Genomic DNA, 72,089 nt, shown 5'->3' with positions numbered 1-72,089 from the left:
AGATTGCACTGAAGTATGTGTAATGGCACACTTACATTCATAATCAAATAAAATATAGTTTCCCGTAAAAATGCTATCACGTAGCAGAGGTCTTTACTAACTACTACAATGATTATTCCTCACCTCCATTCACCAATTTAAAGAAACAAATCTTATACCATGCAGAAGCTGTTGCTGTATGCCAAAGTTAATTCTGTTATATCACAGCATGTTGCTGTAAATCAGCACCTGTTCCTGTGTATATTGTTCTGGATCATCATAACCTGTTACTGTATGTGAGTCTTTAATAAAACATCACTTACTATGTGCTACAGTTTCTTAATACAAATTGTTTGTTGCTGTATTCAAATATGTGTAACAATATATCTCTTTTTTTCTATTTACCACAATTATCATTGTCAGTTATTGGTTACTGTAAATCATGTCTGTTGTATCATTGGATCTCTACAGCGTAGAAGTAGGCCATTTGGCTCATTGAGTCCACATCGACACTCTGAGGAGAAGCCCACCCAGACCCACCCCTCAAATTCTATCCCTATAATGCTGCATTTCCCATGGCTAACCCATTTAGCTTGCACATTCCTGGACACTATGGGCAATTTAGCATGGTCAACCCACCTAATCTGCATATCTTTGGATTGTGGGAGAAAACCAGAGCACCCAAAGTAAACCCACACAAACAGGGGGAGAAAATGCAAACTCCACATAGACAATCACCCAAGACTGGAATTGGACTCCTGGTGCTGTGAGGCAATAGTACTGACCACTAAGCACTGTGCCACTCCATATCATGGTCCATTATGGAAAACCTCAGTGTGTTACTGTATGTTGCAATTTTCAGTGTACCTGGGTGTATTGCTTATATTGTAGTCACTAACTGCTATCAGTTTCATAATATTGTTCTTGCATGTTATTGTTCTTTTTTCCCTGTCTATTTAGTATGAGCAGTCAGTTCCTGCATTTCACTGTCAGTGTACATTGCAGTAACTTTTCATGGTAAATTCCATGCATCAAAGAACAGTACTGACCCAATCTACAGTTACACTGCACCATGCCCTCTTGGTACTGTCTCTGTTTGTGGAAGACCATCTCCAGGTTGTAGCTCTTTGGCGACAAAGGATCCCTAAAGGATCTTCCAGAAGCAAGACTGTGACATTGAGATCGGCCTTTTTCTCTAACTCCCTCTGGTGTCAAAGCCCTTTTTTGAAATCAGTTTAGGATCTTACCATGTTCTCATGAGAACCCTAACAAACTTCAGAACCTGAACTATTGGAAGTGTTACCTTTAAGGAGAGTAGTTAAAGTGAGGTTTTAGCTGTTCTTTCAGGTAGATGTAAAAAAATCCCTTGGTGCTATTTCTAAGAAGAGAAGGAAAATGTGTCATGTGTCCAGGCACTACTTATCCCTCATGCAGTGTATAACATTGATTATCTGGTCATTATCCAATTGCTCCTTATGAAAGCTGCCAACGCACAAATCGACTATTATGTTTCCTAAGTTACAAGTGGCTGCACTTCAAATTCAAACAAAATATATGAATGCAAGCCTTTCTCTTTCTTTCTTTCATTTTCTTTATTTCTTTTTTTTTCTATCCTTCATTTTTTCTTTCGTGAAATAGATTCCAGGGGCAGAGTTCTTTTTGATGATCCAGCATCAAGATAAGATTCCATTGTGGAGGAATGAAGGCCAAGACCACCCTGGATCTTTCCAATGCACCTTTCCTTTTTCAAAGGTTTCTGTCAGGAATGATCTATAATCTAACCCTTCATCCATCACAGGATTTTCCATGGCTGATGATTCCAAACAACTGGAACTGGTGACTTGACAAGTCTGTATCTTAGTAATAATTAGTTGGCAATTTCTTATATTTGCTATCTACAACACTTTACGTTTAGGGTGGCACATCAGACCCATTCTGAGACAGTGTTATGTGAAAGCTGTTTTGCTTGTAACTAGATATGTTGATCTACCAAACTTCCTTAGTCTAGGCAATACAAACATGTGAATTATAATCAGTTGGTCTTTTGGTCCCTTGATCCTTCTTTGCCATTCAATAAAACTGACCTGATTGAGACTTCAACTCCACTTTCCTACCTGACCCCAGCACACTTTTAGTTCCCTTGTTAGGATTTATCTAACGCTGCCATAAAAACATTTAATGACCTTGTGCTCTCTAAGGAAGAGAATTCTATTGACAAGTGACACTGTGAGGGGAAAAGAATCTCATTTATCTCCATCATGAATGGGCGATTCTTAATTTTTTAACAGTGTTTCCTAGTTCTTTTCTTTTCTACAAGAGAAAACATTCATTCCTCCTCTATCCTGTCCCCTCAAACATATTCAATAAGATCATCTTTCATTCTTTCAAATGTCGATGGGTACCAGCCTATCCAACCTTTCCTCATTGAATAATCCTTGATTGACAACTCTTCACATAATTGACACATATACCACACAGAACGTTTCCTTCTGATTACCAATTTAGTCTCAACATGTTGTGCATTTTATACATTGAGGCATCTCAGGCTGTTTTATATTCATTCCAAACCCTGGCACATTCCATTCAACTGCTTAGTTATTAAAGTACATTGTTTGATTCAACTAGGGCTTGTCTTCCACAGTGGCCACACTTAATCAATTCCTAGAGAGTATCTATTGTCCAAGTTTATACTGAAAATGTTCGAATTAGGTGTCAGAAAAGTGAAATCTGTTAGTTGGGTTTATTTTCCTTTCTTGTCTCTATGAATGTAGATTGAAACTTGGATTTGTTAGGATTCCTATCATTTCTTTTTGATTTTCCATTCCCTATCATGTCTAATTCATTCAAGGATCACATGTATGTGTCTATGGTTATGGACGGTACCTAGAATTTCCATTTATTTGTATGCCTCAGTCAGACTCAAGATGAGTTCTTTGGTTTCACAAACATTAATTTGCACTTTGATCAAACCATCAGTCATGCACAATATCAAGGTTGCTTCCTTGGAAAATGTATTATGACACACACTCGGCTGCATTTTGCAAGGCGTAGCAGTCTCACACAAATTGTCACTCCAAGCTTTTTGGAATGAAAGAAGGGAGCTCCGCATTTCCAACAGGAGAATTCGATCACAGCTCCTTTGGAAATGTGGAACCATTTTGACAATTCTCTCATACCATAGATCTGTTGATAGAAGGCAATCACCTTCTCACAAAAATGAGCTGTTATATTCTGAAATTTAAAGGATTTGATAGCCACCTTGACAACTGGTGTCAAATGGTATGTAGATAAGGTAAATGTGCTGTTAGGGTGCTGTGAAGATAAAGGACCAGATGAGTACGATGGCAAGATACATGGTTTGGATGCCAGCTGGGTAGAGTGCCTATTGGAAAGAGATAGGTCCAGGGGTAGGATGCCAGGTTAGTAGGGTGACAGCTGGGTTGGGATAGGGTATCAGTTGGGTAGGATGCTTAGCAGGAAGGGGGTAGGCTGCCAATTGGGTAAAATGCCAGGTTGTGAGTTATGCTGGCTGAACAAATGTTGGGTCCAGCAAGAGGGAAGGTGAGGGTGGGAACAGATCAGGTGTGGAAAGGTGGGAAGAGGGTCATCAGGTCAGGCAGTAAGTTGAAAAGAAGTTGGGTGAGAGTGTGGAAAGGGGTGTCATGTCAAGACTGGGGTGTGTTATGGGGACTGGAGAGGGTGTGTGAGGTAAGCATGGGGTCAGTTGAACAGTTACTCAACAGTTAGACCATGTACGTAACAGTCTAATTTCCAACTTACTTTTATCAGAACCCTCCAAAGGCTCTGATTTAAATGAAGGCTTTGAAAGGGTTTCAGGTGCATGGGACTTTCCCAGTGGAATATTTGATTTTCCAGGCAATTCCTATGGAGTCTATTATAATTAGATCCCACGTGCAAATCCCATTTACACTGGAATAATGTTGGTCTGGCCAACAGAAAATCCGGGCCATTATTTTGTCAGTCAGCAAAAGTTGGCAAATTAAGCATTTTGCTTTCACCCTGAACTGTAATTATTTCCATGACCTGATCCTTTGCAGGACAGATCCTAAGCTTCTACAAAGAATTGTCTCTTCCTATCATTTTGAGAAATATATTGCTATTCCATTATTCCATGTCCTCCTCACGAACCTGACTATGAACAATACCATCGTTAATACAATGTCTGCAGAGTCCCACTGTCGAATATTGCAATTTTGAGTACCTCAGCATTGCATGCTGCACAGACAACCCACTGAAAGTAGGTTATTGGAATCCTAAAGTCATCCAGAGAATTCTCCAGAATGAAGACAAAAATGAGAAAATATAGCAGGGAAGGATGATGCAGAAAAATGATTCTGTATTATTGGGACATAAAAGGGCAAAGCAGAATCTAATGCAGATTTACAAAATTATGTAAAACTTTGAAATAATAAATAAGAAAATCTGTTTCCAAGGATCAAAATTAAAACATTGACTGGAAGAACAAACAGGAAGTTAAAAGATAACTTTTGTATACAGCGTTAGATTTTGGGTTACGTCTGGACAGATGCTTATCTAAATTTGGCACACTTCGTTAAAATAACAAATGAGGCACAGATTGAGAGATTCAGAAAAAATCTGAAAAATTATACCTAAAAGTATATAGAAAAAGGACTTGGAAATGGGATTAAAGTACTTGCTGGGTTTTTACTGCTATGCTCATCATCTGAGATTTAGTTGATATTAATATAAATGAAACGAAAGTATCCAGCACAGAAGTGACAACATCCCCCAAATAGTTCCTGTCAAGAGGACAACAAAATGTGAGGCTGGATGAACACAGCAGGCCAAGCAGCATCTCAGGAGCACAAAAGCTGACGTTTTGGGCCTAGATCCTTCATCAGAGAGGGGGATGGGGTGAGGGTTCTGGAATAAATAGGGAGAGAGGGGGAGGCGGACCGAAGATGGAGAGAAAAGAAGATAGGTGGAGAGAGTATAGGAGAGTAGGGAGGGGATAGGTCAGTCCAGGGAAGACGGACAGGTCAAGGAGGTGGGATGCGGTTAGTAGGTAGATGGGGGTGCGGCTTGGGGTGGGAGGAAGGGATGGGTGAGAGGAAGAACAGGTTAGGGAGGCGGAGACAGGTTGGACTGGTTTTGGGATGCAGTGGGTGGAGTTGAAGAGCTGGGCTGGTTGTGTGGTGCAGTGGGGGGAGGGGACAAACTGGGCTGGTTGAGGGATGCAGTTGGGGAAGGGGAGATTTTGAAACTGGTGAAGTCCAAATTGATACCATATGGCTGCAGGGTTCCCAGGCGGAATATGAGTTGCTGTTCCTGCAACCTTCGGGTGGCATCATTGTGGCACTGCAGGAGGCCCATAATGGACATGTCATCTAAAGAATGGGAGGGGGAGTGGAAATGGTTTGCGATTGGGAGGTGCAGTAGTTTTTTGCGAACTGAGCGGAGGTGTTCTGCAAAGCGGTCTCCAAGCCTCCACTTGGTTTCCTCAATGTAGAGGAAGCCACACCGGGAACAGTGGATGCAGTATACCACATTGGCAGATGTGCAGGTGAACCTCTGCTTAATGTGGAATGTCATCTTGGGGCCTGGGATAGGGGTGAGGGGGGAGGTATGGTGGCAAGTGTAGCATTTCCTGCGGTTGCAGGGGAAGGTGCCGGGTGTGGTGGGGTTGGAGGACAGTGTGGAGCGAACAAGGGAGTCACGGAGAGAGTGGTCTCTCCGGAAAGCAGACAGGGGTGGGGATGGAAAAATGTCTTGGGTGGTGGGGTCGGATTGTAGATGGCGGAAGTGTCGGAGGATGATGCGTTGTATCCAGAGGTTGGTGGGGTGGTGTGTGAGAACGAGGGGGATCCTCTTTGGGCAGTTGTGGCGGGGGCTGGGTGTGAGGGACGTGTTGCGGGAAATACGGGAGACGCGGTCGAGGGCGTTCTCGATCACTGTGGGGGGAAAGTTGCGGTCCTTGAAGAATTTGGACATCTGGGATGTGCGGGAGTGGAATGTCTTGTCGTGGGAGCAGATGCGGCGGAGGTGGAGGAATTGGGAATAGGGGATGGAATTTTTGCAGGAGGGTGGGTGGGAGGAGGTGTACCTCCCAGTCGCAAACCATTTCCACTCCCCCTCCCATTCTTTAGATGACATGTCCATTATGGGCCTCCTGCAGTGCCACAATGATGCCACCCGAAGGTTGCAGGAACAGCAACTCATATTCCGCCTGGGAACCCTGCAGCCTAATGGTATCAATTTGGACTTCACCAGTTGCAAAATCTCCCCTTCCCCAACTGAATCCCTAAACCAGCCCAGTTCGTCCCCTCCCCCCACTGCACCACACAACCAGCCCAGCTCTTCCACTCCACCCACTGCATCCCAAAACCAGTCCAACCTGTCTCCGCCTCCCTAACCTGTTCTTCCTCTCACCCATCCCTTCCTCCCACCCCAAGCCGCACCCCCATCTACCTACTAACCGCATCCCACCTCCTTGACCTGTCCGTCTTCCCTGGACTGACCTATCCCCTCCCTACCTCCCCACCTATACTCTCTCCACCTATCTTCTTTTCTCTCCATCTTCGGTCCGCCTCCCCCTCTCTCCCTATTTATTCCAGAACCCTCAACCCATCCCCCTCTCTGATGAAGGGTCTAGGCCCAAAACGTCAGCTTTTGTGCTCCTGAGATGCTGCTTGGCCTGCTGTGTTCATCCAGCCTCACATTTTGTTGTCTTGGATTCTCCAGCATCTGCAGTTCCCATTATCTCTGATACTCCTGTCAAGAGGACACTGGGCATAGGAATATGAATGGAATGTCTTTCTTCTTTGTTCTAAATAATGTGATTCCTAGATATGTTTAAAAACTTCTGCCAGAATAGAATACCTGACATGTTTAGAAAGTCCGAAACAACAAAGTGTGGAGCTAGATGAACACAGCAGGCCAAGCAGCATCTTAGGAGCACAAAAGCTGACATTTCGCACCTAGACCCTTTTCTGATGAAGGGTCTAGGCCCAAAACGTCAGCTTTTATGCTCCTACGATGTTGGTTGGCCTGCTGTGTTCATCCATTTCCACACTTTGTTATCTCAGATTCTCCAGCGTCTGCAGTTCCCATTATCCCTTATGTTTAGAAAGTCAGCTGCAGTGGTAGTCTTTTAGGAAGTATTGTATCAAACTTTCAGACCTTGACCACTCTTCAATAGAAAGAATGGCCATCCTAATATGGATTTGATTGACAAATTATAGCATATTTTTGACATCTTATCAATCTTTTAGGTTACGTACATACACTTCTTATGCTGCAGTACTACAGGATGTGCTTAACCAAAGATCTAAATGCATGTGGGAAATTACTTGTGTTAGATTATTTATTATTCCTTGGCTTGTGATGTTGAACTTGTACAAGACACATGTTAGACCTCCTCTGGAGAATTGCATGCAGTTCTGGGTGCCACATTACAGAAAGGATGTGAATGCATTAGAGAGAGTGTAGAAGCAGTTTACAATAATCATACCAGGGATGGGAAACTTCCATTATGAGGATAAGTTGAAGACACTGGGACTGTTCTCCTTGGAGAGATGAAGGTTAAGGAGAAATCTGATAGAGGTTTTCAGAATTATGTGTAGGCTGGATAGAGTACTCAGGGAGAAATTGCTCTCACTTGTAAAATGGAAAAGAATGAGACGGCATTGATTGAAAAAGAAGCAAGGGTGATATGAGAAAAACAAATTCACTCAGCAAGTCGTTAGGCTGTGGAATGTGCTGCCTGCATGTTTGGTAGAGGCAAGTTCAACTAAGAGGTTATTTGATGATTATTTGGTTAAACATAATGTGCAAGATATTGGGAATGGAATAGAGATTGATGCTCAGCGATGATGGGCTGAATGGCCTCCTTCTGCATCACTCGACCTCCTCAACTGTGTGATCATTTTACACATGTTTTATATACTAAAATATGGGAAATGAGTGTGTTAATTCATAATAACCCCTTAAAATAATGTAGCGTAATTGGGAAATGACAAGGAATACAAATATAGTTGTTCAGTTTTTTAAAATTTTGTTCTCAGAGTGTGGGTAATTCTGGCAAGGTCTGTATTGTATTGGTCCAGTTGCTTTGTTTACAACTGAATAGGTTCAAGTCTTCTTCAAGCAACATTAACAGTTAATTGTGTAGCCTGGGGTTGGAGACAGATAGACTGGGTGGTTAAAAAGACATTTAGCACACTTGCCTTCATTGCCTGGTCCTTGTGAGTATAGAAGTTGGGAAGTCATGTTGAGGTTATACAGGACATTGTTTAAGCATCTTCCAGAATACTGTGTCCAGTTCCAGTCACCCAGTTATAGGAAGGATGCTAATTTGCTGGAGAGGGTTCATAAGAGTTTTACCAGCTGTTGCTGGTCTGGAAGGTTTGAGTTATAAGAAAAGGTTGGATAGGCTGGGATCTTTTTTCACTGGAACATAAGAGGTTGAGAGGTGACATTATAGAAGTTTATAAAATCATGAAGGGTACAGATAGAGTTAATGGAAGGTGTCTTTTCTTTAGGTTGGGGGATTTTAAGACTAGAGGGCATGTTTTTAAAGTGAGAGGAGAGAGATTTAAAAAGACATGGGGGCAAATGTTTTACACACAGGGAGTTTGCATACGGAATGAACTGCCTGAGGAAATGGTGGATGTGGGTACAATTACAATGTTTATTAGACATTTGGATAAGTACATGAATAGGAAAGGTTTGGAGGGATATGGGCCAGCAGCAAGCAGATGGATTAGTTTAGTTTGGGATTATGTTCAACGTGGACTGGTTGGATAGAAAGGTCTGTTTTTGTGCTGTTTGAATATATGGCTCTATGTATAGCTTGGGTCAGGGCAATGGGTCAGATTCCCTTAAGGGCATTCATAGACGAGTGGATTTTTCTAACAATACAGCAGCTTCAGTGTGATTTTTCAGCCTTCCAATTAAGGAATTCAATGTCACATCATGCTTGATTTGGATTTTATTTCATGACCATTGGACCAGTAGTAAAAGAACTCTCTGCAACTCTTAAAACCTTACAGAAACATTCCCAGGAAAAATTTACTTTTAATTATTTATGTTTGGAATATGGGCAAAACTGGCAAGGCCACATTAATTTAAAAATTACCGTATTTAGTTGCAATAGAATGTGACCATCACTGTTGCATACACATAAATATAACTTCTGAAAAAGATGTATTTTTCACCACAGGTATTCAAGGAGCCTCGATGCCACCTTCTCAAAGGTAATTTAGGAAAAGCAATTAGGAATGAGTAAGAAATGTTAGCCTTGCAAGTGATGTTCACATCCCAAGATAGTATTTTGAGTCAGTCATACCTTGTTGGTTTTATGGAGTTTGCCCATGCATGTCCTCTTGGGTTTGAAACAAATCATGCAACCCATCACGTTATGCAACATTGCTTCTATCCACATGAGCCAACTCAATTAATCTCACACTTCTGGTCACTCCTCAAATGGTCAATATTTCCCTTTTCTTCAAGAAACAATCGCATTGCCTTTTGAAATATATGTGAATACAATTTTCAACTGGCAGAGAATTCCACATTTTAATCATGTTCATATTGAAGGTATTTGATCAAACATTGCTTTGAAATTTATTGTAATTAAGTGAAACGTGCACCTTCTTTTTATTATAGCTGACTAGTAAGTACAATCTATCACCCATTTATTCTATCATAACAATTAATTTTGAACACCCAACAAGTCAACTTTAAATATTCTCAACACTTGTGAAAATAAGTATGAATTCTCATATCTGCCTTTCCACCGATAACACTTAATCCTTAGTAATGTTCAAGCGAATCTATTTCCCAGATGATTTTTTAACTCCCTCCATAATGCAGTGCCAAGAATTCTATGCAATGCTCCAAATATGACTGAAGAAAAGTCTATACCCATTCAAAATATCTCTTCTCAGTTGCCCTGTCCCAATCACATTTTCTTTTCTTTTAACAACTGTACTGAGAATAGTGTATTTGCTTCACCACATGGTGTCTGCAACTCACCAGTCTTATTTCGTTGAGATTGGTGGGCCAATATTGGATAGGCTACCTGAGCTAATTTCATGGTTGGCAAAGCAAGACCTAAAATGCAGAACTATGTAGTGATTAATTTGTGTCTCATCAAATATTTAGTAATTTTATCTTGCATTAATGACTTAGTAGTTTATCAACAAATGAAGTGAGATTAACTGGTATAGTAGACTGTTTCAAGAAGTCAAACATAGTAACGACTCTAATTTTTTCCAAAGTTCTTTAAATAAGAAACTTGCATCAGCTATATATATTCAAGAGAGAGAAACATGTTATAGTTTCATTGTTATGATGGACTATGAATTAATGAACAAATATCAGTGTTTTGCGACATAAGTACAATATACCCCAGAATGGTCAGAGTTAAGTTTGTGTCTATGCTTCATCAAAAGATAAGCATTCCCAATCATGACAAGAGATTAGAAGACAAATTAGGAAAGAAACCAGGCCAGTAATGTACATTAATTGGGATCAATGCTGACTTTGTGTGATTTTGTAAAGTGTGCTGAGTCTCAACCCTTTTTACATTTCATTTGAAGCCAAGGGAAATTAAAAAAAAATGAAGAGATGGAAAACTCACTCTAATTTGCTAACATCTATTTCACACAATGTCAAATCACTTCAATGGTGTCGTAGACAAGTGCACAATGTGGGAGAACAAATAAAGCCAGAATATCTCAGAATTGCACTACATGGTATCGCATTGTTACCAAGGCTCTGTAGCAATGTTTTGACAATGGTTGATAACTGTTTCTATCATGATCAATCTATTGGCCATTGACTGGATCATTTCTGCAGTTGGAAAGTACAAGCGTCTCTTCCTTAACTAGCTGTTAGTTTTTGTATTTAGAATGTTTATTTTCCAGTTTATATATCCTGTTTCAGTATGTTCCATGCCGGCTAAGTTTATCTCACTTGATTTCTTTCTGCGAAGTCCTCAATTCAGAAACATCAAAAACACCAAAATAAAAGAGCAAGATATATGGAAAACTTGTGCACAATGAACTGCCAATGTGAAAGGAATCTGGGAAGGACAGGAGGTACATTCCTAAATGCAGGAGAAAATCAGATGAAAAATTAGGTTAATCTTGCTCATCTGCTCCCTCTGCTGCATCGAAGGGACCATGAAGGTTTTCACAGCTTACAGACAAGTGTTAATTGAGCATCAGATACTAGCCCTCAAATAAAAAAAGGTTTTATTCATCCCATAAAGAATTATTGGATTAGCAAATGAATAATTAATATTTAATTATATGTTTACGTTTTTCAAATAATCTGTTGTTTGTTCTTATTTTCTTTATTAAAATGCAATAAATCTTAAGCCTCACAATTATAGCAATGCTGGTGCAGATTACAATTCCATACTTTCGCAACATCTGAAGGACTAATTTACCTTACGTAATCAATCATGTTCAGTAATTTTGTTTCAATGTTTTAAAATGTCTTTTTGCTTTCTTCTTTCTAGGTTAAGTGACACATCTGATTTCACGGTTTTTTCTCGACCTAACTGACTTCACTCCTTCCGACTGGTTATGAGTCAAAGGCGGAACTGAGTCACAGAGATCACCAACGTGTAATCCCTAAAAAATGGACATGATACACTAACTGCTCTTTCCATGCTAATTCTAATATTTTTGATGTTTAAAGTTTAATCATCATTTGTTGTGAATGTGGGCACCTTAGTTTGAGGTGGACATAGAGTTTTTTTCCTTATTCTCACTGGGCTTGGTAAAGTGAACATCAGGCAGGTTCCTCTTTTTATTCTTAACAGTGTTTGTGTCGACATTATAGGGATCAGTACTGAGCTCTATAGAGCCACCGCTTATTGTTGAAGCTTTCATTTGAGGAAAGAGCTGGGCGACTCTGAGGGAACTGGCAAATGAAAAATGAGTTGCATTCAAGCATGAGTTCCATTTGTGGAATGAATGAGCACCAGTGAAACTACTCTGGCAGAAGCCAGTGCCTGTACACATGCGCCCATAGCAGGATCCATTACTCTAGAATGTCTATGAAAGTGTGCCAGGTCAAAGTTAACACCTGTGCTGTACTTTTCTATGTTCTATGTTCTATATACTCAAATATGGATCCCCATCAATATAAATATATTCTCACTCAAGTCAGCATATATGGAACCGTACAATCGAACAACTGCAAAATACTGCGGACGCTAGAGATCTGAAATAAAAACAGGAAATGCTGTAGAAATTCAGCACATTTGACAGCGTCTGTACAGAAAACAACAGGGTAAAATTTTGAGATAACATGGTGTGAAGCTGGATGAACACAGCAGGCCAAGCAGCATCAGAGGAGCAGGAAAGTTTGACCCTGAAGAAGGGCCCCGGCCCGAAATGTCAAACTTTCCTGCTCCTCTGATGCTGCTTGGCCTGCTGTGTTCATCCACCTTCACACCATGTTATATCAGATTCTTCAGCATTGGCAGTTCCTACTATCACACACTAAAATTTTGAGTTATTTTTCTCTTCATATTTGCTGCCAGAATGCTGGGTTTCTGTTGCATTTTCTGGTTTTATTACGTGGAACAGTGACCTGGTGGGACTGAGTAGTTGATTAACTATATTCCCACAGCATCAATCATATGGGACATGTTCATCAGTGATATTCAATGCACTCGGAACTGTTCTTCCAGTCAGAACTAATGGTTGTGGAACTGTGTCCCAGTGAGAGCCAACATCTATGAAGTACATCCCAGAATGGATTAGAGTTATCAGAAAAGGGTACAAGTGAAAAGAAAACTGAAAGGTGCAAGAGTAGGTAAACATAGATGAAGGAAGTAGCATTTTTACAAAATGGTTAGATCTGACAGAAACAGCCTCATCGATACTCTGCTCACATTTGTGTCAATTTTTGTTACTGATTAACTGAAGGGAGTGAATGCTTCTCATGTTGAACCAATTTACATCTTATTTTCCAAATCAAAATGATACTGGCATGAGATCAAGACTAAAATTCAAGATTTGCTTTATTAATGATGAAAATTTATCAAACTGAATAATGTCATTAATTATTGTTTCAGCAACTTGATGCAGACTAAATTAAATAAGTTAACCTCTTTTATTGTAAAATCATATTTCTAGAGCTGAATTTTGAGATCACCAGGAGGAACCAGGGGAGTAGTATCCTGGAATCATATGGTAGCGCTTACTGAGCACTTCTGCTGACTCCCTGACATACCTATTTTGGCAAGGTTCCCTTAAAAAGGTGCTCAGTGCTATCTGGAGAAGGCAAACTGCTCTACTTAGATGCTTATGTTGGGGTTTTATTGATGACCTCCAACCCAGAGTGGACTGACTCCACCCCATTTCAGCTGCTGTCTGAGAATAAGAGAAACCAACAGGGTATTATTGTTTATTTTTGTTCTGCTGGGAGGGGCCAGATTTCTTCCCCTCCCAATTCAGGGTGAAAAAAAAACAGTCTGGGCCACTACCATTCTGGTTTCTCACACCCATGCAATCAAAGGACCGCTCCCCACCCCAAACCACCTTCTTCCAGCTGGACTGCTTGGTATTGTGGCAATCTGGAGTTAGAGATTTACCCCAGGAAACTCATTTCTGCATGTAGCTCTTCACCTTTATATTTGCGAGACCTGGCACACAAAACTGACTGGGCCTCCTGTCAGGCAGTCATGAAAAATCTCCTGTCCAGTATCTGACCTGCATTGGATCATTTCTAAACAGTATTGCTCAAAATGAAGACAATTTTTCTGGAATCAAAATGAACAGTAACGTTGAACCCCAAAAGGTAAACGTTATACATCGATGATACTATTGCAGGTATAAGAATGTATAGTTGTGTATTAATATAGTTAGTCATCTTGAAGACCACTCAAAATGTCTGTATTGCAAATTATCCATTTCAAGACCATCTGTGGCAAAGCAAAAATTGAAAAATGGTGAGAATAAAATAAAAGTGTTATTACATGTTATCATACAGTAACAGAGAAACAGAAATTTTGAGACAGATTGCCCTTCTTTCCTGTATTAAACTTAGGAGCTTCCTGGAGATTATTTTACAAAATCTTACTTTCCTGCTTTGTCTCTGTAATTCTTTAAGTGAATACTTTAATTAAATTAGCATTGGTCACCACCCCTCATTCTGATAACTTTGCTTGAAAACTCTCCGCTAAGCTTGTTCTTTTATGTATGCAGCGTTTGTCTTGAGATCATGATCGCTTGCCTGTGATTTGTTTTTTATAACAATTTGGTTAAATATTTTTTAGAAAATATAGTTGTAATCATTGACCCCTGAGATGTAGATGTTATGGTATCTATACAGTTTCCCAAACCCTTTGCCCATGTGATAACATATAATAATTATGCCAAAAGTATATTGGTATTTAAATAAATGAAAGATGAGTGAATACATCAAACTGAGGTAGATGTTTTTAATTACAGTGATACAATGATTTGACACAAGTGCATTGACAACTTGAGAACAAGATGTGACAAATTATCCTTACCAATAAATCAGATTATGATAAAAATGCAATTTCTGGATCATTTACCATCATCATCCTAAACAGATCTCCAAAAGAAGTTAAAATTTGAGTACAGGCAAAATAAAATGCTTTAATTTTGAAAATCAATATATCACTAGAAACTCAATTATTTGATATAAAACATATAGAATATATACAAAAATAGATATTTGAACAATTCACCCCCAAGATTAAGCTCGTAGTTTCAGGACAGTGTTTACTGTCTACAAATGATAGACAAACCCCTTATGCTACTCTTTAATTGTTAGAAGAATAGCTGTTCCCCCTAAAATAAAGTATTTCCACTCTGTTAACTAATAGATAATAAGCACATTGTGTGTTCAGTACAGTAGGGGCCTCCATATAAGTTTCAAATTATTTCCAAGTAATGTATAAGTCTTCTACATTTTGTGGTAAGTGAAAGGTAGGAAATAATCCTTAAAAGGTAAAAAGGAAAATAAAATGTCATGAAAATCTGTTTGTATACATTTAGAGAAGTGAATGAATACAAGCAACTGAATGAGTTCTGTCATGAGACAGTACCAAATACAGTGTGCGTGGAATCCTCTCTTTCCAGTATGTTTAGGTACCTGTGTTTTTCTTCCAATTCTATTATTGGCCTTCTGGCTTTTCCCAACAAGTTGGCACACAATGATTCCGAATTATTTGTATCTTTTGGATCAAGCAGTAGCTATCAATTGGGTCAGCTGGTGCGTAGAAGGGGTCATTATGCAGCCAGAACCTCTGTTCCAGTTTCCTGTAACCCAGAGCAGAACACATGAACTGAATGACTGAATAGCAACAATATATCGTAACAATGCGAGTCAGAATACTGTGAACCCATGATGGAAGAGCAGAGGCTGAAAGAGCCAGAGGGCTAGGATGGTAAAAAGACACCATCACTGTCACATTTGCTGTCACCCAGACAGTGACATTGCCTGCAATTTACAGAATAGTTTAGAGGCAGAATCTGAACTCTGTGATGAGACAGTAGACATGAGTGGCCCACACCTGGGCAATGCTTTCATTTGGGTTACAGCAGAGGACTGCTGGAAATGCCAGTGAATTACATTGGCAGACCCATAAAAATCTATGTCATGTTACAACAGGAGTCAAACACCAACTTAGCACAGGTCTGGCACGCATCATGGAGCCCATGCTTTCCCGGTAAGTAAGCGGTGCCCAATAATTAACAGCATGCTAACAAAAGCAAAATATTATGGTTGCTGGAGATCTGAAGTAAGATAAAGTGTTGGAAAAATTCAGAAGGTCTGGCAGCATCTGTGGAGAGAGACACAGTTAAGATTTGACTCCAAAATGGCCTTCCTTCAGAACTCAGATAGTGCCGAATATCATTAGCATGCTTTTGGACCAGCCATGATAGAAGTTCTATAACGAATGTTTACACTATTCTAGGATAAATAGAACAGGATAAACAAACTGGAAACGTAATGAAATTTCAGAATTCTGCAATGTGACCTCAGCATGCTGCAAAGCCAGCTCAGATTGTGCCATTACAGCTCCTGATAGCAGTGGTAAAAGAGACTTGCAATGTGTCAATCTGTTTTCCAAAAGACTGCTGAAATTGCTGCAGCACCCTGTTGGAGTAGTAATGGTCTTGGAGCATGAACTTGCTGTCTTCTCTTAGAACAGCAGCGTGTGTCCACTTACCATTGCCACTCTCAAGTGTCCTTACCACTAAGTGTTGGCCAGCCATTCCAGACTGACATTAGCCACGTCAATGAGGTGGAGTCCAAAGCCAAGTCTCCTAGGCCCAAAGCTACCCATGGCCATCCTACTACACCAATTGTAATGTTCTCCTCTGAAAGTCAGAAACCTTCCAGAGCTTTAACTTTTCAGCAGCATACAATAGGACATGAATTATTTTTGAAAGTTAGGTTTATGTTGGCTTTTTATCTTAGCATTGTGTCTAAACAGACTGGTTGTCAGCAGCAGTGAATGTCGATGTGTTTACTGGAAAAACAAATGCAATGAAATTTTCTCATAAGACAAAAAAAGACAGAACAATAAAGGAAGAATTATCAGACAGTTTTAGTTTCAAATTTACCAGAATGGAAAGTTAAATGAATGAGCTTTCACATTTGTAATTGTTTATTTTCAATACCAGTGAATGTGCTTGAAAGTGATTGATGCTCGTTGCATATTTAAAGAAGATATTTCAGCTGCAGGGAAAACCCTAACTTTCTGTGGTATGTTTAGCTCATATCTACACTGAAGGAATGAACTTTTCACTTCATTCAATGTGTCTGAATGGTCAGACAGAGAGCAAGCTGTTTAACAGTGGAGTAATACATTTTGAAGACTGATTGCTAGATCTTTGCATTTAACCAGGTATCTACTCTTGCCTGAAGCTGCTGTGTATTTTCTTTTGTACAAACAACAGAAAACGTGATTAGGGTCTCTATTAATTTTATAAAACTGTTATCAATGTATGCAGTTTAATTTACTATATATCCAGGCATACCTCACAGTACAGCATGCAGCATTTGAAATGGAATAAAACACAGTGTACATTATGAATTTCTTCCTTCTTTCAGATATAATAGAGAAGTTTAAATTAATCGTACTGACAGCAGAAACAGTAACACTTGTTCTCACACCCAGTTGAACGCGATCAATTCTGCAGCAGGCAGTGGCCTCTTGTCTCTTCACATGTCCACAGTGATTCCCTGATATTGAATATTAGCTGCTGATTGCAAGGTAGAATGTCAAAAGTTCAGTACCCAAGACAGGGCTGCAGTCCATTTAAAGGGTATTTTTTATTACTGTAGCCGGATTAAGGTTCTACAAACTTGATAGATCCAGACAAAGAAATGTTGCCGCAAGAAGTGGAAAAACAGAAGTGCTCTTTTAGCCAATTCAGTGCACTGTTCCAACATGGAGGCAATGATGAATGCTTGCTGGGAGATGTTTTTATACACTCGAAGTCCAGCCCCAGACCTGAAGAATTCATCAAAGGATTGGCAGCTGGCACCTTAAATCAAGGTGAGGTGCATCACCAATACCTTAAGTCACATAATAAGCACTTCGATTAAGGGCAGGTCCTGCACTAACAATCTTAAACCAAGTTGGAAGTTTCAACCAGTACCTTATACTAAAATAGGAAACACAAAGTAAAGCTGTCCATCATCATTACACAAATTACATAGGTAAATATGCACATGTCCAACACAGTTACAGTTACACCTCTACTTCTGACCCATAAACAGAATGTACACTGTGTTAAAGACATTTGGATGCATACTCTGGATAGTCTTACTATAAAAGAACATGCATTCTGAGTGCAATTTACTTACTAAATTGTTAGCATGCAAACATCTAAAAAAAATATAATAAATGTGTTTGAAAGTATGATGTCAATGAGAACGCTCTAATTTACGGAAGCAACTGAGGAAATGCTGCTTCAATAAGCGTGGGCAATAGGAAAGCCCTATTTAACCACGCTAGAGAACCCTTCCATCGGATAGCAATGAATGAATTGTGCTCAGTGCAATGTTAGCTGCATTATGCACATCTACAGAGTGTTGGCACTGAGGATCAAACAAGGAAGTATCTGTCCTTTTACTAAAGATCATGGTAGATTTGTTTGTTGGAGATCATTTGCCTTGTGTCTCCACCAGCCACTGGAAAGTCTTAAGGCTAGAAACAGCATGAAAGCAGTGGTTCTTTCAGTTCGATAGCTGCGTTCCTGTTCCAGATTCATTTGTCACTTCAACCTCCCTGCTAGGGGGCAGTGCAGTACTCCTCCAAGCTCATGGTTTCAGATACCAAATTTAGGGACACTGTCAGCTGGACATGTGGAACATAATTCCAGTGGTATGAGACATTTCTGCAGCTTGTAAAATGAAAGTGCATTGGTAGAATTTGCAAGGTCGCTAAAAGCTAAATTTATACAAATAGGAGTAAACATCGTGCTGCTAGAAATAACTCATTGAGGAAATTTAATAATTCTTTTACAGAACTTGATTAATTAGGCTTTTTATCACTTCAGCCTTGGTTACAGCTTATAGGCTTGCAATCCTGCAATGTTGTCCGTTCTAACAACAAGTCTTCATCCACCAGAGATTGTAAGAACTGCCAATGCTGGAGTCAGAGATAATACAGTGTGGAGCTGGAGGAACACAGCAGACCAAGCAGCATCGTGGGAGCACAAAAGTTGATGTTTCAGCTCGGGACCCTTTCTGAAGAAGGGTCCCAACCCAAAATGTCAACTTTCCTTTTCTGAAGAAGGGTCATGACCCAAAACATCAACTTTCCTGCTCCTCTGATGCTGCCTGGCCTGCTGTGTTTGTCCAGCTGCACACTGTGTTGTCTCTTCATCCAACAGGGATGTTCGGTATGCTTCTGTCCCTACCACGAGGAACAGGTTTTGTACGTTGAAATGTATTTCTTTGCCCTCCAGTTGACAAGCCACTTTCCAGTTGCCACAGACCATAGTTACCAACAGTATTTCCTAATTGGAGAGACCAGTCTTTCATTTCTCACCAAACTCTTTCTGTCCTGAGACTCACCTGAACCTTCTCAACTCCAACTGATTATCCCCTCCTGTTTTGATCTCTTTCCTTTCAAATTCAACCACATTGTTTTGTCCAATTTCTCACCATCATTATGAATGACTTTATCTGTGTCAATGCCATTCAAAGCCATTATTATGGTTTTGAAGCTGCTATCTCTTCAACCTCATTAAACACCTGGGTATGGGGTACAAATAATATTTTTCAGATGGCACAAACATAAGAGGCATTACTAACTATGAAGAAAATTTACATATCATTAGTAGGGCATAGACAAATGACTAGTTTGGACAGATAAACATCAGAAGAAATTTAATGCAAAGAAATTCAAAGTGAAACATTGAGAGAGGAAAGCCAAAAGAAGGAAATGAACATGAAATAGTGAAACTTTTGAAAACACTGGAGGAACAAAGTGCAGATTTGGATACACACAGCTTTAGAAGAACAAAATGATAAACTAACGAAAATATATTCCCATGCATTTTAAAAAGGATAATGAGGATAGAAGGTGAACAGGCAGTCCAAACTAATACCAACCATCAGTCAGGTAGAAGTTCTAATTGTGTCTGAAATTGGAGTCTTATGTTAGCAAACATCACAAATTGGATTCAGAGAATTTTCACTAATTGATACTAAAGAGTATACCATTTAGATATGAGGATTATTTGGAGAAGTTGAGGTCCTTTTTAGCAAATCAGGTTAAGAAGAGATAATGCAGGTGCTGATAATTATAAGGGACAGTGATAAATGAAATCTGAAAGAATTATTTCCGCCAGTTTACTAGTTAGTAACTAGAAGCATGCATTTAGCAGCACCAGCAAAACTCCAAAGGGAGAGATCAGGGGTTTCCTTACTTACAGATTATCATTGATGTGAATTGCCCTATCACAAATACTGACAAAAGCAGAATTAATAATTAATAATTGTTTTTAAAGAGCACGTAGATGAAAATCTGAAAAAGAAAAGAAGTTAAAAGGGTAAGTGGAAAGGGCAGTGAAATAGCATGAACTAGGGAGTTCTTTCAGGAGAAGAAGGACAATGAGCCAAATGGCCAATTAACTGATGAACCTTTTAATGGATATAAGGTTAGGTAGGCTCCTCAGGAAGTTTATTCCACTCACACACCACCCTCTGTCTAAAAAATTTCCCAATTTCTTTTTGGAATCTCTCTCCTCTCACCTCAAAAATGTGCCTTCCTCATCTTAAAATCCCTCATCCTAGGAAAAAGACACCTACCACTAACTGCATCTATACCTTTTATGATCTTATAAACCTCTATAAGGTCACCTCTCAACCTCCTATGCTCCATGTTTAACTTTCCAACCAAACTCTCTTCAAATTTGTTTTATAATAACAACATACTTATATAGCACCTTCTACATAACAAAATGTCCTAATCTTCTTCACAAGAGAGGCGTAAAACAAAATATGACACTAAACAACATAATGAAAATTAGGCGAAGTGGTGTAGGGACAGAATTCTACAGTTTTAAGGCCAAACGTGGACCAAATAAAATTAGGAATCTTCAAAAACCAATAAATAAATTAGTGCTGATATGCCAGAGATTTGTGGGTCTGGAAGTGATTACAGAGACAGGGGTAGGCAAAATGAAAGAATTTGAAAGGACGAATGAGAATTTTAAAATTAACACATTGCTTAATTCGATGCCAATATATGTCAGTGAGTACAGGACTGACAGGTGAAGGGGCATAATGTAATACCTTTTATAATGAAGGGCCAGTCCTCTCAAAGTCACTAACTGCAAACTCCGTGACTGAGATCTTGGCATTTTACCCCCTTTATTCTCTCTGAACCATTGACTATGGAAACCTGGCGAGAGGCTTTAGCTTCCCACACAGGTCTTTCAGCTGGAATATCTTTCAATTTCTCAACTTTGTCTTATCCTGCAGTGGACTGTGAGCTGCTGGCCTCCTCTACTATGTGCACCATGTCATCATCCTATGTGTGACAAAGTTGTGCAGTTTTCAGCAGATTATGATGATCTAGAGTACTCTCATAGCCTGGACCGTATTGTGCACAAACTGTCTTAAGTATTATAATCACTGATTTACATAGTCTGTAGTGAGCTGGATTATGATCCTGGTGGTTGCATATTGTCTCTTTATTTTTGTGTCAAGAACAACTGATGAAACCCTACTTCTTCTTATCAGCCCTGGGGAGGTGTGATTCTGTGTGTCAACACGGATCAACATTCAGAAACAGGCTAAATTCAATGGTTTTGAAATGATTTAAAACAACAAAATTCCCAAAGAATGCAAAATGTAATACAACCAATGGAAGTTTCAAATACTAAATGGGGAAGTATTAAAAAGCTTTGAAAATACATTTTAGTGCAAATCTCATGCAAAATTGCACAACTGATTGGAAACTTCTCCAAGAAAATGGCAAAAATGACACTAACTGAAGCCAAGATAATAAAATGTGAGGCTGGATGAACACAGCAGGCCAAGCAGCATCTCAGGAGCACAAAAGCTGACGTTTCGGGTCTAGGCCCGAAACGTCAGCTTTTGTGCTCCTGAGATGCTGCTTGGCCTGCTGTGTTCATCCAGCCTCACATTTTATTATCTTGGAATCTCCAGCATCTGCAGTTCCCATTATCTCTGATACTAACTGAAGCCACTTTGGTTTGATTAATTCAAACATTGAAGGTCTCTGACCCTAATCCCTGTCTACAATCCCATTTTGCCAAAAGGTCATTGACCAGAAATGTTATCTCTGTTTTTGTGTCTCCAGTGGTACTTAACTGGCTGAGCATTTTCCAGCATTTTCTACCTTGGTTTCCAGCAGCATTTTGCCTTTGTTTTTCCTTTAAATGTTGCCTTCCTGGCACTCAGAATAGGTGGTAACCTCCAAGGCCCCTCTTGTCATGGGAAAAATAATACCCAGCGTGTTCCCAGCGAAAAACATGTGGGAATTTATGTCAGTGTCAATACTAAATTCATTCTAAATGTGCTAATATATGATAATGAAGCTGGGGACTATTTTCAGCCTGAGGCCCAATTATATAAACAAGTTAACACACTCACACAAAAATAGCCAGCACAGAAATGTATAACAAGCCTTCCAAGTATTCGTATACTGCCAGTTACACTGTGCTTTTTAGTTTTTCCACTTAAAGTGTAGCTCAGTAACATTGTGTACCAGTCCTGGGACACATTAGCAACTGTCCTGAATATAAACAAGACTTTTTTTCTCTCTTTTGGCAAACAGCTTTTCCTTAGCAAAACAAATGTGCACAGGAAGAAACTATAAATATGGAACAACATTGAAACCACACTGCCAGTCATTTATAGAATGTTTTATTTTTATTTGTGCCACATCACATGACCTCGTAACTGGCATTTTCTTTTTATAGTATTTCACAGTAATCGTGCCATTGTGACATTATCTGAAAGTGGGGCTGCGCAAAGTTAGCTCACCTGGGTTACTTTGTTATCTGCACATCAAAATATTTTAGCCTTAAAATAAGAAAATAAATTGATTAAATAATCAATTCATTATTTTCATTGCTTGCTTAACCTTTGGTATGAGCACATGGTATCATCAATATTCAGAGGATAAAGATTATAGGAGTAACAGACCCTGAGATGGTCACAAAGAAGTTACTGCTAAACCCCAGCTCTGAAATGTGCAACCTACGACCACAACTTTCTCACTCAGCATCCAAATGCAGAGTCACACATGCCACTGGCCTTACTTCGTTCAGAATTCAAATAGATTCAGGTCAAAGGAGACATACTTAATTCCCCGGTGCAGAACTTCATGAAGTAGCTTGTGAAGATCAATATGGTACATTCACAGCTAATACATATTCCAGTTGTACATCTCACTGAGTTCTTGCTAATTACTGTGCTGCACACGCCACTCGTGCTGTCTGCTGGCATATGCACACTGACATACATTGATAATGACACGCACATGTGCACACACACACACACACACACACACACACGCACAGACACACACACACACGCAAACATTGACACAGGCATACACATGCACACACGCACATTGAAATACACTGACACTGACAGACACACACACACACACACACACACACAAACACAGACACAAACACGTACACACACAGACATACACACACGCACAGTGAAATACATTTACACAGACACAGACACACACTCTTCCAAGATTAATTGTTCACAGGCTGCTTTCAAACTTAAAACCACACACTCCTTTCAATGTTAAAAAGATATTCCACTTCTTCTAAATGCACATACTTTGACACTGCCACAATGACAATGACACACGCACTAAAGGCCAGGATTTGATTGGATGAGGTGCTGCCACAAGCTCAAAAGTTGGTGCCAAGCTGGCCTATGCCTGGCCAGGAAATTCCAAGTTGATTGAACAGTTATTAACTTGTTCAGGTCAAAACTACTATCCCCAACTGGGAGGATGATTCAATTGCAAGGGTGGGTTGAGGTGGCACAAGGTACCTGAAATGGGAGGGAAACCCCAGCCTGCAACAATATCTGCTTCACCTGGCAGCCTTGTCACTGGTGTGGGAATCTCCATCTCCCTCACCCCCTCCAGTGAAACACCAATGGAAGCAGACGGCCAACCAACAGGCACAATGCTTCCCACCACACCGGTCAGCGTGCTCTGAAAAGTGGGGGAAGGGAGCATAGTATTCCATCCAATGACTTTGAATTTTTTCACACATTCTTACTTTTGTGTGTTTCCAACATTCTTGAATCTACAGCAGAACATGGGTTTTTATTCGTTTTTATAAGACCATGAAAGAGTTCTGGTCAAATGTGTTAACAAACATGTCAAATGTGTTTTTTTTTACTGCAGAGAAATGATTTGTTTTTTTCTTTGTAAGTTAAGTTCACCAACCCAGCAGCCCTGTGGGAAACAGCACTCAAAGTGAACGTGAGTGAAGAATCAGTGCTAGGGCACTGTATCTGTATCTCTAAACTGCAACCACCTTGGACATGACTCCCTGCTGTGAATCAGAGAAGTTATCTCCAAAATCAAAACTGCTTCCAGAGTTAACCTTCCAAAGTTATTTGCTCACAGGCTGCTTTCAAATTTAAAACCACACACTCCTTTCAATGTTAAAAATGTATTCCACTTCTTCCAAATGCTGTCAAGGTACACGAGCCCAATTGTGACACATTGTGAGTAAATTTGTATAAATGTCCAGAAGCAAAATTCATTCATTAAAATAGTATTTTCGTTCATTTTAGCAGTTTCATTGTTTATAATTATTACAATTTTAAGGGTGAGGAAAGGATTAACATTTGCCCAGTTTCCACAAAAAGTAACCTTGAGGATCACGCTTCTCCTGGAGTCAGATGTGCTGCTGCAGGAAGGTATGCAGAAACACTCGAAGAAATTGCTTTTTAAAAAGCCCACCTCGATGTTGTGGGACTAAGGAAAACAGTAAGGCCCATTAACTGTCTCCCGTCACACTGCCTCGGCACCCCACCCCCACATTCTCGATCAGTGGCAACATGTGTCTCTCCACGCTCCCCCACCAAACCTACAATGCCCCTCATATCATCCCTATATCCATATCCCATGGCCCCTTATAACCTTTCTACCATCATTAATGTTAATACATGACAACCCATTATCCACACTCAACACAGCTCCTTTTGGACCCTTTGCCAGCTCAGTGCCAACACATGCCGATCTGTGACCCCTTCAATGCATGCCTATTGCTTCTTACATCTCTATGCCAATTTACTGCAACTCATGACCCCATCTACCACCTTTTGCCCTTAAACACACCGTGTCAACTCAACCACTACCCAACAGGGGCAGACTTCAGCAGCCTGATGAAATATAGTCCTAATCATCTGCTACTAATTTTCACTGGATTAAATGAAACAATCCCACTAATAAAAGTTCATTCAAAATATTAACTCTCTTCAAGTAATTATAATGCCGTATAAAAACAAGCATTTGTATTCATAGTCCCACATTAATTCCACCTAGTCCCCAATATCCCTTGGAGCTGTTAATCAAAACATTGAATTTACATGCACCCCAAATTGTGATGAAGTTGTGGAATCAAGCAGTTCTAATCTAATAAGGACAACATGCCATCATATAGCCATTGAAAATACAGCACTTTCTTCTTACTCAGTCTCAGCAGGCTGATTGTTTTTTCAAAGTTTAAACAACAGAGGATCAAATAACTTGACTTCTTGATAGGTCCACAGATCCTTGTTGACTTTTTACGACCATTCATGTCTACTCTTCATAGTTATGAGTCACACACTATGGGAAACAGATTCTGGCAAAAATAGTTCCTGTTTGAACTCAGCACTGGATTCAAATTGCCCTGTCGAGTTCAGGTTTCCCATATGTTTAAATTATATCTCACACTCTTACTCAAGCACCTGCACAACAAACAGCACCTGTCAAAAATGGAATGCACCTTCCTCAGCTCCAATGTTCTCCTGTTGCTGTGATTAAATAGACTTCTTCAGATACTGAAGCTTTTTTTTCTGTCATTATAGATCTGCCCCACTTTAATCCTTCACAATTGTGCAACTACACATTCCCTCCTAAACTCTAGGTAATCAAACTATTCCAAGTATGAGGTTCCATAAACATAACCCTCATCTAGGAAAGTCATGGTTCAATTAAAAAATATCTTCTCCTTCAGCAACAATCAAAAAGTTAAGTTTCAAAAGTAAAATGAAAAGATTAACTTGAACATAGATAACAAAGTGTGAAGCTGGATGAACGCAGCAGGCCAAGCAGCATCTCAGGAGCACAAAAGCTGACGTTTCAGGCCTAGACCCAAAATTTCAGCTTTTGTGCTCCTGAGATGCTGCTTAGCCGGCTGTGTTCATCCAGCTCCACACTTTGTTATCTTGGATTCTCCAGCATCTGCAGTTCCCATTATCTCTGATCACGAGATTAATTTGAACAGTTGGGTGCAGAAGAAAACTGTTTTCTTACCTCTACCTTATTTTCTTACAAGCCCACATCTAATAAGTTCATGAAAATATTAAAGTGAAGCTTTATATTATAGTTTAAAGGCAATATCCTGGTAAAGTGATCACACCAAGGAACAACACCAATCCCTTGGGATACAGGGTGATCCATTTGGAATCAGATGCAAGAGTGAATACCCACTTTAATACGGTGTAAAAATTGAATAAAGCACAATTCAAGCAAAAAAAAACTCAGTCAAGTTGGTGTAATCAGTATCACCATTTTGACCTGAAACAACCAGGGGACAAATTAAAAATATAGTGGAATCCTAATACCAAAGCAAAAAATCCAGATGCCAGGAATTTAAAAACAAAACAGAAAATTTTGACAATATTTAATAGGTTAAGCAACAGAGAGGACACAAGAGACTAAGTGCGCAGAGTCAGGAAAATTCTGACTCTCTATCAGGACTTGAGAGAAACTTTCTTGGATGGTGAGATTTTTATACCACGGGGCCTGGCTTTAAAAGGAGCTGGACCCACTGCCCTGGGAAACAACACAGAGGTAGCCTCAAAACTGCTGAATTCGGGGGTAGCTGGTTAAAAGACACACCTTGGTGCTCTCCCACTTCCTACAGACTAAGGGGGTGGCCATGGGCACCCGCATGGGCCCCAGCTATGCCTGCCTCTTTGTAGGTTACGTGGAACAGTCCCTCTTCCGCACCTACACAGGCCCCAAACCCCACCTCTTCCTCCGGTACATTGATGACTGTATCGGCGCCGCCTCTTGCTCCCCAGAGGAGCTCGAACAGTTCATCCACTTCACCAACACCTTCCACCCCAACCTTCAGTTCACCTGGGCCATCTCCAGCACATCGCTCACCTTCCTGGACCTTTCAGTCTCCATCTCAGGCAACCAGCTTGTAACTGATGTCCATTTCAAGCCCACCGACTCCCACAGCTACCTAGAATACACCTCCTCCCACCCAACATCCTGCAAAAATTCCATCCCCTATTCCCAATTCCTCCGCCTCCGCCGCATCTGCTCCCACAATAAGACATTCCACTCCCACACATCCCAGATGTCCAAGTTCCTCAAGGACCGCAACTTTCCCTCCACAGTGATCGAGAACGCCCTTGACCGCGTCTCCCGTATTTCCCGCAACACATCCCTCACACCCCACCCCCCCCCACAACCGCCCAAAGAGGATCCCCCTCGTTCTCACACACCACCCGACCAACCTCCGGATACTACGCATCATCCTCCGACACTTCCGCCATTTACAATCCGACCCCACCACCCAAGACATTTTTCCATCCCCACCCCTGTCTGCTTTCCGGAGAGACCACTCTCTCCGTGACTCCCTTGTTCGCTCCACACTGCCCTCCAACCCCACCACACCCGACACCTTCCCCTGCAACCGCAGGAAATGCTACACTTGCCCCCACACCTCCCCCCTCACCCCTATCCCAGGCCCCAAGTTGACATTCCACATTAAGCAGAGGTTCACCTGTACATCTGCCAATGTGGTATACTGCATCCACTGTACCCGGTGTGACTTCCTCTACATTGGGGAAACCAAGCGGAGGCTTGGAGACCGCTTTGCAGAACACCTCCGCTCAGTTCGCAACAAACAACTGCACCTCCCAGTCGCAAACCATTTCCACTCCCCCTCCCATTCTCTAGATGACATGTCCGTCATGGGCCTCCTGCAGTGCCACAATGATGCCACCCGAAGGTTGCAGGAACAGCAACTCATATTCCGCCTGGGAACCCTGCAGCCTAATGGTATCAATGTGGACTTCACCAGTTTCAAAATCTCCCCTTCCCCTACTGCATCCCTAAACCAGCCCAGTTCGTCCCCTCCCCCCACTGCACCACACAACCAGCCCAGCTCTTCCCCCCCACCCACTGCATCCCAAAACCAGTCCAACCTGTCTCTGCCTCCCTAACCGGTTCTTCCTCTCACCCATCCCTTCCTCCCACCCCAAGCCGCACCCCCATCTACCTACTAAACTCATCCCACCTCCTTGACCTGTCCGTCTTCCCTGGACTGACCTATCCCCTCCCTACCTCCCCACCTGTACTCTCTCCACCTATCTTCTTTTCTCTCCATCTTCGGTCCGCCTCCCCCTCTCTCCCTATTTATTCCAGTTCCCTCTCCCCATCCCCCTCTCTGATGAAGGGTCTAGGCCCGAAACGTCAGCTTTTGTGCTCCTGAGATGCTGCTTGGCCTGCTGTGTTCATCCAGCCTCACATTTTATTATCTCGGTGCTCTTGGGCCTGGTTCCAGTTATAATAATGTCAACAAAATAAAGAAAACCCTGTTGGCCCACACCCCTCAACCTCTATCACTTTCAAACATAGCCATGCCCCATCCATGTCATTTAATTCACATAAATCGGACACCATGGCTCCTCAATGCTTCGTGACAGCCTGTGTCCCTTCACCCACATACTCATAACTTCATGATTCACAGTCATTTATACCTACAGGACCAACATAGTGCCAACTGTATGCCAACCCCACAATCCACAGTGCTTTGTTCTTCCACTTTCAAGGTTAACACATCTGGTGATCACATATGCAGCCCTTCGGCTGCAGGCTGAAATGTAATAAATTTCTAAGTGTCTATTACAGACTTCCATGTTTAAAAGAAAACTATTTGATAAAAGCTTTTTGAATGCATTTAAATGTGTTCAAGTATTTTAGCCCTCATATAAATGAACATTTATACTCATAGCCCCACATCTAAGACAGCTGACCCCTTTGTAACCATTCTGAATTGTCAAACAATCCGTGAAGTTGCAAGCTCATTCAGTGGTAACACCTGTTGTGGAAGCAGTCAAGTAGCACTAATTTTACAATGTAATCCTCGGGCTTATGTCAACAAACACCAAACAAGTTGCAAATATTGATCTTTCTTTTCAATGCAGGCTGCTTGTATCTCAAAGTTTGAAGGACACGGAATTTAAGTGACAATATATCTTGACAGTTCCACAGATTGTATTCACCACTTGTGCACATTTATGTCTTCCCTTAACAATTCCAAATGAGAACCTGAGCTCTTTAAAATAGTATCTAACATCTCCAAAGAATTCTGCCAGTCTTAGATCCTCCAATTCATACATCACAAGTTCTGTTTTGAAAATGACAGAAATTACTTCCAAGTGACAGGGAGACAAGCTGGTGAAGAATATGCCTTGCATATGTTGCTCAGGCCTTTAAGTATAGGAGTTGGGACATCATGATGAGTTGTTCTAGATGTTGGTGAGGCTTGTTCTGGAGTACTGTGTGCAGTTCTGATAGTCCTGCCACAGGAAGGATATTATTAAATTGGAGCGGCTTCACCAGGTTGTTGCTGGGACCGGAGGATTTGAGGTTGAAAAATAAGCTGGATAGGCTGGACTTTATTCATTAGAATGGAGAATATTGAGGGGTGACCCTATAAATGTTTTAAAATCTTGAGGGGCATTGATAAGGTGAACACCAAGGGTCTTTTCCTTAGGGTGAGTGAGTTCAAAATTAGAGAGCATAATTTTAAAGTGAGAGGAGAAAGCTTTAAAAAGGACAAGAGGGGCAACTTTTTTTCAACAGAGAGTGATTTGTTTCTGGAATGAGCTGCCAGAGGAAGTGGTGGATGCAGGTACAATTACAACATTTAAAAGGCATTTGGATAAGTACAGAATAGGAGGACTATGGGCTAAATGCAGGCAGGTGGGACTGGTTTAGTTTGGGAACATGGTCAGCATGAACTAGTTGAACAGTAGGGTCAGTTTCTGTGCTGTATGGCTCAATGAGTCTATAAGTATATGAGTTCCTCCATGCACCGTGGACGTGTAAAATACATTCCACTCACCAACAAATGTGGTTTCACAGGCAGAATTTCTGAGCCCTGGGTTCTGGCATTATTCTGTCAGAGATGCGGAGCCCAGCAGAACATAGAATCATGCAATTACTAATACTTTACTTCAGTTTTATTCATAGTTTATAAGTAGGAAAAAGATTATTTTAAAATTTGCATTCCAAAGCAAAGCATCAAGATTAAGCTCAAAGCCCTTCATTTCTTCTCTGTGTAGATTATTTGTTCAATTGAAGATCACTTTGCCTGACTACAACCTTTCTCATACTGCGCTTCATCCCCTGGGAGAATCATCATTATATTTAACTCCAGATTGAAAATCAATATGCAGTCCATTATTGTTATTGAGTTCAATAATACAAGTTTCCTTTCAGCAGCAAGATTCGGCTATATCAACCACATTTCTTCAGTGACAATCATTTATGTTTCAAGTTTGTGATACTAACCTGGCCAAATATTAAACATCATTTCATTTCCAAATATTATCTCTGTCAATGTCCTGGAGGGATATGTGACATTTGATGAGAAAAACACAAGTACTCACTCATTTTACATAGCTAGGTCAATCTGTGAACTTTATGTTTTCTGGAAACTTTGTCACCTTTTCGTGAAGATTCTGAACAACATTTAAAGATAAATAGTTCAAGCAACTTCCATTTTATTGATAAATGTCAAAGCAAGGGCTAACTCCCAGGCTCCCAGGCAGGAGTTGCTCTTACATGGAACTCAGGTCAGAGAACTGTGGTTCCCCACTGGGAATGCAGGGTTCTGGGACTGTGTCAATGTCGACTATAGCTATGTCTTATGATCAGTATTTTTATTTTAGTGGATTTCAACTCAGCAGTGAATTAAAATCACAAACTTTTGTAGGTTATTTTATTAAATAAGCAGAATATTAAACCCTTGTAAGGGAGATTTCTTCCATTTATTTTGTTAGTGACATTAAGAACATCTTAAGAATTTAAGTGGATAGTTGGAGCTCATGTTAGGGTACTATCTATGAAAGGAAATGGTGGCTTGTTAATCGTTGGCTTTACTTCACAACTGTGGGACAAATTACATTTCCTCTCAATTTAAATTTTACTTTAAAAAATCTGTTTTTCTAAATTCATTCATGGGATCTGGGTGTCATTAGCTAGCCCAGTCTTTATTGCCCAATCTTAACTGTGCTTTATAAAGCAGTGGTATCAAGCTTGGAGGATACTTCAGGAGCTGCTTTCTTGAACCACTGCAGTCTTCAGAATGAATGGATACCTCTAGAAGTAATGGAAAGGGGGTTTCAGGATTTTAACTCAGCGACAGTGAAGGAATGGCGATAGATTTCTCAGTCAGGATGGTGAGCGGCATGATGGGAACTTGTAGGCGCTGGTGTTGTCCTATTTCTGCTGCCCTTTCCCCTTTATATGGCGATGATTGTAGTTTTGGAAGGTATCATCTAGGGAGACTTGGTGAATATCTGCCATGCATCTTGCAGATGGTATGCACTGCTGGTACTGCGTATGAGTGGATATTTGTAGGTGTGGTGCCAATTAAGTGCTGCTTTATCCTGGATGGTGTCAAGCTTCCTGAGCATTGTTGGAACTGTGCCAATCCAGGTCACTGTTTGCTCCTCTACATATCTATCTTGGACACTGGGCACCAATATCTCAGGTCATGCTGCATGGGCTGGGGCCAGAATCTGACACATACCAGCTACACAGCGTCCTCATGGCAGATCTCTGACCAACTTACAGTCTGCACTTTAATGCCAGCCTTTGGGGCTCACTTACAACTCTCAGTGCAATATTGCTGCACATTGGGACAGACATCCAGCACACAGATTGAACCTCCAGGCTGTATCTCAGGGCTGTTGCTTGCTTGCTATCTTAGGGTTCACTCACTTGGGAGCCTATCTGGATGCTTACAACCTCCCTGCCTCACCTGCCCTGTATTATAAGCCAAGAAGCTTGTCATTTCTGTCAGCAGTTATCAGTCAAGAGGATGGACATGTTGTTATCTGGTACCATGCGATATCAGTCTCTCACTAGCACCACGTACGAGCAGCTAATGTGCCAAACACCAGTGAGAGGCCATGACATTACAGATTCTGATGGAACACCATTCTGCTGTTGATAACCCAGAGTGCTTCATGGATACCAAGCTTTAAGTTGCTGGATCTGTCCCATTTAGCGTGATGGTAGTACCGCACAATATAACGGAAGTTATCTTAACCTAGAAGACCCACAATGATTGAACAATGGTCACTTTTAACAATACAGTCATGATGGATGCACACAAGTAAACTAGTGAGGATGAAGTCAAGTAGATTTTTTCTCTCTTGTTGGACCCATCATCACCATGTCCCAGATTCAGTCTAGACTTTTAGTCCTGGCCAGTTCTTACAGTAGCTCTGCTACCTAGCCAATCTTTGATGATGGAAAGTGAAGTCCCCCACCCAGAGTACATTCTGTGCACTTGTCACTCGTTTCCTGTTAGCAGTGTTCAACATGGGGTACTGTTTGATCAGCCGAGGTACACTGTCAGTGGTAATCAGCAGGAGGTTTCCTTGCTCGTGTTTGACCTGATGCAATGGAATTTCATAGAGGCTGGTGTCAATGTTGAGACAACTCAAAATAACTTCATCCCAATTGTATATGACTGTGCCACCACCGCTGATATACTGCTGGTAGACTGCTAGCACAAGAAGGTTTGAACCTTTTATCTGCAACCAACAATCAACCACTTGGCCATGAATTTGGCCTTCATTTTTGCATCTCACATATTATTCCCCACATGTGGCACACGTAGGAGTGATGGGCTCCAGTTTTCCTATCTCAGTTAAAGACATAATACTAATAAATCAAAGTTACTTTCCCTATTGAGTGGTTGGTTTGCAAATTCTGGTAGATGCTGTTAGTTGATTAACTATCAGTTTATTTCAAAATGTTGGTGAAATAAGTCTGTAGAAAGAAATAGGACTGGAGCAATCCCAGATGAGCAAAAGAGCATTGCAATCTCCAACATGTATTGCAATTATTAGCTGTATTAGCTGTTCTAAGTACAGTGCACCTTGCTGTACATTTTGAGGTACCTAGGTGAAAGTTATTACTCCCAATTCCGAGGAAAGTAGAATTTCCAAAGAAAATGAGCCAACAACAAAGATTGGCATTACTAGCAGATCAGGTGTTCAAAGTATTTACATAACATCATTCTATCCACTATGTTTATAAAAGAGTAACCTGTTTAAAATAATGGGTTAAGTATAATCTTAGGGAAAATAATCTTAAACTACCATAGAGAATTGTCATATAAGTATGTGACATATTTATAACAGTTTTCAAGCTTCTGCCCCTATGCTGAGCAATAAACTTTAAACTAATGTATGTATTGATTTGATAAAATTTGGAAGTTTACACTAGTCTTTGTGCACTGTCTGAAATGCCCTGAGTATTGACAATACAGTTATAGAGAAATTCCAGATCACAAATAACATGGCGCCTTTTACTATATCTATCTCCTTACAAGAGATTTACAAGTCCTTTCAATTATGGTCCCCCAACAATTTGGCAGTACGATGGCTCAATGGTTAGCACTGCTAACTCATAGCACCAAGGACCTGTGTTCAATTCCAACCCCAGGCTGTGTGGAGTTTGCACATTCTCTCTGTCTGCGTGGATTTATTCTCACAGTCCGTGGGAAATGCAGGGCTATAGGGGAGGGGGTCTGTGTGGAATTGATGGGCTGAATGGTCACCATCTACAATGTAGGAATTCTCTGATTCTTTTGTTGATCTTAACACATAAAGGGCCCCAACTCCCCTACAGATGGGTTCAATCCAGGACAAACATGTTGAAGGTGATTAGTTTATTGAATGTCCACTGTTCAAAAATATGTCTATAGGTGATCAGGCACTATGATCTGTGATCATAGCAAATTTGAGATTCGTAGAAGAGATTTACAATAAAGCTGAAGAGTAAGTTCTTTCTGGAAAGATGAGAGACTATAGAATTCACTTCTAATTTTCATTATTAAGCCAAAACACAATGGTGGAGATTTGCATTGGAACTTGTCCTGCTCTAGAACATAATTTCACAGTAACTGTTGTCTTATGCCAAGTTAAAGAGAATAGGATAGGCAGATACAATTGGAACTGTTCTTTAGTGGAGGAAGATGAACACCAACACAGGTTGATTGGACTGATTGGCCAACCTTCCTAAACATAGAGGAATGGTTCCAGTAAAGTGAACATTTTGCAACTTTTTTTGCATGTAGGCAACATGTTGGATTACATTTCTGGGCTGGATTCAGCGGTTGCTAGTGCCAGAAATTAACCCCAGTGGGTTCGCAATGCCTGTTCTCTGGCTGTTTCCTACCTCTGTGTCTTTGTTTATGAAGGTGGGACAGGCTGATAACTGATTATACCGAATTAAATTCAAGCAAAAATAGAAACATTGAAACTACGAGCAAGATTAGGTCTTTTGGCCCTTCAAGCCTGCTTTGCCATTTAACAATGCCTTGGTTGATTCTCTATCTCAACGCCATACTCCTGCTTTCTCGCTTTTCCCTTTAATGCCTTTAAAATCTAATATATCACCTGTCTCTTGGTTTCCACAGCCTTCAATGGTAGAGAATTCCATAGGTTCACTATCTGTTGATTAAACAATTTTTTCTTCACCTCAGCCATAAATGGTCTACTCTGTAACCTGAAATTGTATCATCAGGTTTCAGATTCGCTGTCCAGGGAAAACATCCTCTCTACATATAGTCTGTCCAGCCCTGTTTGAATTTTATATGCTTCAATCAGATTCCCTCTCATCTTTCTAAAATCCAGTGGATACAGACTCTAATCTCTCCCTGTAAATGGCTGTGCCATCCCTGGTATCAGCCTCGTGACCCTCTGCTGTATGTATATGGCAATTATATCCGATCTTAGATAGGGAGACCAAAACTACATATAATACACCAGGTATGGTCTCACCAAAGACCTGCAGTGGACATCCCTGCTTCTGAATAGGATTGTCTTTCATTGAAGGCCAATATACCATTTGTCTTTCTCATTGCCTGACTACTTTCATTGCTTTTTAGAGAAGGTCAACGAAAAAGTTCCAATCAGTTGCCAGGTTCCTGCAAAGGCAGGAGACCTGTTTGGGTACAACAAGGCAGTTATCTCTGAGTCATTGGTCTGAGTGCATCTAGAGGATCCCTTTGCCTCTTGCTGACCATCCTGGAGTGCATTTCACCCTCTACTCCACAATAGCCTTGCTGCTGAATCACTTTTTTAATTAAAGATCTTGTTGAGAGAAGCCTTCATGGTCAAGCATCCTCTCTCCTCCATTTCCCATCACTGCTTGCTGTTCCCCTTAAGCTGGAAATGCCTCTGATTGGCTAGATTAGAGAGTCTTCCTCCTGTCCTTTCCTCCATGACGTAACCGCTGTGATGGGAGTCAAGGTCAGTGTCAGTTTAGGGGAACCGCCATTAAAATTCTGATGATTGACAGTTTCTCTTTGGGGCAGACTAAAGGCCAAAAGCCACTGAAATATGATTGGAATGGTTTAGTTAGGAGTATACATCGGTTATATAGGGCAACTGTAAGACCATGTCTGGAGTACTGTTTACCGTATGTGACCGCGTATTTAAGGAAGAATGCAAATGCATTAGAAGCAGTTTGGAGAATGTTTACCAGAACTGATACCAGGAATAGGTGGGACAGGCTAGGCTTAAATCTAATGCGGTATAGAAGAGTACTTGATTGAAATGTATATGTTCCTGTAGATTCTTGACAGGATGGTTATGAACATGACATCTCCTCTTATGGGGGAATCTAGGACTAAGGGTCACAGTATGAAAATCAGGGTTGCCTGTTTATAATAGAGTTAAAGCAAATCGTTTGTTCACAGAGGGCGATGAGTCTTTGGAATTCTCTTCCTGAAAAGGCAGCGGAAGCAGAGTCCTGGAAAGGTTTTAAGGCAGAGTTAGATATATGAAAGATTACCCAGGAGGCAGGAATGTGGATTTGTGGTTACAATCAGAGCAGCATGATTTTATTAAATGGTGGAACAAGTACAAGGGGGCTAATGGCCGACTCCTGCTCTGGTTCATGTGTTGATATCCCGACCTGTTTCCCACTCCCATAAGGTAAATATACCTTGTTAGGTGGGAATATGCAGGTTTTTTTGCTACACTTACTTGTGGATCAAATAACTTCCTCCCATAATGGCAAATTCCCTTTACATGCCAAATTTTCTTGACAATATGGTGGCAACATAAACTATAAAACAGCTTGGCAGTCCATCTGCTCAGGCCCAAAAATTAATACATCCCTCTTATCTATCTAATTTTGCATTAAAATTATCCACACCACCTGCTTCCCCAAGCAATCTATCTCAAATATTCAGTGCCCTCTACGTAAAGTAATTAACTCCAAACTGCCTGCATATCTCTTCATTTCTAAGCAAATGAGTGTGTCCTCTGAGACTACCTGGTAGCCTCAAACATGTCACTGGGATATGAAAAGCTTTTGGAAAGTAACTTGCCCAAAGCCCTGTGAAGACATTTCCCTTTAAATATCTCCAACAATCTCCTACAGGGGATCCCAGCGAGTGTTATGTGAGCTCCCAGTGTGTAAATTTGTTTCAACACTATCACTGACAGCTTCCATTTTGAATAAAACTGTATTTTAAAGAAAAATGCATTTTTTAAAATCAATGCAACAAAGCTGCAGTTTAGGTTTTCAGGGCCGTTAATGCTGAATTTGCAGTGGGTACAAGGGATAAATGGGAATACAGCAGAAAATTAAATAGGGAGACACCAATGTCCCTTTGGCAGCTTACTCAGTTGTTCTATTGGCACTACCTTGGGTAATTGTATCTACCAGGTTCTGTTGCAGGAAAACCTGCCCTCCTATTCATAAATTCCTGTCAACTAATTTACTAGTTCAGTACAAAATCTCCTAACCTTACCTCACCCCTACCACCAATAAAATCTAAATTCACAATTTCATCACTCAATTTCATGGCCTGACTTACCATCACCTGCCTCAGCAGCATCCAAAGCTCCACATTTAAATAAACATTCACCATGAACCATATTGTCCAAACCTTACTGAACATTATTCCAGGTGCACCCTTATCTCTACTTCTATGCTGTGTACCACAACACCAGTTCTCCATGCTCCACCACCCTCAAACACCAAGTCCAAATGTCCTTCAGTTTTACAAAGCCATGACCAACCACACCATTGTTCTCCTATGCAACCTCCTTTAGTATTCCATCACACGATCTGCTACCTGATTTCTTGTGCATCTTCACTCCTGACTCCTCCAAACCAGTGCTGCAAATTCACTGGAATTATCTTTCAATCCTATTCCAACACTCTGATTCATTAAAACTATTTTACCTTGTCACTTCCCTCTCTCGGCTCCAAAAGACTATTATCATGAACATGACTTTCATTCTTTTTGCAAACTTTTGTGATTATCATAGTGTACCCACTTCCATGAAATTAAATGCTGGACAATGCTATGCTTCAGTTTTGAAGCTGCTATGTTAATAATCTTGGTTTTAGAATAGAATCATAGCAGTTGTAATTGACGTAGCCACTCAATATCATGAAAATAAGCACAGACATCTTACCATCTCATATATGCAAAGAAACGTCTGCCCTGCCTGTACCTTAAATAGGCCTCCTGATTCACAGTTTAAGCATTTTGAATTCAAGCAACACTTAGAGATGTTTTGAAAGTATTTATACAGTCAGCACAGCAAGGGGTTTAGTACACATCACTATTACATTACAATCAATAGAGAGTAGACTCTGAAATAGTGTGTTGTACAATAGTGCTTTCATTAAGTATACTTGGCCAAACACTGGTCTCTTAACACAGAATGGTTGTCCTGATCATTGACTGACAGAATTCATTCTCACATCAACCAGCATAGGCAGCACAGAATAAAAATCTCTAAACGTAAAACATTTATAAATATAATTACGTATTAAGCAAGTTACAAGAAACAAACTGAGTACCGAAGCACAGCAGTTAACACATTGGACCTGGTATGAAAGTGGTCCTGTGATAGCTGTCAATCAGTATTGGAGTCGGGCCTGTGATAGATGAAGATTGTAACTGAATAAGGCGTGTAATGGATATTGGTTATTATTAATATGAGGTCTGAATTGACTATTAGTTGCTATTAGAGAGGGGCTTGTGATGAGTATCTGTCAGTATTACAAATGGGCCTGGTTAACATCAGAATAGGGCCTGAGACGTATGTAAGATGGCATTAGAATGAAGTCTCTGATGGATGATGTTGTTTACAGTGTGTGGTTTGTCATATAGCTATCAATTTCATATATTTGAACAAGATGCATTCAAACATTTAAATGAATACAGTACAGTTTTTTTTATTTTCCATCAGTCTGTAATTTTCCAATTTCCTTCAACTTTCATCCAGGCTTAAGAACTCTGGGATTTTTTTTCAATATCAGAGAAATCATAAGGGTTACAAACATTTTAAGTGATCACCATAATGAAATATGTTTTCCTCTACTGGCAAATCATTAACTGGAAGGGACAAGTTTCAGATTAGTATTGTCAGAAAATAAAAAGAAATGATTTGAACAAATGTCATTAGAATTTAATGGACATTAAATTGGTGATGAATGGAAACAGCCATAGAAATCACAGTGTCTGATAAATGTGCACCTGTTCAATAGAATTCCTGCAACGTGACACACATCATGATGATTTTTGTATTCTGCCAGACCTACCTCACTATTCACTGGCTGCACTCATCCAGGCAACTGTACTATTTCCCATCATATTCCTGATTTCTGCCTCATAGATTCTGATCAGGCTTTGGAGTTAGGAGGTGAATTGCTATCAGTGGATTTTCCAGTCTCTGACCTGATCTTGTAGCCATAGTATGTATATAATTAGTGCAATTCAATTTCTAGTCAACAGTAATACCCAGGATTTTGATGGTTGGGGCTCCAGCAATGCTGATCCGTGTCAAGGGAAAATGACTGCATTCTCTCTTGGTGGACATGGTCTTTGCATATCATCCACATAGTAGAAATGTTGCCATTTATCAGCACATGAATATGTAATAGTGCTGAACATTGTGCGATCATCAGTGGACATCCCCACTTCTGACCTTATGATGGAATGAATGTCATTCATAAAGCAGCTGAAGGTGGTTGGGTCTAGGTTACTACCTCAGAGAGCTCCAATGGTAGATTCATGGGACTGAGACGGCTGACCTCCCTCAACCACAGCATTTTCCTTTGTGCTTGGTATGACTCAAACAATCGGTGATTCCCAGTGATTCCAGTATTGCCAGGGCTCCTCGATACCATATCAAACAAATGTTGCTTTGATATTAAAGGTAGTCATACTCACCTCACTCAGGAATTTAGTGCTTTTGTCCATGTTTGCCTTCTGCTCCCGCTGCTTGGCATGCATGTAGTCCTGTGTTGTAGCTTTGCTAAGTTTATACCTTTTTTTAGGCATGCCTATTGCTGCTCCTGCCATGCCCTCCTGCATTCTCCATTTAATTGGATTTTAACTCCCAAGGGCGGGGAGAGGTGGTTAGGAGGTTATGAGATTTTAGATTATGAACTAATACAATTCGTCTGATGATCATACCAACCTCATGGATGCAGTTTTGAGTTGCTATCTCGGATAGAATTCTATCTCACTACCAAAATTAGTGATATTTTGTGCTACTACAATTTACAGCATTCTCAATGTGAAGATGGAGCTTTCTCACCATGCGTATGGCACAATGGTCACTGCTACCAAAGCAGTCATGGGCAGATATATCTATGACATGTATAGCAGTGAGAACATGCTCAAGGAGATGTTTTAACGTCCTCTTGTCTGCTCACCATCTGCCATAGACCACCCTACCCACAGTCTAGAAATTATGTGCTTTAAGAACTGGCCAGCTCTTTCAGTGATGGTACTACAAAGCCATTTCAAAGAAGGATATGGAAGTCACCCTCCCAGAGTATAGTCTGGCCATCCTTCATGTTTCTTCGAAGTGATATTCAACATGTAGTGCTAGGGTAGGGGAGGAGGACGGAGGGTGCAGGACAGAGGTAGGGGTGTTGGTGTTGGTGGTTATCAGCAGAAAGTTTCCTTGCCCATGGGGTTTGGAATCAATGTCGATGAATCCAAGCGTAATGCCCACCTGACAGCACAGAACTGTGCCACCACTTCAGGGAGGATGACGGTGGTGTCTGGAACAAGTCTGGCAGGCATGATTCCAGGAATACAACCATTTCAAGCTTCACCCGTCCATGGACAGTTCTTCCAATCTTGGCACATATCTCCAGAAGTTAATAAAAAGCATCTTACAGGGTTGATAATGCAGTGTGCGCAGCTGTAGTTTCTGGTGCATTAATAAATGCTTGGTGGTCTATCCAATTTCATTCCACTTCATACACATTTCTCCAGTGGCTAGATGCAACCGCCTGATTTGGTAGCTGACATTTAAGAATCAGCCCATCATTTTGTTTCCAAAGTCACACTTAGGACCGAAAAGGATAACAAATACTCTTACCCAAAAGAAAGTGAAGCCGATGTGTTTTTTTACAATTAGCAGTAATATCATGGTCATCATTACTGAGACAGCTTTTCAGCACCAAATCTATTAATTGAACTTTACCAGAAGCTTTCATGAGACTCTGATTCCCAGAAGATTAACCTAGCTATCTGGATTACCATTACCAATATGCCACCATCTACCTATTATCTTACACTGATATTTTCCACAATGCACCTGACCAAATAAATTGACAAAGCATTGACATGTAAAGCAGTGGTCTAACTGCTCTTAAATGTTCCTTTTGATATTGCAAATATTTTAGTCACAATTAATAAATATAAGGGAATGTCTTCACATTAGAAGAATAATAAATCAGAAATTTCTTCGAATTTAAACAATCAAACAATGAGATTGCATGGAATTTAAAAATGTAGGAAACAATGCTGAGGCTGGTCAAGAGGATATTTTTAAAAAACTGATGAAATGGACATAAAGTTGAGGAGAAAATTGGCTCAGGTCTTTTGACAGGAAAATAGTCATTGCAGCAGCATAGACAGCATAGACCATGTGGAGGTCCCAATGCAGTAGCAGTTTCCGAGAAAGCCCCCACCTCACCCAAGGTATGGGTGTAACAAAAGATGAGGTCCTTATGTTTATTAACAAGGCAAGGTTTATTGCACATCCCTCTTTGCCCGTCAGAAGGCAACGATGATTCCTTACATTTTATACACACCTGAGTTTATAAGATGTAAGTTAGTATCCAACTCAGAAGTCTTTTATATCAATTCCAATCCTACAACACTGCCCCCCAAAAATGCCCAAAGTCAGAAAAAAAACCCCAAATGACTCAGTGTACATTTTAAATCCAGCAACCTGTGAGTGACAATGAAAATCTATCGCTGCACTGATTAGCAACAAATTACTCAGTTTTACACAGTGGATTTACATCTATTAGAAAGTTATATTACATGGAATCCTCATCGTCTCTGATGATAGAGAAGTTGCATTCCTTCAATATGAATTAAAATCAAACACAGATACAAAGACAAAATGTCACTGTTGTAACACACTTAGTCACGGAGGTCCCATTTTAATCCTTTCAAAGAGCAACATCGAATTCATTGCTTATACTGACTCCTCCAGGTGAATCAATGATATGCCATTTTTGTACCTCAGAGACATTTCTTTTTTGCACAATGGCATTCTAGTAAAATTTGTATTCTTCAGACTCTGAACTCATGCCAGGATCAGTGGTGTGGGATCTACCCAAGGTTCAGAACTTGAGATCAATTTATATCATATTTACTGTCTTGTGGTGAATTAGCCTTGTATTTCATATGATATAAGCCATATAAATAACAGATGAATCTGGGTTCAGCTCAAAGTGTAAGTTTTGAATAATGCCCCGTGTATGATAAGAACTATTATGTTCCATGCAACTCCAATGAGTTCCAATTATCTGGAACGGTTAATTGAGAATTATATTATAACTCAGTGAACCACCCACATTTTACAATAAATACACATCTCATAGAGTCACACAGCACAGAAACAGACCTTTCAGTCCAACTAGTTCACACCGAACATAATCCTAAACTAAGCCAGTCCCACCTGCCTGATCCTGGCCCATATCCCTCCAACCCTTTTCTACTCATGTACATATCCATGACAATAAAGGATATTCTATACCCAAGTGACTTTTAAACATTATTGTTGTGCCTGCATCCACCAGTTCCTCAGGACATCTATTCCACACGTAAACTATCCTGTATAAAACATTTGCCCTCATGTCCTTTTTTTTTTCAATTTTTCTCCTCTCACCTTAAAAATATGTCCCCTGGTCTTGAAATTTTCTATTCTAGGGAAAAGACAACTATCATTAATCCTACATTTTCCCTTCATGATTTTATAAACCTCCATAAGGTCACCACTCAAACTCTGATGCTTCAGTGAAAAGGTTCCCAGCCCATCCAGCCTTCCTTTATAGTTCAACTATTTGTTGTCATACCTGGTAATCCTGGTAAATCTTTTCTGAACTGCCTGCAGCTTAATAATATCCTTCCTATAAATACGCGACCAGAGCTGGACATGGTACTTCAGAAGAGGCCTCACCAATGTCCTGTACAACCTCAATATGACATCCAAACTTCAATACTTAAATATATACTGATATCAAGCCTGAAATATCTGAACAGTTACAGGTGCTGCTGCCTTTATGCTACAGATACCAAAGGTGATTTGTAAAGAAAGAACAAAAGAAATTTTATTTACATGTTGTCAAAATGCATTCTCACGGCTTTGCACAGTGCATCAGAAACAAGGATACATTTTTCAAATGTTGTCAAATGGTATGTTGATGAATGCCGAGTACAAAGTAAGCTTTCAAAAAGAGGGTGTTTTGGTAAACTGGTTGAGAGAACATTAAGAGAACACCTTCCTTTTCTTCAAATAATACCATTTTACAGTCATCTGAACACAGAGATGCCCTTGGTCCCATCTGTTCCAGAGGTGAGTAAAGAAAACAGTTTTTAATCGTATTGCATACTTAGTGCCAATGCGGCTTTCCATTTGTACTGCATTGAGTTGTTTACGAGAAGAAAGCTTCAACTCAACAATTCTGAAGTGATAGTGCTACTAGCTGAGTTCAGTAGTAGCTGAGTAGTTCACTTTTAAAGGCTTAAATGTCTTTAAAAATGTTACATTTCTTTGGTACGGAGCCATTAATCATAATTCTGCACCAATTTGTCCAAATCTTCTGACTTCTGAGGAAGGGGCACTGCACCCGAAATATTAACCCTGATTTTTTTTCTTCACAGATGCTGTCAGACCTGCTGAGCTTTTCTAGCTACTTCTGTTTTTGCTTCTGGGAAATTTTACTCTACTTATGGTACTGTCTGCTGCCACATTCACACCATGATACCAATTATGTATTGGAAGGAGCCCGTTGCACTGAGCAGGCACTAGAAACTTCTAAATTGAACAGAGTCTTAAGAGAACACCATCCCCTTAGTGTTTATAGTGGATTGGAAGTGTTGTTTCTGGCCAGAAAGGACACAAACTGTGCGTAAGGTTCACGAGATTTGATCTAGGTCTCCACAATGTGGCTGAACTGCTTGAGCAATGTTCCTGTCATTCATTTTCCACAGTAAACAGGCATTGTATGAAAAGGTAAAACTAATGGTTTGTAAGTTTTACTTTGGATAATTCTGTTTCAGTCAGAGGATGTTTCAACATAAGTGGATTAATGACACTAAGACAAACTTGTGTCATCCTAGTAGGTAAAATCATAAGAGTTGGCAGGTAAATATAGGTAGGATGTTACCCCACTTGGGGAAAGTAGAACCAGGGGTAAGTATTAAAAATAATGGAGATGTATTTAGGACTTAATATAGGAGAATTACTTGTACTCAGAGAGTTGTGAATCTTGGAAATCTCCATTCTGGAGGACTTTGGAATCTTTGTATTTGTGTATATTTAGTGATGGATTTTTTTTATTATCGGTGACGTAAAGGGTTAGGGGGACAGTGTGGTAAAAGGCAGCAAACTGTTTGACCAGCCATGCCAGTATCAAATAATGGAGGAGGTTCAATGAGCAGAATGGCTTACTACAGTTCCTATACTTTTATGTTACTACAAGAAACAGGTTTTTTGGCTTCAAAAACAGAAGTTTCTGGAAAAGTTCAGCAGTGCGGCAACATCTGTTGACAGAAGTTAGAGTTAACGTTTCAGGTCCAGCTCATTTTTCAGTGGATTTAATCCACTCTTCTGTTTGCTGCACGTATTTTCCATTATATCATTTTTTTCTATGTAAATCATTTAAAAATACATTCTGGTTCCATGTTTTACAATTTAATCAGCCACATACATTTTTAAAAAGTTCTGTGGCTACTCTTTTTTCACATTATCTTAAATTTGTGACTTCTTGCTACTCTTTCATTGACCAGCGAAAACAATCCTTATTTAGTCTATTGACCTTTCACACGATCTACATAAATTTTATCATATCACTGACTGACCCGTTCAGCTCTATCCACTTCAAGTACCTCCATACCTGAACTACGATGCCAAATAATGTCCTAATAAACCTATGTGGGAATTCCTTTGTATTGTTGCCACATCATTTCCAGTAATTTAGCTGTCCTAAACTGCACTAAATTTGCAGTGACCTAATTAACATACTCTACAAATTAAACTTTAGGGCTCTTATGATGCAGCCAGAAGGCCTTGAGTCTGATCTGCTCTAGATTTGTGACACACAATATCTAGACAGGTTGATTATAAATATCTACAAATTCAACATTAGCTTCTTCCCTTTGTTGACCCTGAAGGATTGTTTCTCTCAGTCTATAGTTCTCTGCCCGTAAAGTGTTTGTGACACTTTTACTGGTAAATAGTTCATTGGCCAGTCCTTTATGAAAACTATAAACAAACACAGCTTTTCTCCAATCCGAATGGCCAAACATTGAACAAGTTGTCTTTGTACTTGTTGCAATTGTCAAGCTGCATTACCTTTTCACACCACTTACAGACATTACTGCATTCAGACCTCAAACGGTAACTGCACTGCAAAGGATTTTACAATATCTGATGGGAGTCTTCGAAATCACGACAGGCTGGATAGAGCAGCCAGGGAGAAAATGTTCCCACTTATGACAGGATAAAGCTCAACAGGTCATGGATTTAAAGTGATTTGCAAAAAAAGCAAACGTGAAGTGAGAAGAAATATGTACACACCAGTGTTGACGATCTGAAACAGACTGGAAGTATGAGGAAGGCAGGTTCAATCGAGGTATTCAAAAGGACATTCGGCGATTATTTAAATTGAAATAATATGCAGTAGTAAGGAGAAAGCCAGGAGAATGGTATTAAGTCATGATGCTCTTTTGGAGAGCTGGCGCAGACAATGAACTGAATGGCCTCCTTCTGCATAGTCACAATTCAATGATCGTGTGAAAAGAACGGGTTTACTCTAACACTGCTGGCTGTTACCACATAGCAGGCTACACCTGAAGGGTGACGGAGGCAAATTCAGTAATACTTTCAAGGGGGAATTCAACACGATATGAGGGGCCGTTGTGAAGTATCAGGGGAATAAGGCTAAATTTAAAATCTGCCACAGGCGAGATGGAGTGAATACCATCTGTCATGGCGCATGGTTCATGATTGTGTGATATCGGGGAAAGCCCTATGATATGTTTGATTCGATTAGATTCCCTACAAGTCCGCACTGCCCCTTGGAGCATCCCACCTAGACCCATCCCCTATAGCCCACACACCCCTGAACACTATGGGCAATTTTAGCTTGGCTGATCCACCTAACCTGCACATCTTTGGACTGTGGGAGGAAACCAGAGCACCCAGAGGAAACCCACAGGGAGAATGTGCAAACTCTGCACAGACAGTTACCCCAGGCTGGAATCAAACCTGGATCCCTGGAGCCGTGAGGCTGCAGTGCTAACCACTAAACCACCGTGCCGCCCCCAATGAACAAGTGCTCCATTTGGATTAGTGGCCCCTCAGACACAGCAGTAATACATTCGGCCTATCCCATAACGATGAACTGGGCATTTGTGCTTGCCAACTCCCCGCGGTCTTCTATAAAGTCCAAATAATTCACTTTGTTCACGTAAAGCTGGGTTGCTGGTGCTTGATCTCTCTTTACCATTGTCTGTAAAAGGCTTCAACGCCTGATAAATTAGTGTACAAGGATCCTCTTCGTGCGAGGGAAATCTCAGGCTTTGGGGTGTCCCATTTTCACTGGGGCTCGGTTCTACTGTACAAGTCCCACGTTAATGAAAAGGAAGAACGAAAAGGTAGCATGCAGGAAGGCGATTCCCCCCGCCCCCCGTGATATCCAAATCAAACTAAATCCCCAGTCTTGTTTCATTTTCCCAGGACCGAAAGGGTGAGCCTCTCGCACGAACTGGACAGGGTTTGATTGGTCTGTCGCTGGCCTATGGCAGCGGTTCTCAGGTCTCCTTGCAGAGGCGGTGGTCTCGGAGTATTAGAGATAATGGGAACTGCAGATGCTGGAGATTCCAAGATAATAAAATGTGAGGCTGGATGAACACAGCAGGCCAAGCAGCATCTCAGGAGCACAAAAGCTGACGTTTCGGGCCTAGACCCTAGACCTTTCGGGCCACCCCAAGCCGCACCCCCAGCTATCTACTAACCTCATCCCACCTCCTTGACCTGTCCGTCTTCCCTGGACTGACCTATCCCCTCCCTACCTCCCCACCCACACCTTCTCCACCTATCTTCTTTACTCTCCATCTTCGGTCCGCCTCCCCCTCTCTCCCTATTTATTCCAGTTCCCTCCCCCCATCCCCCTCTCTGATGAAGGGTCTAGGCCCGAAACGTCAGCTTTTGTGCTCCTGAGATGCTGCTTGGCCTGCTGTGTTCATCCAGCCTCACATTTTATGGTCTCGGAGTATTGTTAGCTCTGTGGTAAAGCGGAACATTTGCAGACAAGGGTTGTTTGACACGTTCATCCCTCAGAGGGCAAACAAAAGGTCTGCCCTTCACCCTCGAGACAGCCGCCTTTAAATTTACAATCGCTGCCTCGTGGTTTGAAACAGACCACACACAGGTAACAGCAATGTCGCCGCTCACTCGCAGCAGCTCAGAAACATTCAGAAAGTCACACCTGAAAGAACATTTCGTAATTTTAAAGTGCTGGAGGTGTACACACACAGAGAGAGAGACAAAGGTTAAATGTAAATACACTCACCTTTCATACCGCGCCTCTCTCCAAACTGTGAGGCCCATTGTATTCTTTTGAGGCAGATCGTGATCTCGCTGTCCCGATTTGAAGGAACCCTGCCTTCCTTCGGTATGGCTGACTTCCAAGGATGTTAGGCGCTATGAGTCCCTTCCCTAAACCTCTTTTATTACTGCCCTCATGGAATCAAAGGAATGATCATTCACCTCTTCGTCTGACAGTGACTTCAGTAACTCATTCAAGGGGGTTTGTTGGGGGTGGGGGGGGGGGGGTGGCTGCCACTCCTGGCTTTTTAGGGACTATTTTGGAGTACCTATAAAAATGTTGCCTCTTGCTTGCCAAGGAGCGGTCTAACTCGGATAATTGGTTTGAATTGAACAAAGATACGATTCCCCCTCCAAACGCCTTCCTTCGCCCCCTCCGCCCCACTCCCGGGATCCGGTTGTGAATCCATTGATCCTGAGTTTGTTTTCGCCAGCACCAAGGCAATGTGGCTACTTTGGATTGTCATATGGCGCGAATGATCGGACCTTGGCACGTATTGTTCAATTTAACGCCGATTATAATCGAAAACTAAATCTTTTCTCCAGTGATTTCAATTGGGTATCGTGCAGCTGTCAAAGTGTGTTCGTTTCCTCGACCTTTAAAAGAAAAGGCATTATGTCTGCAGTTAGTTCAGTGCTGGATCCTGTTGTTTCCTTCGAGGGGGTTGAGGGGTCAATGCTAGCACAGCGAACAGTGCACGAAATGCAGAGAGCACAGGGAACTTCACTCACAGGGCTGCGGTCACTATGGCATGATTCTTAAACGCTTCTTAGCATCCAACCATTCTCAAACCAAGGGAAATGCAACGGTGCATATTGGTGGCACATGTCTCTGTTTCTCTTTTTAACGGACGATGCTGCAAATTAAAGCGTCACACTCGAGAACAGTCGAGAAGGTTGACATAGCAACCGCCGACGCTGCTGAAAGTTGTCCCGCGGGGCGGCGCTGGCCTATTCCCGCCGCAACAGCTCCCTTATTTCCAGAGCCCGGTCTGAGCCTGGGCTCGCACACGTGTCCTTTATTTTGTCTCCTTTATCTCTGCCTCTCAGACAGGCACTTGGGAAAAAAAATGCGTTTGTTGCTGTTTTCTCTCTTTCTGTGGTTGTTGCTGTTTATGGTTGAGGGAGGAGGATAATTTGTGACACGAACGTAACATAAATCCACCTGCGCATGACGGCAACAGCCCCCATTCCTTCAACTGTTGAGAGTTTAACCAGAGATGAGGCGCACGAATGCTGACTGAGATGAAAAAACTAACGTGCGAACTGATTTTTAGTCTCCCCTCGCACCCACAGTTCAGCGATGGCGGAGGGAGAACTCTATATCAAATGGATTCGGCTGTGGTAATAAAAAGTGTTGGACGCAGCAACAGATGAAGAGCCAGATGAATACTGGAAATGGCTTCCTGTTTGGTTATTCACTTCTAGGATTGCAGAAGATAGCAACAGCTGCGTGTGTTGCTCAGCTTGTAATTTTGCACTTTTTGTTTGGTCCTTTTCTCCATTTCACTCTATTTAATTGCTATTTGGTTCTTACCCTCCGCCCCCGTCAGTTTCCTTTGCAAACGTTTGCCTTTTGTTTTGACAATTCAAAACCCTCGTTTCTGTTTTTTTTGCCCTTCTCCTCCCGGTCAGATCGAGACGTTGGAAGGGTCATAATGTTGTGAATAGCAGCCTCCTCCACCCCACCCCCCACAGACCACCCCTCGGAGACACATGGTCCCAGGCAGGAGAAATCAACCCCCTCCCCACCCCCAAATTCTTCCCCATGAAAAGATGCCTCCCCTCCCCTCCCCATGAACTGATGCGCCATGAGTGGAGGAGAAGCGAGGGGAGGGGAAGGGGGCGACAGAAACTGTGGACTTTTGAAAAAAATAGATGCCGTACCGTTCGTTTTTGTTCAATACAAATGACACACTTTGAAGGTTAACCTCTTCGTGAAATGTGTCAAGACCCAGTGCAATAACAAAAAAATGGCGGGCAAGTCGCAGTAAACCGCAGAAAAAAAATATTAAGTAGACTACACACGTTGGCAGCAAAGCTAAGAAAAAAGGAAGACTTTTTTGTTTTTTCAATTCGATGCTCCCCCTCCCTCCCTCGCCTAGATATGATTCTGTCGCACATGTATTGGTACAAAAATATTTAGTTTCTATGGGTTTGAGGCTATCAGATAATGTTTCCTTTAATATGACCGAAAACACTGGATTTAGGGTTTCTCGGTTTGTGTTTCAGTTTCTCCCTTCTCCTCTGAGCCTAACACCCGAGTTACCCTCTGCCCGGCCTCTCCTCTCCTTTTGATCATACATCAGTGAATATTTTCTTGGTTGGGGGTTTCTGTCTGAACGGGGTGTAGCCGGGGTATGGGTGAGGATCCGGGAACAGCGCGTCCACGTTGTCCTCTGCTTCCAAGTTCTCGCTTTTGTCCAGGGACTGGTTGCTCGTCTTGAAGCGGCCCAGGGAAGCTGCCTGCTGCTTGCTGCTGACATGCAGGTACTCAGCCTGGTCCTCATGCTCGTTCTCCCGGTGATAGAAGTAGTTGAAGTTGGAGACGATGACGGGCACGGGCAGGGCGATGGTCAGGACGCCGGCGATGGCGCACAACGACCCCACGATCTTGCCGCCGATGGTGATGGGGTACATGTCCCCATAGCCCACCGTGGTCATGGACACCACCGCCCACCAGAAGGCATCGGGGATGCTGGAGAAACTCGAGTCCGGGTCGTCCGTCTCGGCGAAGTAGACGGCGCTGGAGAAGAGGATGACCCCGATGAAGAGGAAGAAGATGAGCAGGCCCAGCTCCCTCAGGCTAGCCTGCAGGGTTTTCCCCAGGATCTGGAGACCCTTGGAGTGGCGGGAGAGCTTGAAGATGCGGAAGACCCGAACAAGCCGAATGACCCTGAGGATGGCCAAGGACATGGTCTGTTGCCCGTTGCTTTGGTGGTATACTAACTCGGTGAACAGGGTGATGAAGTACGGGATGATGGCCACTATATCGATAATGTTCATGATGTTCTTGAAAAAGCGCGGCTTGCTGGGGCAGGAGAAGAATCTCACCAACAGTTCGAAAGAGAACCAGACGATGCACAGTGTCTCGATGATGAAGAACGGGTCGGTGAACGACTTCACCCCCAAGGGTTCCGTGCCATTAGTAGCAAATTTCATCAGGTCCGGGCGTGAATCTTCTCTGAATTCAGGCAGGGTCTCTAAGCAGAATATGATGATGGAGATGAGAATGACAAGGACGGAGACGATGGCAATACCTTTGGCAGCTCCCGAGCTCTCGGGGTATTCGAACAGCAGCCAAACTTGACGCTGGTACTCGTTGCTGGGCAGAATTCGCTCCTCTTCTTTAATGAAACCCTCCTCCTCCCGGAGATTGTCGATGGCCTCATCGCCCATCTCATAAAATTTGATCTCCTCCAGGAAAATGTCGACGGGCACGTTAACAGGTCTCCTCAACCTCCCGCCCGACTGGTAGAAGTACAGGATAGCGTCGAAACTAGGGCGATTCCTGTCGAAAAAATACTCGTTCCGAAGGGGGTCGAAGTAACGCATCCTCTTCCTCGGGTTGCCGAGTAAGGTGTTGGGGAACTGGGCCAGGGTCCTGAGCTGTGTCTCGAAGCGCAGCCCCGAGATGTTGATGGACGCCCTCTCGCAGCATTCCTGCCCCAGCTCCTCGGGTTCGCGATTACCCTGAGAGAGCGCGGTCAACACCATCGACTCGTCGATATTCTCCTCGCCGATCAGGGTCATCTTCAGCCGGGCCGGTCTCGTTGCTGGTCCAGGGGCGGCTGAGGGCACTCGCTGTGATCTGACAGCTCCGCCAGGGCAGCGTTTGGCATTTCCTGATCAGCCGCTCCCACCCCCACCCCACCTCCCTGACTTTTAATTCTCGCAGTCTGTCTCCACACCTCTCTGTCTCTCGCATACACACACATACACACACACATACAGAGACGGACAGGGACTCTGCAATCGCAGCATTTCAAATAGCTCAGCCCCTTACCATTCCCTGCGATGACGTGAGGACGACGTTTCTCAATAAGCGTCTTTGACTCCCGGCGCGCACACACACACAAAATAAACTCCAATATCACACTGGCAGCAGTCGGTCCACCCAATTCAGATCCAATGTGGAGAATTCACATCGGAACGTGCCCCCTCTCTTCATCCATTGCTGTCACGGATTTCCTCACACCGCCCCGGCCCGCTTGTACTTCAGCTGTGAAACTTAGCTGTCAGTGACTTGCTCTCCTAGTTCCGAATTTAAAACTCTCTCTCTCTAGATTTTACTGGCAGAGTCCAGTTGCACGTTTGACGGTGAGCGATCATGCTGTGAGTTGCAGCAAAGGCGGGTCAAGGCTAGGGGAATGGATATATCGACGAATATTGCCCACCCCCCTTTCATCATTTCACCCACTTTCCCCAGCGTGCGTGCATGTTCGGCCGGGACCAGTCCTTTTCTTTAGCGAACTCGAAGCTCGGCAAATGTACCCAGGAAGTGTTGAGAACTAGCTGTTCAGCAACGTACATGTTAGTCTGGTGATAAACTCTAGGTGTACCGTCTCGGGGGGTGGGGGGAGTTACAATTCACCATGAAACATGACTTTCAGAAGGAAACTGCGTGAGTTCAGTCATTAATTATTGCCTCACCTAGATTAATCCAACGTGTTTGCTGATTCACATTAAAACTCCCAGAATAAAACCCTGCGCCCCTTATCTTAATGACTATTTCTGCGGGTTGCCGCTTTCGCGAAACACAACTTCCTGCAGGCATCCCATGTCAGTTGTCTGACTACAACCGTCTTTTCCTAAATTACCACTTCAATAATTCTTCGTGAGGTTATCAGTGAATAATTTACATATATTTTCTTGCCAAGTGACAAATTAAAAACACCTTTAATGGCAAACTTTTCTGATTAAGGTAAAGTTATTTCCATCTTGGAGCAAGTAGAAATGTTTTTAAAGAGACAAAATGCAATGTTCTTTCTTTGGAAAAGTCCTTTCAAATAAAAATGTTAACGGAGCGCACGAAAACAAAACATCACTCTGAGGCATCGTCAGCATTAAAGTTGGAGGTTAACTCACTCAACACTGTGACAATTTCCTGCAGTTTCCATTTTTTTAAGTATTTTATATGATGTTGTTAGAGCCTTGTTGGAGATGGAAGTCCTTTATATTTTTGGAACAAAGCGCCCTCTCAATGCTCAGCTGGTAATTGCACCACCTAGTGCGTACGTTGAGGTGCCGTGTTGGACTGGTGTGGACAAAATCAGAAGTCACACGACACCAGGTTATAGCTTATTTGAAATCATAACCTTTGGTCGCACTGCCCTTTCGTCAGGTGAAGAATGAGAGGAGACCACACAGGCACAGAGTTTATAGGCAGAAAGATCAAAGGTACAGAGATCATACAACTGGTATGAGTGTCCAATGATGAGTCTCTGCAGGTGAACAAGTGTGTTAGATGGGGTGAGTAAAATATCAACAGCTGAATAACAAGTGAAGAGATGACTTACAATCTGATTAAATGAGGCAGAAAGATAATTACAAAACCTTTAAAATAAGGTGGTGCTGGAGACAAACTGAATGACTGGAATAACATGATAGATGTAATAGTTGCATACTGAGGTTCTAACCAAAGTAATAAGTAATCCAAAAATGTATAATTTCCATACCTATGTAGATGGCCTCAACCATGATCCTGGGTTCAAGTCGCGCTACATGTGACCCGGACACACTTCTGTATCTGTAAACCTTCCTTACTGTTTTGTTGTGACACCATCACCTTGACAAATTGTTATGATGTCTCTACCTTAATTAATTGGTACTGTTTTGGATTAATTATTCCTTTGGTTAGACCATCAGTATTTGACTCGTATATAAATAATGTTATTCCAGTCATTTAGTTTGTCTCCAGAACTACCTTATTATTAGGTTTTTGTAATTATCTCTCTGCCTCATTTAATAAGATTGTCAGTCACCCCTTCACTTGTGTTTCAGCTGTTGTTATTCACATCATCGAACACTCTTGGTCACCTGCAGATACTTACTACTTGACACTCCACCTGGTATCTGTGTAGAAAGTACTCTTAGCCTTATACACTTCATGGCAATGTCCTGGGGAATATTGCTGAACAAAGAGACCTTTGAGTGCAGGTTCATAGTTCCTTGAAAATGGAGTCGCAGGTAGATAGGACAGTAAAGAAGGCATTTGGTATACTTGCCTTTATTGGACAATGCCTTGAGTATAGAAGTTGGGACAATATGTTGCAGCTGTCCAGGACATTAGTTAGGCCACTTTTGGAATACTGTATACAATTCTAGTCACCCTGCAATAGAAAGGATGTTGAGCAACTTGAAAGAGTTCAAAGGATTTCCAAGGATGTTGCCAGCGATCAAGGGTTTGAGCTAAAGGGAGAGACTGAAAAAAAGCTGGGGTCTATTATCCCTATAGCATTAAAGGCTGAGAGGTGACCATATGGAAGTTTATAAAATCATGAGTGGCATGGATAGAGTAAGTAGACAAGGTGTTTTCCTGGTGTGGGGGGAGTCCAAAACTAGAGAGCATAGGTTTAAGGTGAGCGAGGAACGATTTTAAAGGGATTTAAGAGGCAAATTTTTCATGCAGTGGGTGGTGTATGTATGGAATGGGCTGTCAGAGGAAGTGGTGGAACCTGGTACAATTACAACATTTAAAAGCCACAAGGATGGGTATATGAATAGGAAGAGTTTAGAGCGATACAGGCCAAATGCTGGCAAATGGGACTCGATTCATTTAGGAGATCTGGTCATTGTGGACAAGTGGAAAGTAGGATCTGTTTCCATGCTGTACATCTCTGAGTCTAGGCAAGGACAGGATCAGTCATGGTTACCTTATCTATCAATGAATGGTCCATTGACACTGCATTGGATCATCAAAGGAGAGGGAAAAAAAACAATATGACTGTTATTAGACACTGGATGCTCATATAACTGGTATGACTTACAGCAGACACCGTTTTGGCCAAGGCATTAGCCCAGGTGTTAGGAGTCTGTGGTCAAACTGACATCTGTGCAGCCTGTGACCTGCTCCCCGCCCCATGCACCCAAGCTCTGGCTGTAAAATATTCATGCCTGGTAGTGTGTCATGTGCAGATTACCTCTCCATTCTAACCTGCAAAGTACACAGAGTGTCAGTATCTCAACCAGTGTCTGAGAATTTGAGGGCAAATGAGTAACTTATCCTCTCCAGTCTCTTTATGCACTTGAACGTTGCATTTCTTTATTACTGCCTGACCAGGTTGCAGCTCAATCTTGGCATGTATTAAAGGGCAAGGTTGCAGTGAGGAATTGGAAGAGTAAGAGAGTCATGCTTGTATCATCTGCAGCTCATTAATCAGAAGAGATTGTGGAATGAAAGAGAAGTGGAATGTGAGAAGATGGATTAGGTTGGAGCATATTCTCACCTTTAAGTGTTTCAACCCTGCAATGTTTGAGGCTATGGCCACTCCAATGATGGCCACTGGCCTCTTTCTTGTCAAGGTAAGGGCACATAGCTCGGTCTTTTTCTCATTGATTAGATATTGCTGCTGTGGTTGCTCCACTTTTTCTTCCATGAGCGATGGAAGTGCATCCATGAGTGTGTTGGTGGAATGTCAAATTAAAAAGCAATTCAATCATTCTCACGTGCACAAAGAGCAACCCAGACCAAAAGATTTCCTTTATCTTTTCCCACCACGTGACACCTGGACATTTCACTTGCAGATATGCATACATCTTGTCATAGCCACACACACCAACAGGTTCAAGAACTGCATCTTTCCCACTGTTATTAGACACCTGAATGGGCCTCTCAAATTTAAAATCTAATTTGATCTTGCTTTTATGCACGTTTGTTGCAGCTGTAACTTTGTATTCCTCACTTTGTTCAGTCACTCTATGATTTTTCTATGTTACGATCTGCCTATACTGCGTGCAAAACAAAACTTTTCACTCTGTTAAGGTACATGTGACAATAATAAGTCAAATCAAATCAAGTCAAAGCCTGTTGCTGGAACCATTTTTCAAGCCTAGAACTGGAGAGAGAAAGCGTGGATATTGCCTGGGTGGGTTGTGGGGAAATACAGGATTGTTGTTTAGGTAGTGCAGAAGCAGGTTCAAAAGTCTAACTGGAACTCAGGGTAGAAATAGATTGAAATCTGGCAGGGAGAAATTCTACAAATTGGTCAGGACCTCAAGACCTTTGAATTGCCTGAAGGTGTGCTTGGGGGGGAGGGGGTTGCAGTGGGGGAGCTGAAGGCCTTGGAAAAAAGATGTGGTATAGGGTACATTTGGGGCTATGAAAAAACTCAGCATGTGCAGAAGGCCTAGAAATACAGTGGGGATGGAGCAAAGATGAAAAAACATGATTGAATTGAATTAGCTTTATTGTCACATGTACTCACATGAATACAGTGAAAAGTTTACAGGTCACCACTTACAGTGACATCTTAGGAACAAAGGTACTGAGGTACAGATACTTAAGTACAAATTCTTAGGGAAAAAAAAATCAGAAAAATAAAGAAATAAAAAGTCCAGAATTTCAGACCTTCAAAAGTACAAAATCATATAAATAAATTAGAAAAATAAAAAAAGTTCAGAATAACAGTCTTTCCACAATAACATAATGAAGAAAAAAAGTTTAAAAAAGCAAAATTAAGACAAAGTCCACCCCAGGTCAAAGCAGGACAGTGTGGAAAAGGAGAAAATGATTAAGCTGAGGAGAAGTGGGCAGGCTATATTTGTCTCTTGCAAATAGTTTGCTTTTCATGGTAACCGTTCACGTTAACAGGTATGTAGCATGATCATAACCATTCTGGAATAGCTTGACATAAGGATTAGCAAGATGATACCTAAGCCATTACTTAGGAAATTTGTTGCAGTATACAGTGCACTGGATCACTTCCCTGTTGCAATGGTAGCAAGCCTGTAGAAATAACTTAGTCATTTTAATATGATTTCTAGTTTTTAAAAGGGCGAGAGGGATTAATGCACCAATTACTAAACAGCACAATGTCTGATGGGGAAACATTTATACCCAATAATCCAGCACAAAATTAATTGGCATTTGGAAAAGTCTGAGTGAAAATTGCAAGTTAGCATAGATGCATAAATGACAAATTATGTCTATTTTTATCATGTTTTTTGAAGACAAGGTGGAGGAGATGTATCAGCATAGTGCAGCTGTGTTATGGGGACTTTGCAAAATGAGTTTGATAAAATACTTTGAAATAAACTTGTTAACAAAATAAAAGCCATGGGAATAAAGGACTGAGTTAATATAAATCTGGCTAAGGGATAGCAGTAGACAGTGGCATGTAATTTTTTAAAGGCTAATTTCAATGTTTGCAAGTGACATGAAACTCAAAATGTAGCAAATAGTGGCAAAAGATAACAACAGACTTCAGGAGGACATGGACAGAATTGGGCATATTCGGATTAGATAAAAAATAATACACAGAAATGTTAAGTGACTAGTTTTGGTAGAAAGAATGAAGTGAGGAACTATATAAATGATTAAAAGGAATAGAAACATTAGTGGTCTTTGGTGTATGTATCCAAGTCAAGAGTGAAAGTGAATGCCAAGAGCAGCATGCTTGCAAATGAGGCATGTACCTTGTGAAACTTAGGTGTACAAGAGGACATGGATGCTGAATCATGGACCATTATGGCACAGTCAGAGGCCATTCAGTCTGGAAAACCTGTGCTAGTTCTTTGTAAAAGTTGTTCAGTTTAATTGCAAAAGAATGCTTTTGCCCCATAACCATGCAAATTAGACCTCTTTAAGTACATAGCTCAACACACTGGCACCCAACATACAGAGATTCCATGTGAATTGAGCCCCATACACATACACACACATGCGCACACCCCACACATTGAGGTCACATGTTCACCTGTACCTTGCACACAAAAATTCATACACACACATATCCTGCATGTAGACTCTAATGCAATATTTAATCAACAATCATTACAGCATTCCTGCTATGTTAGCAGTTTTGAGATCTAAGGCCACTAAGTATTTCCATTTGTTACTTTCCATTTCCTATTTTAATGAACATATGCCTCATTCTGAATTTCTTTTATTGTATTTAGAAAGATTAAGAGCCAAATTTCTGAATAAATAATTATCCAGTAGTTAGTGTATGACATTTTCTATTTTATTCACCAAAGACAATGCTGATTGCAGTTGCAGAACATTATAAATGACAAGGCATCTTCACAAAGCTGAATGCAGCTCCATTTTATGCAGTTGTGCAATCTACCATTCACTGCTCTTGCACAATTTGCACTTTCTTCAGTTGTGCTGTATAATCGCAACAGCCCTATGAGCTTGAAAGCCATCTTTTGTCTGCATGATGTTGCCTCGATTAGATTTCATATTCCATACAAATACTTGGATGTGTCTTATCCACCAATCAGAAATCTGGTCCAAGCCACTTGCTTTGTAAATAATCTTGAGCATGTACTTGTGTGACATGCCTATCATAGTTGAATAGCTGACAATGACTGAAAGCTGTGAGATGTTGGTGTGAGATTTACAGAAGTGCTCAATATGCATTGCTTAAGTGAAGCTATTGTCATGACAACAGATCAGAGCCCCAAATTACTTACAGATGTGTTGAATGTTTAAGTGAAGCGAGTAGTTTTGTTATAAATCTTAGTTCCTGTCTGTGAGATCTCTGTCTCTTCTAAGCCTTTCAGTTGTTCTTGGTTTTTACAAAAAAGTGGAAGGAAATCAACTGAAGATTCATAACTAGGAAAGGATGGGGACCAGTGTCCTACTGACAAAGCAAATATTATTGATAAGATGGGGACTTTGAATTAGTTTGGTTTGGGAAATCTCCATCTTTACCAACCCAGGTGAAACTACGTAACAGAGCTTCAACAGAGAAACCCAGATTATTTAATGAAGAACATTAAAATTAAGATAACTAGAGTTGCCCTCTGTTGTGCAAATGTGTGAATCTTACATAAAAAAGATTTTTTAACCTAGACCTAATGACTCAAGAAGGATGCCCAGAATTGATTAATCTAGCTTCAGTCTTCCTGCATTGTGTTAAATGATTCTTGAAAAGTGGAGAGCCAGTAACTAAAATAAGAGAGAGAAGGCTCTCAGTTCATGCGTCCTATAGTGAACGGGAAATGACCTACGTTCTTTCCTTGTTTGTGCATATAGATTTCATGGGCGAGCAGGCATGCAATACATTGCAACACAAAGTACTCTATACTGTTCTTCACAATTGAGGAGGGACAAACAACAGACTTTTGTAACTCTTGTGCAGAGTCTAACCAAGAGTTATAATGTCAAGGATTGTTCTCCCAGATTCCAGCAGCTTGTCTTTTCAGTACACAGTGACACACTTTTGTGAATATGGCAGAAGTAATGAAAGATGTTAAGCTCCTCTGTTCATGTCCAAGGAAGAACAAACAAGATGACTATTGTGGCTGACTAACCATGAAATTCCTTGTATAGGAAAGAGAATTGAAGAATTATTCATTTTTATTTTCTTTTGTGGATAGGATATTACCCTACTGCGTCTTGTGATGGTGCAAGCATTAGTGGTACTCCTGTGCTGCTCAGTGGTGGCAAGCGAAAGCCAAAATTACTTTTATTTTCTGCCATGCAATAGAGAAAATTTAAACTGTCAAAATTAACATTATTGAATAATCATCACTTCAACTGTTCTTGAAAAAAATGACCCACTTTACAAACGTACCAAATTTTGGAAGCTGATTATTTGATTGCATTGATTATTTGAGAAAATGGCATCAGTTTTCTCACATTTTTATAACATTTCGTAGGGAGTGTCAAGAGGTACAGAGGACTCTATCGAAAATTTAATCTTATTTGGAAAGAGGCACATTTATTAAAAAAAAGCCTCTAGTTGGACAGAGAAAGTGAAATGTTTCTACTTCTGCAGAGTGAAGAAATTGAAAATTATGTCGTGATAAAGTTGACACATTTATGGAAATTGAATGCTGGCTGACAGGGATAAGAATGGTTAGGTGATTGTTCCTAGTGCAGACTTGCTGGGCTGAAGGGCATTTTCCTGTGCTGTGGACCATTTTGACTCCAAAACTCTAGAGTTATACATCATGCAAAGCAAAGATGGCTGAAAATGCAATTCAGTGACTGTGTGGAAAATTGCTAAGTATATTACGCCCAGCCTCATGACAGACCATGAAATGTTGTACCGGAAAGGGTGTCATGGAATTTCACAAAGACTACTTCAAAAGGAAGAGGTATAATGCAAAAAATATATGCCACCTGCTGTGAGTCACATTCCCTTGCTGGGGAATCAATGCAAACTAAAACTAAGCAGCCTGGGCAAAAGACCTATCTGCGTTCTTCCCTGTCAGGCATACACAAGAGAGGGGTTAAAAACCAGCTGACTCTGGTGTCTGTGTGCTAGTCTGGCATTTTACTGCTGCTGGGCTGTAGTGAGCTCTGAAGGTTACAGTTGAGAACAGCTTCTTGACAACCCTTTGCTACCCTAAAATGAAAAACGTGTAATGTTTCTCTCGGTCTCTCTGTCTGATTGTTTGAAGCAAGACGCTAATCAAAAGTCACAGTTGAACAGGAAACTAGACAATTCCTTTCAGCTAATGTGCAGAACTCAGTAACTCCAGACTAATTCATTATTCAAATTCCATAGTCAATGGCACCCAAATTAATGATCACAACATTTCACCATCTACCCTGCACAGACAAACCAAAGCTGTTATCTTTTTATTCTCTTGTCATTTCTAATCTGTACACATGTGGGTTATGTTTTAGTTTTCCTCATATTTAAGTAAGCAATAAACTGAGTGAAAACCTCCCAATCTCTGCATGATGTGAGCTTTGATGGGAAATTTGGGAGAATCACATGAGAAATTGGGCAATGCCTCTCGTGATGTTGTGAGTGATAAGTTGTGTTTTGCAACTCAGTTTCAAACATCAAGATGAAATTCTTGCTAGTGAGCAGTAACAGGCTTATTCACAGGGATTGCTGCTTGTTATCACACTTATTACTTAATCTCCACATTAATATCAGCTTTCCAATTCTACAGCCCACCAGCTAGAAACCAGACACTGACAATTCCTGACATGAAACTCAGAGCAGGTACCTGATGACTCCAGCACACTGCTTGCTCCTCTGGATCTCCATACTGGACACCAATACCAACATCTCGGGGCACATTCTCGAAGCAGTGGGTGCATGCTGGCAAGTGAGGGGGCTGGATATGTTGCTGAATGGCACAGTGTTCCATCAGTCTGACACCCGCACCATGTTACAGTGATCAACATATCAAACACATTGTATGTGCTGCAAGCAAACAGCCATATCACAAAATCTATAGAGAATAGTTCTCAGGTAGGTCCAGGGAGACAGCCTTCAATCAGGGGCCCCAGCACAGTAAGTGAAGCACAGAAATCTGTACCAGTCCAGGGCTTGTGCATCATCAGTCAACAGTCGGGATGGGCGTGGTCATGGGGTCCATAGCTCTACAAGTCCGGAGAGTAGGCCACAGTCAACCTTGTGGGTCCAGTTTGGGGAGTCATGGGTAGACAGTTGGGCAGCTGTACGGATATTAGTCAACGGTTTGGTCATTCAACATTACGAACAGTCTGGCAGAGGTGCTCATGGGCGTGGGCAACAGCAAGTCCTGGGCATCCATCCACTAAAAAGCCAAGGAGGTTTTATCGGAAGCCAGTGTTGCAGGAGGGAGACTGAGCAAATTCATTGTGGAGATTGGAGTCATCATTCTGGGATGCAGTGTGGATTAAAGTATTGAAGGGGCAACTGAATAAATAAAGACAAGTGAGACACAGGAAGGAAAACGGTGATGCTAGGATGTGCATTTTGAATGTGGCTAAGAGCGAGTGAGGGAAGATGTTGCATGCAATAATGAGAATGGTAGAGCGTGAATCTTGGTGGAGGTGGGTGCAGTAGCAGAGATAAGAGTGAGTGTCAGATTGCGCAGGGCAGATAGCAGTATTTATCCAAGTAGAGGAGAGAAGGTCATTCATCTTCTTCATGCACTAGTGCATGATTTTCTGGACCATGGACACTGAAACAGGCCCCAGTGTCGACCAAAGAACAAACTGGTAAAGTTTGGTGGCATGCCCTCCGCTGGTGGTCCTCAGCGAAAGGTATGGCCACCCTCTGCATGACCTCATCCAACAGGACATCCAGGTCCATGTGTGCAAACTGGGCCACAAATTCCCCTTCTCAACCAAACCTGGGCGAAATGTCTGCAATCGTAGAGGCAACTTGAAATTCCAGCACTTCATTTGCACCAGTGCCAGAGACATGGTATATTCTGGGATACACATGCAGTGGTGAGTACTACTGGCTCTGTTGAAAGGGAGAATTGGGCTCGCATTGCACAAGAGGATTGCCATAGTGATGTTGTAGGGGTGCCAGCCTCAGGGAAAGAACTGCTTCGAGAATGAATGTGGTAGGATTCAGCCCACTCTCTTTAACTCTGGAAAATTTGGTTAAATTAGCACCTTTTAAAACATAAATATGCTGGAATTGCAAAAGGTATCCATGAGGGATGCATTCCTTTGCAAGTTAGTCTTGTTGTGACCAAAGAGGTGGAGGTTGAATAAAGTGAGGGAGCAAGTTCCTCCCTCCTCAGCTGGCATCCTAATGAAGTGAGGACCCTTGCCTGGGAATCATTGGTGACATTCTGAATGTTAGAAATGGATTGAAGTTGAAAGAATTTTGGTAAGTGAGTGGAAGAAGGGCACTGAATTGAACTAGCATTTAATTGACAAGCATATGGCATTTTTTCGTAGCAGTCAGTGACTTTGAGCATTCATGTGAGGTCATTGACCTTCTTACAACACTACATAAGGTCAGTGAGGCATGTCTGTTGGCTGTGATCCACACTGTTCCTGTCACCTGATTGTTGTCTGAATGAGGGGCCTCCTGCACGCAGCCCACCTCCCCCCCCCCTGCCCCGGTGAATAAAGGACCTCTCTCTGCCTGTCTAACCCCCGCATAGGGCATCCAAAGCTACATCAGACAAATCTACTGCCTGGCTGCACTGCATTCACGTTATTTGCAGATCACACATTATTCTGCAGCCACTTCAAATCCTGGCGAAGGAAGAACAAGCTTGCTCTTTTGAGGTGCATATTGATTTTTAGTGGTGCGGGCTAGTTAACTGTTATATTAAATACAAAATGTGCTGGAAATACTCAACAGGCTAAGCAGCATCTGAGGGGAGAAAAAGAGTTCAAATTTAAGGTTAATGACCTTTCTTTAGAATTGAAAAATGATGGAAATGTAAGAGTTTCTTGCATCTTTTCAAATCATCCCCTAAATGATTTGAAAAGATATCTTCAGAAGCTATCGGTTGGTGCACTGCATGTTTCCAACATTCTCCCTTATCGTTTCCAATTCTCGGCATTTTTCATTATTATTTACAATTATAAGAATCTTGTGTATGTTTGGCACAGGACATCTGAATTACCAGAAAAACAAATCTGCTTAGCACTGGAGAATCTATCAAATTTGGACCAAAGCTTACTGTTGTTTTTAGCATTCTCACAGAAAAACATTATCTTATGATGTGCATTTGCTGACTGTATGCTCAACAGGGTTCACAGCTACATGCATGGCTAGCAAAATGCGAAGTTAGCCTGTTTCCATTAAGGTGGACCTTCACTTATGTAACAGAAGTTACCACAATCCTTTCAAGAAGTCTTGACTTGATGGTAAAGGATAGTGAATAGAATAGCAGGATGAAGAGAGGGCTTCCAGGTTTTTAGATGTGCCACTGGAGTACTTACAGATGAAGATTGAGAAGGGGAAGGAGTTGAAAGGAGATATTATGTTTCCACTAAATTCCAGGAGTTGAAATGATTCCCTAATAAGTGCACTAAAATAATAGTCACGGTTGCTAAAGGCAATTTGAGCATGAGGAGTAGGAAATTTAAGTAACAGTGTCAGTGACTCATTGATTCCATTCAGATACTCATTCAGAATATTAATAAGTGTGTGACATTACTAGCAAACATATTACTATAAGTTATGGATTACACAGTTGGAGGGATATTTGCTGTTGCTTAGATCAGGGATGGAAACATTCAAAGATCTGAAAGATTTCTTAAGTGACAGTGAAGGAATTTGTTTTTGATACATTTTGATATTTTACTTGCCCATACCCTTAAAAGTCTTGAATACTTTGATAAGAACACTCTGAACTTTCACTTCTTTTAAGTACAAATGCCCACTTTGTGTTATATTTCTTCACAATTTAAACACCCTCCGATGTATTGTCACCCAATGGGTATATTCCTTGTCATATCACACGCGGAATTGTGGGGCTCTGGTGGTGCAATTGTAATGTTCATACTTCTAGACCAGGAGTCCCAGATTCTTAACTCTACTTTCTCCACACAGATGCTGCTGGATCTGCTGAGCTTTTCCAGCAATTTCTGCTTTTGTTTCTGATTTTCAGCATCTACTGTTCATTGATTTTTTTTATTCTCAGAGGATAATAACAGCCCAGAATAGGTTGGTTGAAAATGTCGAGGGAAGGTAATAACCAAAGATATTCCTTTCAGTTGGTGATGAAACAACAGCTTGTGCAAACTCAGAATCACACCCACGTCTGGCTGTATTCCTTTGCTATAAAGGCCTTGATCCTGTTTACTTAATTGATTGCAGCCTTACACTGTTGATGACTCATTAATCTTTGCAATAGCATTATCAATACCTCAAATGTATTTTATCTCATAGAATAATATAATTTATCTACATTACCACTGTTTATGGTCCTTCTCAATTTTTGTGTTTCCCACTTGTCCGTATAAAATTAAGCCAAATGAATTTCATTATCTTGTTCAAATCTACCCCAGTACTTTGCTGGTGAGTCCAGTTAAATATCATTTAAAAACTTGTTAAATGTTAAAAAAATGTACATTTTCGTGGTGGAAGATAGTTTATCTTAAATTGATTAATGTGTGTGATATGAGGAAGGAAGTTAGGCAATTGTTTAAATGGAACATTTAGTTTCAAAGGGGAAGTGTTCATTATGAATATGAGAATTGACGTGCGACCAGCTGGGATTTGGGGGTCTTGCCTGGAAGAGGAATGCTGGGAAGGTTGAATTGAAAGATGCAGCGCTACAAAAAGGGGAAAGAAGAAAAGAATATGCTAAGCGATTCAAATAAGTGAATGAAAAACAAATCAGAGAATGGCAACCAGAGGGGAATTTGGGTAAGGCGATAGAGAGTTTAGGACATGCAAGTAATTTGATGATTAGTCAGGAGTTACAGAAGGTGAAACATGATATTGGGAGTAGGTACAAGCACAATGAGAACTGATGTAAGCAAAGGAGATATGGTGAAGAAAAGATACGGAAGAAAGTTTAAAAAACTTTAAAACTTTGTGAAAGGGAGTTGCAGAGATTAGGTGATTTGAAAGTTTCAGAATGCGCAAGAATTTAGGAGATTGATTTTCAAAAAACTTCACACATGAAAGGCGGGCATCACTAGCTAGGCCAGCATTTGTTACCTGTCCTTAATTGCCGTAGGGAAGGTGATGGTGATCTGCCTTCATGGACCACCATAGTTCTTGGTTTGATACTGAGTACTGTTAAGAGTCAATCACATTGCTATGTGTCCAGAGTCATACATAGGCCAGACCGGGTAGTGATGGCAGATTTCCTCCCCTATCGATTCCTTAAAGATTTTTGTACTCTTAAGTTACAATTGGTTTCAATTCACAATATTTCTGCTTTTGTGTCAGAAGGTTTGAGCCTCCAATGCCTTCAGGTTTTTCAAAAAAAAAGTTTTGGGATGTAAGCATTGCTGGCAAGGCTATTGCCTGTATTGAGCCACGTTCTTGAACTGATGTAGTCCATTAGGTGTTGGCACACCATAGTGCTCTTAGGAAAAAACATGAGTATTGCTTGTAGTCTGTAGCCTCAATGCAGTACTGAAGAAAGGCTGTAAATTTAGACTTCCTCATTCATAGACTTCTAGTCATAATCAGCTTTGAGTTATATAAACCCTCATAGGTTTCTGTTCAAGATCATAAAACCCGATTGAATTGTTATGAATTATTAACTTTTGCAAAAATATGCCATGCAACACATAATAACCAAAGTGTTTTTGATATTAGGATGTGCTATTGTCAATGTGAGACCTAAAATCTAATATGTATACTGCTTTAGAGATTAGTGCTCACCTTGAGCTGGTACGTGACTTGACTTATGTAGCGAAGTTTGTTGTATGTTATCAAAAACAGAAATTGCTGGAGAAACTCAGCAGGTCTGGCAGGATCTGTGGAGAGAAAGCAGAGATAGCATTTTAAGGCCATTTTTGAAGTAGGGTCCCTAAACTCAAAATGTTAGCTTTGCTTTGTCTCCACAGATGCTATCAGATCTGTTGAGTTTCACCAGCAATTTCTGCCTTTGTTTTTGATCTTCAGCCTCCACGGAACTTTGTTTTATTTTATGTTAAACTGTGTGGTGTGGTGTGTGATACTTTGAGGCTAGGTGGTCTGATTGCTATCAAATAAACATTGGGTTCAGACGAAAATCAATGAAAGACTTTTGCTGTTGAGTAAATGCACCAATTTGGAAGTTGCAGGCATTATAGTCCAGTATTTTGTAGTTTTGGAAAAGTCCTCACTTTTATTTATTTTTATATTTTTAATGTCTAATGTAACACAGAAAGTTGAGTACTATTCGAACCATGTTAAATAAGTGTAATGAGCATAACAAGCATAAGCCTAAATATTGTTAATGAGTAGCCCACAGCAGTTTTCAAATCAAATCAATATTTTGTAAAGAATGACAGTTAATAAGATCAAAGCAACTGTCAAGTTATACTCCCTGGCATCAATACAATAAAGATCATTACAATTAAGATTATCAATCAGAATTATGTCTGAATAATAACTATGGTTACGCAGTTAAGGTGTTTACCAAATAGCATCTGTATATCCACTAACATTGCCTAAAAATTCCAAACTGCATTAAATCATGTTCACTGACTTTCATGTGAAACACATGTACTCCAAAATCAGGGTTACCTGAGAAAACTTCTATTGGCTTTTCTGCTCACTTCAACCCAGTTTGGATTGTATTCCAGCAGATAAAATGTTGGATTATTGAAAGGTGGTTTTGATATTGCTAGTGTGTTCTGTGCCCTTCAAAAGAAGACCATGACTATATCTAAATAAACATAAGAGTTGTGTTGACCAAAAAGCTTCAATAGTTCAACATGTATATCCCAATGGCCTGTATGATTCTACTGAAGGTTATGATAAAGGGTCATGACATACAAGTATTTGAAAACTTGAGTTTTAAGTTGGATAAAACTATTTATAACTTTAGTACTATGTGTTGAAAAGGTGAGTCATAATTTTATTTTTGTGAATTTTGTGAGTGGTGTAGACTTGTTTGGAAATTTGTTTCTATTCATTTAAACAACAGTAGAAAAGAGAAGTAAAGAACTGACTGGTTGTATACCACAGGGGTACACAGACTGAAACAAGTTCTTTTATAAAAACAGAACAATTTAGAAGGTCCGCAAGTATGCAAGTTTCTTTCAGAGGGTGAAGTAAGTCATTCAGAGAGGCAAGATAAAGGCCTGTAGCAGGAGCAGTGCAATCTAACAATCTCCAAAACAGTCAGAGCAAAAAGAAAACCTGTGTATTTTAATGTCAGTAACAGAAAAGCTCCAAAATCAAAGGCCGTGGAAGAGGACATTTAGGAACCGATGTTAAGAAATAATTGGGCTGTGGTAGTAGTTTGTCTATGGGTCTCAGGATGAGGCATTGGCTGAAGTGAATGCCAGTGAATGCCAAAGCTTTCTGTAAAGGACCACATTACAACCAAACCCATGGAGCAAGGGACCTTAAAATAAAAACGTGGGACCCTTCACTGTGCTTTGTTATCTGTAAAGTTGTTCTTCAAGGATAAAAGGATTGAATCTCTATTTCTGAAATTAACTTTGGACCAATTCATTGAGGCCTTGCACAGTATAATATCATTGATTTTTTTTTTCCTTTTTGTGTGTATTTAACATTTAAGTTCTTTGATAAAGATGCGTTAGCATCCTCTTGTGAATAAATTCAGTGACTGGTCATTGTGGCAAGCAAATTATTAATTTAAAACTTATGAACTCTGAGTTTTGACTTGTACCCTATTACCGTCAACTGGTCTCCTAACAAAGTGTTGATTCTCACCTTTCTATTTTCATCATCCATATACGAACTGAGGCAACAGACAGCCTAACACAAACTGGTATAATTTGGACATGGGGCCCTGTAGGTATTGCAAAGTTTTTCCCGCATTGCTGTATGACTGAACTTCACAATCACAATGTCCTGGCTTTCTACCACAGATCACCAAGAAGAAAAGTAATATATATATATATATAGAGAGGAATCATAGACAGGCTGTTTGTGCAATTTGTAACCTCTGAATTTATCCCCTTCACAAGGCATTGTGACAGTAATTTCAAGTACACTTTATGCATTGTTAATCCTATGAACGGAATGTTTATTGGCACTTTTTTTATATTGCAGTATCAAGTTACATATAACCTACAAGATAACGATTTTATCTCTGCAACATTAGCTGAAGTGCAGCTGCAACCTCTTCTCCCAGGTCATCAAACATGAATTTAGGAAGTTTGATCAGTAAATTCATAGATAATGTGAAAATTGGTGGTGTGGTCAATAGTGAGGAGGAAAACCTCAGATAACAGGGTTATATAGACTGGTCAGATGGGCAGAAGTTTGAAGTGATGCATATTGGGAGGATTAGAAAGGCAAGGGAATACACAATGAATGGTAGGAGCATACGAAATTCAGAAGATCAGAATGGCCTTGGTGTATATGCCCTCAAACAAATTAAAAAGGCATATGGAATACTTATCTTTATTAGTCAGGATAAGGAACACTGGAACAGAGAGGCTGTGGTGGAGCAGTATTAGACTTTAGGGGTTAGACCACAGTTGTAGTATGGTGTGCAGTTCTGGATGCAATGCTATAGGAATAATCTAATTGCACTAAAGCAAGGCAGTGGAGATTCACCAAGATGTTGCCTGGCCTGAAGTGTTTCAACTATGAAGAGAGAATAGATAGGCTGGGGTTATTTCCCTTAAAGCAGAGAAGGCTGAGGAGGATCAAACTGAGGTGTACAAATTTATTAGGGGAATAGATACTAAGCCAACTTTCTCCTTATTAGATGGATCAATAACTGGAGAGGTGAGGTTTTAGGTCATGTTAATTGTTTAGCCTTGTTTAAAATTTGTTTGTGTTTTCATTTCGAGTCAGACTGGTTTACTTCTAAAGAAGGAATTTATGAAACACCACTTTAACTGACTGTCTATAAATAGTGTGCTTTTTGAACAAGATAGAATGTGTCTGAAAACACAAATTTACCCCATAGATTTACATGCATGTAAGAGAAAGAGAGTGTGTGTGTCTATGTGTGTGTCTGTGTGTGTGTGTGTGTGTGTGTGTGTGTGTGTGTGTGTGTGAGGGAGGGAGAGATAGTGTGTGTAGGCACACCGACACCTCCACATCCTAGTTAATCAAAGCAACCTCTCTAGAGCTGAACATTAATTATTGCATATAGTGAATCTCATTCCTTCATGATTTCAATTATTGTTGAAAGCTTTTAAATGTCATTTATTTTTAAACTTCTTGGAACCATCTTTTTTCATCCCACTTCTTTAACAAAATCTTTCTTCCCTTTTATTTCACTTTCTGCACCGAGATCTGGCATTATATTCATTACTGAAACTGACATTTCCTCATTCATGCTCTATCCTTTCCATTTTTAATTCTTAAAAGAGATCGATGAACAGGGTATGCAGTTGCGTAATCTAGTTTCAGAGATCAATAGTTGACTGTACAAAACGTTTCAGTGAAAATCCCCGCAGAATAATCTTTTGGACAAATGCAAGTTGTTTAGGTGGCTAGTGTCATCTGTTGACTACTAACCATAAGTTCCAACCTTCTGCAGTCCAACTTGGAGGGAATGAGTTGCGTAAGCAGTGATGGTGGAACAATGGTATCAGATAGCTGCCTCATCAATAAACACTCTTACCTTACAGCTAAAAATTATTTATTACTCTATCTTCTTAAAAGTGCCCACATCAAACAAACTGAGTATAATTTAGATGCATGCAAGGGAGTAGCAGATGGAGCTTAATTTAGATAAATGTGAGGGAGTGGCAGTTAGAGTCGAATTTGGATAAATGTGAAGAGTTGCATTCTGGGAAGGTAAATCAGGGCAGGACTTACACGCTCAATGGTAGTGTCCTGAGAAATGTTGCTGAACAAAGAGCCCTCGGGGTGCAGGTTCATAGTTCCTTGAAAATGGAGTTTTGTATAGACAGGACAGTGAAGAAGGTCATTGGTACGCTTGCTTTTGGTGGTCAGTGAATGAGTATAGGAGTTGGGAGGTCATGTTGCAGTTGTACAGGACATTGGTTAGGCCATGTTTGGTATACAGCATTCAATTCTGCTCTCAATGCTATAGAAAAGACGTCGTTAAACTTGAAAGGGTGCAGAAAAGATTTACAAGGATGTTACTGGAGTTGGAGGCTTTGAGCTACAGGGAAAGGTTGAATAGGCTGGGGCCATTTTCCCTGGAGCAACAGAGGCTGAGGGCTGACATTTTAGAAAGGTTTATAAAATCATGAGGAGCATGGATGGGGTGAATAGTCAAGGTCTTTTCCCCAGAGTACAGGAGCCCAGAACTTGAGGACAGAGGGTTAAGGTGAGAGGGGAAAGATTTAAAAGGGACCTGAGGGGTAACATTTTCATGCAGAGGGCATGGATGGAATAAGCAGCCAAAAGAAGTAGTGGAGGCTGGTACAATTACAACATTTAAAAGGCATCTGGATGGGTATATGAGCCGGAAGGGTTTAGAGGAATTAAATGCTGAAAAATGGGGCTGGATTAATTTAGGATATCTGGTTTTCATGGATGAGTTGGACCAATGGATCTGTTTCCATGCTGTATGATTCCATTGGCTGTATGTGAGACATTAACAATTCCTGATTACTTTTCTATATCAACAGTGATGCAAATTTGATTTTCTTTTGGAGCGTAAGGGCACTTTATGATTTGTTTAACAATGCTCCCTGGAAGTGTTTTTCTCCAGTCATTCTTGCATAATAACTTAAAGAGGGTTGACTTGTATACAAGATAACAAAGTATGGAGCTGGATGAACACAGCAGGCCAAGCAGCATCTCAGGAGCTCTGGTGCTCCTGAGATGCTGCTTGGCCTGCTGTGTTCATCCAGCTCCACACTTTGTTATCTTGGATTCTCCAGCATCTGCAGTTGCCATTATCTCTTGACTTGTATACATTTGGGTTGCTGTGAGACTTAGAGGCAGCATTGATGATCTTTGAGCGAAAAGACAGGAAACATTATTTTATGTGCCTTCTTTCATTTAAAAAATATTGCTTGGGAGATAAAGCAATCAGAATCTGAGTCAGTTATATACGTCATTCCAAAAAAGTTGAAGTACTTGCTGACATCATCATCAATGGCAATTACTCCACTCTGCAATCTTAATATCCAAAGAAAGACCATATACAAAGTGGGCACAGCTAAGAATAACAAGTGTTTCCCCTCCCCGAGCATGATGGAATTTTATGATGCTGCATTTAATGTCAATAATATTTCTATTCTAGCTTTCAGAATAGTATTCGCCAACTTCAATGGCATACAAATAACCGCCCTAAGAGGATCCCCCTCGTCCTCACATACCACCTCACCCACCTCCGGATACAATGCATCATCCTCTGACACTTCCGCCATCTACAGTCCGACGCCACCACCCAAGACATTTTTCCATCCCCACCCTTGTCTGCCTTCTAGAGAGACCACTCTCTCCGTGACTCCCTTGTTCGCTCCACACTCCCCTCCAACCCCACCACACCTGGCACCTTCCGCTGCAACCGCAGGAAGTGCTACACTCGCCCCCACACCTCCTCCCTCACCCCCATCCCAGGCCCCAAGGTGACTTTCCATATTAAGCAGATGTTCACCTGCACATCTGCCAATGTGGTGTACTGTATCCACTGTACCCAGTGTGACTTGGGGACCGCTTTGCAGAACACCTCCACTTGGTTCGCAATAAACAACTGCACCTCCCAGTCGCGAACCATTTTAACTCCCCCTCCCATTCCTTAGACGACATGTCCATCATGGGCCTCCTGCAGTGCCACAATGATGCCACCCAAAGATTGCAAGACCAGCAACTCATATTCCACTTGGGAACCCTGCAGCCCAATGGTATCAATGTGGACTTCACAAGCTTCAAAATCTCCCCTTCCCCCGCTGCATCCCTAAACCAGCCCAGCTCATTCCCTCCCCCCAGTGCATCCCTAAACCAGCCCAGCTTGTCCCTGCCTCCCTAACCTGTTCTTCCTCTCACCTATCCCCTCCTCCCACTTCAAGACGCACCTCCATTTCCTAGCTACTAACTTCATCCCGCCTCCTTGACCTGTCTGTCCTCCCTGGACTGATCTATTTCCTCCCTACCTCCCCACCTATACTCTCCTCTCCACCTATCTTCTTTTCTCTCCATCTTCAGTCCGCCTCCCCCTCTCTCCCTATTTATTTCAAAACCCTCTCCCCATCCCCCTCTCTGATGATGAGTCTAGGCCCGAAACATCAGCTTTTGTGCTCCTGAGATGCTGCTTGGCCTACTGTGTTCATCCAGCTTCACACCTTGTTATCTTAGAATAGATTCCCTACAGTGTGGAAACAGACCCTTCGGCCCAACAAGTCCACACCGCCCCTTGGAGCATCCCACCCAGACCCATCCCCCTATAACCTACACATCGCTGAATGCTACAGGCAATTTAGCATGGCCGATCCACCTAGCCTGCACATCTTTGGACTGTGGGAGGAAACTGGAGCACCTGGAGGA

The 72,089-nt window shown here is 41.1% G+C and overlaps 1 protein-coding gene across 1 annotated transcript; it reads right to left on the bottom strand.

Moving 5' to 3' along the window:
* Nucleotides 1-14,411: 14,411 nt before the first annotated feature.
* Nucleotides 14,412-51,566, bottom strand: LOC125463272 (potassium voltage-gated channel subfamily A member 1-like). The gene is made up of 2 exons (XM_059654657.1): nt 47,114-51,566; nt 14,412-15,275 (listed from the first exon to the last, which is right to left on the bottom strand). Exon 1 carries the CDS (start codon nt 50,899-50,901, stop codon nt 49,447-49,449), a length of 1,455 nt encoding a protein of 484 aa, XP_059510640.1. The 5' UTR covers nt 50,902-51,566; the 3' UTR covers nt 14,412-15,275; nt 47,114-49,446.
* Nucleotides 51,567-72,089: the final 20,523 nt, after the last annotated feature.

This window comes from Stegostoma tigrinum, chromosome 25 (assembly GCF_030684315.1).
Source record: "Stegostoma tigrinum isolate sSteTig4 chromosome 25, sSteTig4.hap1, whole genome shotgun sequence".
Lineage (NCBI taxonomy): Eukaryota > Metazoa > Chordata > Chondrichthyes > Orectolobiformes > Stegostomatidae > Stegostoma > Stegostoma tigrinum.
This window is presented reverse-complemented; position numbering and strand designations above follow the sequence as displayed.

Excerpts from the sequence above, each read along its gene's own strand:
- LOC125463272 (XM_059654657.1), bottom strand. The coding sequence starts at position 50,901 with ATGACCCTGATCGGCGAGGAGAATATCGACGAGTCGATGGTGTTGACC.